This window comes from Capricornis sumatraensis, chromosome 20 (genome assembly GCF_032405125.1).
Source record: "Capricornis sumatraensis isolate serow.1 chromosome 20, serow.2, whole genome shotgun sequence".
Lineage (NCBI taxonomy): Eukaryota > Metazoa > Chordata > Mammalia > Artiodactyla > Bovidae > Capricornis > Capricornis sumatraensis.
The window spans coordinates 50,659,806-50,731,894 of NC_091088.1; the positions used below are offsets into that span (position 1 = coordinate 50,659,806).

Genomic DNA, 72,089 nt, shown 5'->3' on the forward strand with positions numbered 1-72,089 from the left:
GACCTCATGGACCACAGCACACCAGGCTTCCCTGTCTATCACCAACTCCTAGAGCTTGCTCAGACTCATGTCCATCAAGTCAGTGATGCCATCCAACCATCTCATCCTCTGTCGTCCCCTTCTCCTGCCTCCAATCTTTCCCAGCATCAGGGTCTTTTCCAGTGAGTCAGTTCTTCACATCAGATGACCAAAGTATTGGAGAATCAGCTTCAGCATCAGTCATTCCAATGAATATTCAGGACAGATTTCCTTTGGGATTGACTGCTTTGATCTCCTTGCAGTCCTAGGGACTCTCAAGAGTCTTCTCCAACAAAACAGTTCAAAGCATCAATTCTTCAGCACTCAGCTTTCTTTATATTCCATCTCTCATCCATACATGACTACTAGAAAAACCATAGCTTTGACTAGATGAACCTTTATTGGCAATGTAATATCTCTGATTTTTAATATGCTCTCTAGGTTGGTCATAGCTTTTCTTCCAAGGAGCAAGTGTCTTTTCATTTCACAGCTGCAGTCACCATCTGCAGTTATTTTGGAGCCCCCCAAAATAAAGTCTGACACTGTTTACATTGTTTCCCCATGTATTTTCCATGGAGTGATGGGACCAGATGCCATGATCTTAGTTTTTTGAATGTTGTTTTAAGCCAGCTTTTTCACTCTCTTTTTTCACTGTCATTTATTTATTATTGTTCCTCTTGCCTGGCATGGGTTCAAATCCTAACCTGCTGCAGTGGAAACATGGAGTCCTAACTACAGGACCACCAGGGCAGACCCCAAGTATTTCTGAAAGGTATTTTATTCTTAGAAAATTGATCTTACAGTTGTCACATGATCTAGAAATCCCTTTTCTAGGTTTACACTCAAAAGAAATGAAAATTTATGTTCACATAAAAACCTGTCCATTGATGTTGATAGCAGCTTTATTCAGATAAGTTTATCAAAGCTGACATCTACCTAAGTGTCCGTTAAGTAGTGAATGTGGAACAAAGTATGTTACACTCCTACAATTGAATTCTACTCAGCAATGAAAATGAAGGAACCATTGCACATGCAGCAACATGGATGATTCTCAAATATATTATGATGAGTAAAAGAATTAGAACTTAAAGACTACAATCAAATGGTTTATTTGTACACCATTTATTGCATTATATTTGGAAAAATAAGTAAGAATATCTGTGAGGAAAATGGTACATAATTAGGGGTAGTAAGTGCAGGAGAGGAACCAGCGATCAAATTGCCAACATCTGTGGATCACAGAAAAAGCAAGAGAATTCCAGAAAAACAACTTCTACTGCATTGACTATGCTAAATGCCTTGACTATGTGTATCAAAACAAAGTGTGGAAAATTCTTAAAGAGATGGGAATACCAATCATCTTACCTGCTTCCTGAGAAATCTGTATGCAGGTCAAGAAGCAACAGTTAGAACTGGACAGGGAACAGAAGACTGGTTTCAAGTTGGGAAAGAAGTACGTCAAGTCTGTATATTGGCAGCCTGCTTATATGCAGAGTACATCATGTGAAATGCTGGGCTGGATGAATCACAAACTGGAATTAAGATTGCTGGGAGAAATAGCAACTTCAGATACGCAGATGATACCACTGTAATGGCAGAAAGTGAAGAGAAACTTAAGAGCCTCTTGATAAAGTAAAAGAGGAGAGTGAAAAAGTTGGCTTAAAACTCAACATTCATAAACTAAGATTATGGCATCTAGTCCCATCACTTCGTGGCAAATAGATGGGAAAAAATGGAATCAGTGGCAGATTTTATTTTCTTGGGCTCCAAAATCATTGCCGATGGTGACTGCAGCCATGAAATTAAAAGATGGTTTCTCTTTGGAAGAAAAGCTATGACAAACTTAGGGTGTCAAAAAGCAGATTCATGTTAATGCACGGCAAAACCAATACAATATTGTAAAGTAATTAGCCTCCAATTAAAATAAATAAAGTGAAAAAAAAAGGAGAGACATCACTTTGCTGATGAGTCCATATAGTCAAAGCTGTGGTTTCTCCAGTAATCTTGTACTGATGTGAGAGATGGATCATAAAGAAAGCTGAGCACCAAAGTATTGATGCTTTCAAATTGTGGCCCTGGAGAAGACTCTTGAGAGTCCCTTGGACAGAAAGGAGATCAAATCGGTCAATCCTAATGGAAATCAACCCTGAATATTCCTTGGAAGGGCTAATGCTGAAGTTGAAACCCCAATACTTTGGACACTGATGTGAAGAGCTGAGTCACTGGAAAAGACCCTGATGCTGGGAAAGATTGAGGGCAGGAGGAGAAGGAGGCAACAGAGGATGAGATGGTTGGATGGTGTCACAAACTCATTGAACCTGGATTTGAGGAAACTCTGGGAAATAGTGAAGAATAGGGAGGACTGGCATGCTATAGTCCATGGAGTCTCAAAAAGTCAGACACAACTTAATGACTGAAAAGCAACAAAACCCAGGAGATGCTGAAACATGCACTCTGATGTCATAGACAGATAAATGGGCTATTAAAGGAAGGCATAAATAGATCTAAATCACCATGGATTTTATGATAAAAGTAATTTACCTATCAGTGAGGAGTTTTGAGTTACTTCATAGATGAAATGATACTAGATAAACTAATTGGACATTTGTGGAAATGAGTGTTGCATCTGCATCACAGCCTTCTCCAAAGTTAATTTCAGGTAAGTTATTGATTTACACATTCAAAGACAACAATAGAAAGAAGTAAAACTCTCACTGTTTGCAGATGGCATGATCCTCTACATAGAAATCCCTAAAGACGCCACCAGAAAATTACTAGAGCTAATCAATGAATATAGTAAAGTTGCAGGATATAAAATTAATATACAGAAATCCCTTGCATTCCTATACACTCATACTGAGAAAATAGAAAGAGAAATTAAGGAAACAATTCCATTCACCATTGCAACGAAAAGAATAAAATACTTAGGAATATATCTACCTAAAGAAACTAAAGGCCTATATATAGAAAACTATAGAACACTGATGAAAGAAATCAAAGAGGACACTAATAGATGGAGAAATATACCATATTCATGGGTTGAAAGAATCAATATAGTGAAAATGAGTATACTACCCAAAGCAATTTATAGATTCAATGCAATCCCTATCAAGCTACCAATGGTATTTTTCACAGAGCTAGAACAAATAATTTCACAATTTGTATCGAAATGCAAAAAAACCTTGAATAGCCAAAGCAATCTTGAGAAAGATAAATGGAACTGGAGGAATCAACCTGCCTGACTTCAGGCTCTGCTACAAAGCCACAGTCATCAAGACAGTATGGTACTGGCACAAAGACAGAAATACAGATCAATGGAACAAAATAGAAAGCCCAGAGATAAATCCACACACCTATGGACACCTTATCTTTGACAAAGGAGGCAAGGATATACAATGGATTAAAGACAATCTCCTTAACAAGTGGTGCTGGGAAAACTGGTCAATCACTTGTAAAAGAATGAAACTAGAACACTTTCTAACACTATACACAAAAATAAACTCAAAATGGATTAAAGATCTAAACATAAGACCAGAAACTATGCAACTCCCAGAGGAGAACATAGGCAAAACACTCTCCGACATACATCGCAGCAGGATCCTCTATGACCCACCTCCCAGAATATTGGAAATAAAAGCAAAAATAAACAAATGGGACCTAATTAAACTTAAAAGCTTCTGCACAACAAAGAAAACTATAAGCAAGGTGAAAGGACAGCCTTCAGAATCGGAGAAAATAATAGCAAATGAAGCAATTGACAAACAACTAATCTCAAAAATATGCAAGCAACACCTGAAACTCAATTCCAGAAAAATAAACGACCCAATCAAAAAATGGGCCAAAGAACTAAATAGACATTTCTCCAAAGAAGACATACAGATGGCTAACAAACACATGGAAAGATGCTCAACATCACTCATTATCAGAGAAATGTAAATCAAAACCACAATGAGGTACCATTTCACACCAGTCAGAATGTCTGCGATCCAAAAGTCTACAAACAATAAATGCTGAAGAGGGTGTGGAGAAAAGGGAACTCTCTTACACTGTTGGTGGGAATGCAAACTAGTACAGCCACTATGGAGAACAGTGTGGAGATTCCTTAAAAAACTGGAAATAGAACTGCCTTATGACCCAGCAATCCCACTGCTGGGCATACATACCGAGGAAACCAGAATTGAAAGACACATGTGTACCCCAATGTTCATCACAACACTGTTTATAATAGCCAGGACATGGAAGCAACCTAGATGTCCATCAGCAGATGAATGGATAAGAAAGCTGTGGTACATACACAATGGAATATTACTCAGCCATTAAAAAGAATACATTTGAATCAGTTCTAATGAGATGGATGAAACTGGAGCGTATTATACAGTGTGAAGCAAGCCAGAAAGAAAAACACCAATACAGTATACTAACGCATATATTTGGAATTTAGAAAGATGGTAACAATAACCCTGTATGTGAGACAACAAAAGAGACACAGATGTATCGAACAGTCTTTTGGACTCTGTGGGAGAGGGAGAGGGTGGGATGATTTGGAAGAATGGCATTGAAACATGTATAATATCATATATGAAATGAATAGCCAGTCCAGGTTCGATGTGTGATACTGGATGCTTGGGGCTGGTGCACTCAGACGACCCAGAGGGATGGTATGGGGAGGGAGGAGGGAGGGGGTTTCAGGATGGGGAACACGTGTATACCTGTGGCAGATTCATGTTAATGTATGGCAAAACCAATACAATATTGTAAAGTAATTAACCTCCAATTAAAATAAATAAATTTATTTTAAAAATGTCATAAGATTCTTAGAAAATCTTATGAAAGAATATTTTTTAACTTCAGAGTAAAGAAGACCTTTCTAAAGATGAAAGAAAGCCCAAGTGACACATTTTCACTGCATAAAAATAAAACATTACTTCATGGAAAAATGCACTACATACACATTTTTTGGGACATCAAATGTTTCATTGTTGTCTTTGTTCATTAAATTATAACACATCTGCTCCTCCTACCTTCTTCTGCATTGCCTGACTCCTTTCCATGTTTTCTCTTCTATTGTGCTATATATATTTACCAAGATTATTGTTTACTATTTTTCTACCACTATCAGATATAAGCTAGATAGGAAAAGAAATTTTAGTCATCAAAGACATATTCTCTATTTGGAAATTATCTGTCTATTATCCCCTTTCCTCAACTAACACAGATAGTTTGTTTGTTTTCTTCTTTGTTTATTTATTTTTGACTCTGCTGGGTCATTGTTGCTGTGCATGGGCTTTCTCTAATTGTGGTGAGCGGAGACTATTCTTTGTTCCTGTGCCATGGGCTTCTTATTTTGGTGGCTCCTCTTGTTGCAGAGCACAAGCTCTAGGTGTGCAGGTTTCAGTAGTTTCAGCATGTGGCTCAGTAGTTGCAGCTCATGGGCTCTGGACCGTGGGCTTAGTAGTTGTGGCATAGCAGCTTAGTTGCTCTGTGACATGTGAAATCTTCTGTGATCAGGGGTTGATCACCTGTCCCCTCCATTACCAGCAGATTCTTATCTACTGGACCACCAGGGAAGCTTACCACAGATAGTCTTTAATCCATATTCCATAGTGTTATTTGCTTATTCTAGCATTTACAATAAAAGCAATGCCTTTCCCAAATTGTAGTCAATGGAATGTGCTAAGTTGGTTCAGTTGTGTCTGACTCTTTTCAACCACATGGGATCTTCCAGGCTTCTCTGTCCATGGGATTTTCCAGGCAAGAATACTGGAGTGGATTGCCGTTTCCTCCTCAGGGAATTTTTCCAACTTAGGGATCGAACCGGAGAAGGTGATGGCACTCCACTTCAGTACTCTTGCCTGGAAAATCCCATGGATGGAGGAGCCTGGTAGGCTGCAGTCCATGGGGTCGCTAAGAGTTGGGCACGACTGAGCGACTTCACTTTCACTTTTCACTTTCATACATTAGAGAAGGAAATGGCAACCCACTCCAGTGTTCTTGCCTGGAGAATTCCAGGGATGGGGGAGCCTGGTGGGCTGCCGTCTATGGAGTCACACAGAGTTGGACACGACTGAAGTGACTTAGCAGCAGCAGCAGCAGGGATTGAACCCTCATCTTTTAGGTCTCCTGCATTGGCAGTTACAGATTTATTTTTCACCACTAGTGCAACCTGGGACGTCCTAACACATTAAGACAAAGCAAAACAGTAGTGACTCTTGGCAGCAAATGGATTTACCATTCCACATACAGCAACTAAAACTAGACGAAATATAGGAAAGAATGATATTCAGAAGTTGAACTTCAGGTAGCATAGGAGAGTGGTCTCTGGGAAAGAGGAAATGAAAGTGTGCTCTATGATTGCCCTACTTTACTGCTTAGACAGATATCCAGATGGCCCTGCAGGAAGTAGGAGTTCAAGGAGGGAAATGAGCAGTCCCTCTGAATTCAGGAGAAAGAGCTGGGAGTCCCAGGTGGCCAATGTGATTACATTAGCAGGGCAGAATACCAGAGAGAATCCTATTTCTTTATATTAGAGAGAAATAGGACTCCAGGTTTCTGCAAAAACGTCCCCATCAAGACTTCACTGAATACGACTCAGTATGCATATGAAAAAACTGCCCAAAGTGAGGAAATAACAACCCGAATGGAGGAAACAATCCCAGGAAATTAGATATGTCTGAAAATAGTTTGTATTTCTAACAGCCTTAGAAGAATACCATGGTTATTCATGGGGAGTCAAGTAGTTTATTCAGGAAGATATCTTAGCAGTCATATAAAATTTTCCTTTTCATACTGATTTTTTGTGCCATCTTAAAAACACTTAAGAGAAGCTTCAGATACATAAAATTATTTCAAAATAAAAGAAACAAGGATCAAGAATATCTGTAGAACTACAGAGGGTAACTAATATCTAAAAATTTAAAATTTGGAATATCTGGCATCCAAAAACTAACTAATAGCCATGCAAAACAGAAGAAAAATATAAACTGTTATAAATTGTTACCAGAAATAATATAAAGAAAAAATATAAATAATTGAAGAGAAATCAATATAAACAAACCCAGAAAATACAAACATGGTACAGCTGGTAAACAAATATTAAAAGTTATTAAAATTATGTTCCAAATGTTTAAGAAGGGAGGACCACTTGGACATGTACACTAGAAGCATAGATATATTTTTAAAGCACCCAAATTAAACTTGAACAGATAAAAAATATATTCTACTAAATGGAATTAACAATGGAACTAGCCACTGTAGAAGAAAATATTAGTGAGTATTAAAAGGACAATGATAGAGACTATTCTGGTGAAAAGCAGAGATAATTGAAACATGATAAAAATCAGATCAGTGAGCTGTGAGACAACCTGGGGAGGGGAATACATGGTTAATTGGAATCTCTTAGGAAAAAATGGCCAAAATCTTACCAGAATTGAATAAAACTCTAAACCTATATATCAAAATAATTAGTTTACTTTAAACACAAGAAACACAAAGAGAATTGTACTTAGCACATTACAGTCGGATTTCATAAATGTGGTGATGAAAAGGAAACTTTCAAAGCACCCAGAGAAACAGAGGAACAAAGAGAAGAACCACAGCACACTTCTCATGGTTGTTGGTAAGTGGCCCAGTCATGTCCAGCTGTTTGCAACCCCTCGGACTGCAGCACACCAGGCTTCCCCGTCCTTCACTATCTCCCGGAGTTTTCTCAAACTTACGCCCATTGAGTCAATGATGCCATCCAACCATCTCCTCCTATGTCACCCCCTTATCCTCTTGCCCTCCGTCTATCCCAGCATCAAGATCTTTTCCAGTGAGTCGGGTGTTTGCATCATGTGGCCAAAGAATTGGAGCTTCAGCTTCAGTCCTTCCAATGAATATTCAGGGTTGATTTCCTTTAGGATTTACTGGTTGGATCTTCTTGCTGTCCAAGGGCCTCTCAAGAGTTTTCTCCAGCACCACAGTTTGAAAGCATCAATTCTTTGGTGCTGAGCTTTCTTTTTGGTCCAACTTTCACATCCGTACATAACTACTGGAAAAACCATAGCTCTGACTATACATACCTTTGTTGGCAAATTGATGTCTGTGCTTTTTAATATGGTGTCTATGTTTGTCATAGCTTTTCTTTCAAGAGGCAAGTGTCTTTTAATTTCATGGTTGCTGTCACTGTCAGCAGTGATTTCGGAACCCAAGAAAATAGAATCTGCCACTCTTTCCTTTTTTCATATCTATTTGCCATGAAGTGATAGGACCAGATGCCATGATCTTCATTTTTTCGAATGTTGAGATTTAAGCCAGCCTTTCACTCTCTTCTATCACTTTCATCAAGAGGCTCTTTAGTTCCTCTTCACTTTCTGCCATATGGGTGGGGTCACCTGCATATTTGAGGTTATTGATATTTCTCCCCACATTCTTGATTCCAGCTTATGATTCGTCCAACCCAGCACTTCCGTGATGTACTCTGCATATAAGTTAAATAACAGGGTGACAATATACAGCCTTAATGTACTCCTTTCCCAATTTGGAACCAGTCTGTTGTTCCACGTCCTGTTCTAGCTGTTGCTTCTTGACTTGCATACAGATTTCTCAGGAGGCAGGTAGGGTGGTCCCGTATTCCCATCTCTCTAAGAATTTTCCATAGTTTGTTGTGACCCACACAGTCAAGGCTTTAGCATAGTCAATGAAGCAAAATAGATGTTTTTCTGGAATTCTCTTGCTTTTTCTATGATCCAACGAATGTAGGCAATTGATCTCTGGTTCCTCTGTCTTTTCTAAATCCACCTTGTACATCTGGAAGTTCTTGATTCACGTACTACTGAAGCCTAACTTGAAGGATTTTGAGAATTACCTTGCTAGCATGTGAAATGAATGCAGTTGTGAGGTTTTTGAACATTCTCTGGCATTGCCCTTCTTTGTATTGGAGTGAAAACTGACTTTTTCCAGTCCTGTGGCCACTGCTGAGTTTTCCAAATTTGCAGTCATATTGAGTGTAGCACTTTAAGAGCATCATTAGGATTTTAAACAATTCAGCTGTTTAAAATCATGTGCACTATGTTTGTTCAGAGTAATGCTTCCTAAGGTCCATTTGACTTCACACTCCAGGATGTCTGACTGTAGGTGAGTGACCACACCATCATGGGTACCCAGGTTATTAAGATTTTTTTTTTTATAGTTCTGTGTATTCTTGCCACCACTTAATCTCTTCTGTTTCTGTTAGGTCCTTACTATTTCTGTTCTATTTTGTGCTCATCCTTTGAATGAAATGTTCCCTTGATATCTTCAGGTTTTTTTTTGAAGTGATTTCTAGTGTTTCCCATTCTATTGTTTTCCTTTATTGCTTTCATTGTTCATTTAAGAAGGCTTTCTTATCTTTCCTTGCTATTCTGTGCAACTTTGCATTCAGTTGGGTATATTTTTCCCTTTCTGCCTTACTTTGCTCTTGTCTTCTTTCCTTAGATATTTGTAAAGCCTCCTCAAACAACAACTTTGCCTTGTTTCATTTCTTTTTCTTTGGATAGTTTTGGTCACTGCCTCCTGTACAATATTACGAACCTTCCTCCATAGTTCTTCAGGCACTCTGTTTACCAGACTTAACCCCTTGAATCTATTTGTTACCTCCACTGTATATTCATAAGGAATTTAATTTAGGTTGTATCTGAATAGTGTAGTGGTTTTCCCTACTTTCTTCAATTTAAGCCTGAATTTTGCAGTAAGGAGCTCATGATCTGAGCCACCATGGTGCTGAATGCTTTGCCATGGAAATGAATCGAGATCATTCTGTCATTTTTGAGATTATACCCAAGTACTGCATTTTGGAATTTTTTTTTGTTGACTCTAAGGGCTACTCCACTTTTTCCTAAGGAATTCTTGCCCACAGTAGTAGATATACTGGTCATCTGGAATAAAATTCTCCATTCCCGTCCATTTTAGTTCACTGATTCCTAAGATGTTGATGTTCACTATGGCCATCTCCTGCTTCACCACATCCAATTCACCTTGATTCATGGACCTAACATTCCAAATTCCTATGCAATACTCTTCCTTAGAGGATTGATCTTTACTTTCACCACCAGACACATCCACATTTGAGTGTCATTTCTGCTTTGGTTCAGCCTCTTCATTCTTTCTAGAGCTACTAGTAATTGCCTTCTACTCTTTTCCAGTAGCATATTGGATACTTTCCAGTCTGGGAGACTCATCAAACAGTGTCATATCATTTTACCTTTACATACCATGAGGTTCTCCTGGCAAGAACTGGAGTGGTTTGCCATTTCCTCCTCCAATAGCCCACGTTTCGTCAGAACACTATGACCTGTCCATCTTGGGTGGCTGTGCATGGCATGGCTCATTGCGTCACTGAGTTATGCCAGCCCTTTCACCATAACAGGACTGTGATCCATGAAGGGGTCCATGTACAATGAATACACTCAGTTTGTGTATACATTTTGTTGAGTTTTGAAAATTTTTTACACTGATAAGTATAATCAAGATTTTAAACATTTCCATAGTTTTACCCATGTAAATGGAATCATGAAATATACCATCTATCTGGTCTGGGACTAAATATATCTAGTCCTGTTGTTGAATTATGTTGTTTTGTGCAGCGATAGGTTAGGCTAGGTTTTACCAAGTAGTATTTCTTCATGTTGGTATACCAAAATTTGTTAATCTAGCTACTTGATGGCAGACATTTCTGTTCTATTTTCCAAATTATATTTTTATTGTCATGGAAAACCATATGAAATTTACACTCTTTTTTTTTTTTACTTTTTGATTCTTCATTTAAGTTTCTGTTAAATATTTATTTATTTATATGAATCATACACTCCCAGCTGTAGAAGCTCCTCTGAGATCACTACTGTTACAAGGACAGACACAGTTTCTCAGGTGAGGTGAGGAAGTTGGTGGCTTTCAATAACACCTCCAACAATGGCTCTTTTGTTGAAATATTTATTGACCAGACAGCATGTGCTAGGTCTTTTGTCCCCTGGCTTGTTGAGCTCTATCCTTATAACTAAAGAACCAAGACAGCCTAGTCCATCAGGCAGAGTTAAATTACTTTCAATGGTAAAAGAGATCGACCAATGGACACATAGCCATAGATATCAGGCTTGCGTGCTGCGTTCATGTATTCTCATTAGCTAACTGAACTCAAACCTAGGAAATGACACGTTAAGAAAACTCAGTCATAGTAGTATACCTGGTAGAAAAAATAACAAACACCATCCCCAAAGGAGCCAAAATTGAAGCTTCTTTATCTCCTATAAGTGGGACAATCCCAGTTTATACCTGTTGTGTCAGTGTTCCAGCAGCCCTAACACTTCCCTCAGGAAATCTACATTTTTAATGACTTTGTACATCTTGTTCACTGTAAGCACAATATTGTACATTAGTTCTCCAGAAATGTTGCATTTTGCACATTGTATAACCTGTCAACAGATATTCCCATTTGCCAACTACTGTCAGCCCCTGGTAACCACTGGTCTGCTTTCTGTTACTATGGCTCTAAATACTTTCTTTTTTTAATAAAAAATACTTTTAAAATAATTTTATATTTTCATTGCATCATGTAACTTGTGAGATCTTAGTTCCTTGACTACGGATTGAATTCGGGCCCTCAGCAATGAGAGATGGAGTCCTAACCACTGAATCACCAGGGAATTCTTGAGTTTAACTAACCACTCTATATACTTCCTCATATGAGTGGAATCAAGCAGAATTTGCCTTTCTGTGACTGGCTTATTTCACTTGCATAATTTCCTTTAGGCTCATCCATTTTGTTGCATATAGTAAAATTTTTTGTTTTTAAAGACTGAATAATATTCCACTGTGTATATATCACATCTTCTTTATCTATTTAAATATATAGATGGATATTTGTGTTACCCTCATGTACCACAAATAACGGTACCTGGGACTGCAATATCTCTTTGAGATCTTGATTTTAATTCTTTTAGATAAACACCCTTAAATGGAGTTGCTGGATCAGATGGCATTGTATTTTTCAGTTTTTGAAGGCCCTCCACGCTCTTATCTATAATGGCTGTGCCGGATTACGGTCTCAGTTTCTTCGCATCCATGCCAGTATTTGCATGTGTTTTTTAAAATAGCCTTTATAATAAGTATGAAGTGATATCTCAGTGTGGTTTTGCTTTATATTTCCCTGATAATTATTGATATTGAGCACCTTTTATGTACCTGCTGGCCCTTCTTTTATCTTCTTTAGACAATTGTCTATTCAGGTCCAATGCTTAATTTTTAGTTGGAATGTTTTTCATTTTTTGTTTTTTTTATGAAGGTGTAGGTACTTTTGTGTGCATGCTAAGTAACTTCAGTTTTGTCCCAACTCAGTGACCCTATGGACTGCAGCATGCCGGTTTCTTCTGTCCATGGGATTCTCCAGGCAAGAATACTGGAGTGGATTGCCATGTCCTCCTCCAGGGGATCTTCCCCAGCCAGGGATCAAATCCATGTCTCATTATGTTCCTGCATTGGCAGGCAGGTTCTTTACCACCAGCACCCCCTGGGAAGCCTAGTTTTGGAATCCTTATTTTGGATATTAACTTCTTATCAGATATGTGGTTTGAAAATATTTTCCCATTATATAGGTGGCATTTTCACCTTGTTGATTTTCTTTGCTCTGCAGAAACTTTTTATTTTACTTTGTTCCACTTGTCTCCTTTTGTTTTTGTTTCTTTTTTTTGTTTGTTTTTGTTTTTAAATTTTTATTTTTACTTTATTTTACTTTACAATTCTGTATTGGTTTTGCCATACATTGACATGAATCCACCACAGGTGTACATGCGATCCCAAACATGAACCCCCCTCCCACCTCCCTCCCCACAACATCCCTCTGGGTCATCCCCGTGCACCAGCCCCAAGCATGCTGTATCCTGCATCGGACATAGACTGGCGATTCGATTCTTACATGATAGTATACATGTTTCAATGCCATTCTCCCAAATCATCCCACCCTCTCCCTCTCCCTCTGAGTCCAAAAGTCCACTATACACATCTGTGTCTTTTTTGCTGTCTTGCATACAGGGTCATCCTTGCCATCTTTCTAAATTCCATATATATGTGTTAGTATACTATATTGGTGTTTTTCTTTTTGGCTTACTTCACTCTGTATAATCGGCTCCAGTTTCATCCATCTCATCAGAACTGATTCAAATGTATTCTTTTCAACAGCTGAGTAATACTCCATTGTGTGTATGTACCACAGCTTTCTTATCCATTCATCTGCTGATGGACATCTAGGTTGTTTCCATGTCCTGGCTATTATAAACAGTGCTGCGATGAACATTGGGATACATGTGTCTCTTTCAATTCTGGTTTCCTCGGTGTGTATGCCCAGCAGTGGGATTGCTGGGTCATATGGCAGTTCTATTTGCAACTTTTTAAGGAACCTCCACACTGTTTTCCATAGTGGTTGTACTAGTTTGCATTTCCACCAACAGTGTAGGAGGGTTCCCTTTTCTCCACACCCTCTCCAGCATTTATTGCTTGCAGATTTTTGGATTGCAGACATTCTGACTGGTGTGAAGTGGTACCTCATTGTGGTTTTGATTTGCATTTCTCTAATAATGAGTGATGTTGAGCATCTTTTCATGTGTTTGTTAGCCATCCATATGTCTTCTTTGGAGAAATGTCTATTTATTTCTTTGGCCCATTTTTTGATTGGGTCGTTTATTTTTCTGGAATTGAGCTGCATAAGTTGCTTGTATATTTTTGAGATTAGTTGTTTGTCAGTTGTTTCATTTGCTATTATTTTCTCCCATTCAGAAGGCTGTCTTTTCACCTTGCTTATATTTTCCTTTGTTGTGCAGAAGCTTTTAATTTTAATTAGATCCCATTTGTTTATTTTTGCTTTTATTCCCATTTTTGTTTCTTGTGCTTTGATTTTAATATCCAAGAAATCATTGCCAAACCCATGTCATACAGTTTTCCCCCTATGTTTCCTTCTAGTAATTTTACAGTTTCAGACATTGCATTTAACCTATTTTGAATTGTTTTGTGTGTGTGGTGTAAGATAAAAATAAAATTTCATTCTTTTTCTTTATCCAGTAGTTCCCAACACTATTTATGGAAGAGACCATCTTTTCCCATTTTGTATTCCTGGCAACCTTGTCCAAGATCAGTTGAGTGTACGTGTATGAGTGTGTGTTTTCTGGGCTCTCTCTTTTGTTCCACTGGTCTATATGTCTGCATGTCAGTATCGTACTATTTTAATGACTGCAGCTTTGTAATATGTTTTGAAACAAAGAGGTGTGGTACCTCCAGCTTTGTTTTTCTTTCTCAAGATTGTTTTAGCTATTCAGAGTCCTTTGTGGTTGCATATGATTTTTATGACCATTTTTCTAGTTCTTTAAAAATATGTTTTGAAATCTGGAAATTCATTGACTGTTTATATCATTTTTGGTGGTTTGGATATCATAACAACATTAGTCTTCCAATGTTGTTCCTGCAATGAATATGGGATGTTGTTCTACTTCTTTGTGTCTTATTTAATGTTTTTCATCAGTATTTTGTAGTTTTCAATGTAGAAGTTTTCCCCCCTCTGTGATTCATTCTAAGTATTTTATCTTTCCTTAATTTCCTTTTGGAGTTTTCACTGTTAGTGTATGGAAATATAACTGTAATGGTGCTCAGGAGTATCTCTGGGTTCAGTAAAAGGAAACTAGGGCAGGTAGTGGTGGTTGGTAGTGCCAGGAGTGTGCACAGACTCAGCTGTGAGGCTGTAGGTAAATGCACAGGGGCAGTGGAGTATGCATCGTGGCAAGGATAGGGCTTGTGTTAAAATCTGGGTCTGATTGCAGGCACAAGTTCAGTTGCTGAGGTCAAAGCTGGTAGCAGGTCTGCACCTGGCTTCAGGACCAGGGCTAGCTTAGCTGTATGCATGATGGCTGTGCTGAGTTCCAAGGAGGCACTAGCTGTCATGGGTCCTATTAGGGAGGGTGGAGGGACTCAGCACCAGGAGTCTGAGACCTTGAAACCTGTGAGACCTTCTGTGGTGAGAGCTGTGGGCATATGCAGTAGTTGTGTTGGCTATTGGTTTCCCCCACAACTTTCCCTCATTTTAATTCATGCTACTGTTAGGGGAAACACACTGACTGAAATTGCCCACCTTGGCCAGGCACCATAGTAACCATTTGTGTGAGTTATTTTACAACAGGAGGTCCTGTATGAAACATGGCACTAGTAAGACACCATCAACCAGAAGAATTTGGAAAAGATCAAAAGGAGATGCTGCATGTCCTACCACCTCCCAGAATCATCAGTGGCATCCATCTTGGCTGAGCAAGGACCCTGAGTCAGAATGATTGGCCAGAGACAACCTGGAAACTAACCTCATCACCATAAAACCTGAGACAGTGAGTCACGTGGCAGAGCAGTTCTCCTGAGTTCTCTTACCTTACTGCTTTCTCTCCTGCCACCCATTTCCAATAAAGTCTCTTACCTCGTCAGCATGTGTGTCTCCTTGGATATTTCATTTCGAGTGTTTGACTGGAGCCCCCTTTTGGCCCCTGGAAGGGATGCCCCTTCCTGAAGTACTACTGTGTTGCTTCAGTTTTTTAACTGGACTCCTGAGCTTTGTCAGAGCTATTTTCATTAACATCTGCCTGTCCAATGGTTGTTGTTGTTGTTGTTGTTTTCCCCCATTGGGGGGATAGAGACTGGGATCTCTTACTAAATCATCCTGCTAACATTACTCTGTATATAAGTTTTAGAATCAGTTTCTCACTTTCTGCACACTTCCTGCTTGGTATGTACATGCGTAATCATTCACTTCAGTCATGTCCAACTCTATCCGACTCTATGGACTGTAGATCGCCAGGCTTCTTTGTCTATGAGATTCTCCAGGCAAGAATACTGGAGTGAATTGCCATGCCCTCCTCTAGGGGGTCTTCTCGACCCAGGGGTCGAACCCAAGTCTCCTAAGTCTCCTGCATTGGCAGGCAGGTTCTTTACCACTAGCACCACCTGGGAAGGCCCCTGCTTGGCATATAAATCAAGATTGCATTGACTCTAAAGAGCAACAGAATTGAAATCTTATTGAGTCTTTAAATATGTAAGCATAGTATATGTCTCCATTTCTTTGTGACTTTTACTTTATTTAGAAATTAATGTTTTGTACTTTTCATTTTACAGGTTTTTCACATATTTTATTAATTCCCTGCCAAAATATTTTATGTTTTTGGTGCTATTGTGAATGATATTTTACTTTGATTTTGAATTGTTTCCAGTATGTAAAATACACATGGTTTTTTATATATCGACTTGTAGTTTACAAATATGCTAAACTCACTTACATGCACTAATGGTGTTTTTGTGGATTCTTTAGGTTTTTCTCTGTATAATTTTTTCTGTGAGGAAGAGAGTTTTTTTTCCCTTCCAACTGTAGCTTGTTCTCATTATTTCTTGCCTTATTGCACTTGTGAGAGCTTCCAGTCCAATGCTGAATAGAAATGGAGACTAGGTGACTTTCCCTTATCTTTGATCTTAGGGGGAACAATTCAGCCTTTGTTCATTAAATGCAGTGTCAGCTGAAGTCTTCTTTTTTTTTTTTTTTTTTGTGCCATTTGTTAGATGGAGACTATGTTCTTCTATTACTATTGTACTCAGAAATTTAATGGATGTTTAGTTTTTTCTATTTCTTTTCTGCGTGATTTGATACATAGCTTTACCTCTTCCTTTCCAGTCTGTATTTCTTTTTTATTCTTTTGTTTCACTGGTCAGAACTGTCAGTAAAATGCTCCAGAAAAATTATAAAAGTGGACATCTTTGCCTTCTTCTCTGTTTTAGGAGGAAAGCATTCAATCTTTTCCCGTTAAGTATTCAGATATTTAGTATTCCCATTAAGTATTCAGTTAGTAGGCAGTTTTGTAAGTATAGCTCATAATGTTGAAGAATACTTTTCTCTTAGTTTAGGGATGTGTTTTATTATGAATAGTTCAATTTAAAAATTTTTTATTTATTTTTAATTGGAAGATAATTGCTTTACAATATTTATTGGTTTCTGCCATTCATCAATGTAAATCAGCCATAGGTATAAATATGTCCCCTCCCTCTGGAACCTCCTTCCCACCTCCCACCCTATCCCACCCGTCTAGATGAATGTTTTGATTTTTAAAACATATTTTCTGCTTCTGTTGAGGTGATCATATTGACTTTTCTCCATTATTCTGTTAATGTGATGGATTACCTTGATTGACTTTGAATGTTGAGCAAAACGTGTATGCCCGGGATAAAGATCACTTTGTCTTTATGTGCCGCTTCTTTTATGTGTTGCTGGGTTTGATTTGCTAATGTGTTGATTTTTGTGAATAAATGTTTATGAATCGTATCAGTCCATAGTTTTCTGGTAATGTTTTTCCCTAAAAATATATGAGGAAATACTTGCCTCACGTGATGAGTTGGGAACGTTCATTTGTTCTCCATTTTCTTAAAGCATTTATATAGGATTGTTATTATCTCTTCTTTAAATATATAATAAAATTCCCCTCTTTAACTTTGTGGGCCTGAACTTTCTATGTGTGATGGTTTTATTAAAGATCTTTCTTAACAGATATATGGCTATTCAGATACTCTCTTTTGCATTGAGTCACTTTATGTAATTTTTGTCTTCAAGAAAAGTGGCCAATTCATTAAGCCATCCAATTAATTGGCACAATTTGTTGCTAGTGCTTTCTGATTTTTATGTATGTGGATCTATAAAGACATGTCTTCTTTTATTTATTATGGTAATTTGTGTCTTATTGCTTTTTAAATGTGATACACATTTATCAATTTTTTTGATTTTTCAAAGATCCTTGTTTTAAAGGTCATCGATATTCTTTTCTCTCTTTTTTTGGCTGTACTGAGTCTTCATCACTCTGTGTGGGCTTTATCTACTTACAGTGAGTAGAGACTATCTACTTGCAGAGGGTGAACTCTAGGATGTGCAGTCTTTAGTAGTTGCAGTTCGTGGGACTTAGAGCACAGAGGACTCAGTAGTTGCAGCTCCCAAGCTCCAAGAGTGGGAGCTTAGTAGTTCTGGTGCACATGCTTAGTTGTCCTGCATCATGTGGGTCTTCCCAGACCAGAGATCAAACTCATGTCCCCTGCATTGGTAGGCCAACTCCAGACCAACAGAACCACCATGAAAGTCTGGTATTCTTAATTATTTATTTGTTTTCTACTTTGAGATCATCAAACTTTCTTTTCATACTGAATTTGTTAGTAAATATAATACAGTATTTAGTACAAACAGCAATTCATACATCAATACCTTGTTGCTCATTTTAAATGGATTGCTTATATCATTTTACCATCAAATATGATGTTTGCTGAACTTTTTTTATAAACACACTTTATCATGATTATGAAGAACTCTTTATCCTCATTTTTAAAGTTTTTTCTAAATCACAATAACTGCTTAGTATTATAATGCTGCTTATTTCCTTTATCAGTTAAGAGATCAGTCAATTTTTCTACTTCTGTCTGTGTATGTTTCTGAACTAGGTATGAGTCTGTTTCCCCAATCACAGTACAGCCAGTGTATTGACAGCAGGTTGTGGTGAAGGAAAGTGCAGTGTTTATTATAAGGCACCAATAGAGGAGTCCTGGAGAAGGGAATGGCAACCCACTCCAGTGTTCTTGCCTGGAAAATCCCATGGACAGGGAAGCCTGGCAGGCTACAATCCATGGGGTTGCAATGAGTCGGACACGACTGAGCGACTAAAGCAACGCAATGCAATAAAGGAGTCGAGGTAACTAGTACTTCAGAGGCCCGAACTCCCCAAAGGGTTTCCAGGAAAGGTTTTTAAAGACAGGTTGAGGGAGGAGGGTTTTTAGGATATGTGATCAGCTGGTGGACATTCTTGTGATTGGTTGGTGCTGAGTCAACTTCAACTATCTGGTTCCAGAAGGACTGGAGTCTACATTATTGTGGGAAACATACAGTTAATTTCTTCCACCTGATAGGGGGGTTTCGATGCATGATACAGGATGCTCGGGGCTGGTGCACTGGGATGACCCAGAGGGATGGTATGGGGAGGTAGGTGGGAGGGGGGTTCATGATGGGGAACACGTGTACACCCGTGGCGGATTCATGTTGATGTATGGCAAAACCAATACAATATTGTAAAGTAATTCGCCTCCAATTAAAATAAATAAATGTATATTTTTAAAGAAACAGCTCCAAGGGTATGGCTCAGAATACTATGTATAGCCCTTGAGGAGTTACAGAAGGTCTTTGACTTTATCTAATTGTTGAATGGCTACACTACTATTATATTGTCTTGCTTGACTTTTTTTTCATTTTCTCTGCATTTTCTCACATCTCTGATTATAAATATACTCTTTGGAACTTGGGAGACAGGGTTTTCTACAGACAAGAGGCATGTGGAAGACATGGTAGGGAGTGGTCTGTTCTGGGAAGACCTCTAAGGGTTCTGCGTGGTTGTATTTATGCAGTTTATTATATATATTTGTAATACTAGGCTATGTTTGCATTAGAATAAAATAAGCTTTAAAAAAATATATATGGTTTTACACTTCATTAGTTATATATATGTGTGTGTGCGTGTGTATATATGTGTGTGTGTGTGTGTATACATATACACATGCACCTGGAAAAGGGCATGGCAATCCACTCCAGTATTCTTGCCTACACACATATATATATCTCCTACCTCTTGAACCTCCCCCCACCATCACCAGTTCCACCCCTCTAGGTCATCAGCGAGTGCCAGGCTGGGCTCCCTGTGCTATATAGTAGCTTCCTGCTAGATGTCTATTTTACACATAAAAAATATGGAATTCTTCACAGATTTATTTGTCATCCTTGTTCAGGGGCCATGCTAAGCTCCTCTGTATTGTTGCAGTTTTAGTATATGTGTGGCTGAAGCAAGCACTCTCTCTCTCTCCTTTTAAAATATCTATTTAGTTATTTATTTTCAGCTCTGTTTGGTCTTAGTTGTGGCACAAGGGATCTTTTTGTGGCAGTTTATGGGAACTTTTGTTGCAGTGCGTAGACTTCACTCTAGTGGCACACAGGTTTTAGCTGCCCCACAGCATGTGGCATTCCACAACCAGGGATCAAACCAGCGTCCCCTGAATTGAAAGTGGATTCTTAACCACTAGAAAACCAGGGAAGTCCCATCAAGGTCTGTCTTACTTAGGGGCTTCCTCAGTAGTCTTATCCCTTGCTCTTTATTTTTCCTCACAGATCATTAGTCCAAATGGTTTAGGTATCTGTCTGATTTAGTATATTCCTTCCATGCTTCTTCTGAAAGAGTAGAGAATAAGCTTACCCCTCATGGATTGAGTGTGGAAGATGCTCCTGAATCTGGGCCAGCCCTCTGTGTCTGCTCAGAGCTGCCTTTGTGGTAGAAGCAGTGATGATGTGAATCTGGGCTGGTCCTGCTATCATCAGTAGGGCCTGTTCACCTGACTATGCTGTGTTGCCCATGCCAATTTCTGTGTCCTTGGTGCCCACATGCATGAAGCTGTGTGCAGCCCTGCAAACTTTACAAGTGGGACCTATTTATCTAGCAAAGTAGTCATTTAGCAGTTACCTCAGTAATCTAGGAATGGACAAGATGAATCCATCCATATATTTTCTACAGTGTCCTCTGAATGGAAGATGTGTTTCTGTCAACTCTTTCCTGTGCTGAGCACCTCTGTCAACTCTTTCCTGTGCTGAGTACCCCTCAGGATCTGCTGAGCTCTGTGCCTTCCTGAGGAGTCCCTCTTGGGGCACACAAGAGAACATCTGTCCTTCCATGTGCATGGCTTCAGATGACTGGGTTTGATGCCCTGACTGGGTATCCTATGTTCTGAGTCCATGAGTATTGCCAGTCTAAGGATGAGGAGAGATACATTATACCACTGGAACTGTAGTAAATGTAGTAGAATATTTTTCAAAAGGAAATCAGAAGGAAACTTCCAAGTATGATGGCAACACAGAAGCAGTGGGTGTATCTATGCCAGTCTTCATTGGAATCATGAAGGCAAGCCCTGTCCTCAACTATTGGCTGATTCTGGACTTTTCCTTTCGGGGGGCTTGTCTCAGTACTGTTGCCCTGTCTTGGCACTCAGAGCTTGTGCCCATCTCTCTCTCTGACATTCTGGCTACCAGGTCTTGATTGATGGGGCAATATGTCCTGCCTGGAATCCCCAATAGATTCCTATGGGCTGGGTAGGAAGTGCACCCCCAAACACCCTTTCAGGGCAGTTTGAGAATATCTCAGTGCAAGGTCCTTAGATAAGTACATGGCTAGAGAGCATCTCCCTCCTGCATCGGGGTTCCTGTTCTCTGTGTAGGGTGATGATGCCTCTGAAGCTTCAAATATGGTATCCTTCTCCCTTCCTCCTGCTGCCTTCACTGAGCATCTTCCACTGAATTCTTCTTCTTCATAAACAGGCAGATGGACATATGACACCATGAGACTTTGTGTCCCCAACAAAGGAGACCCAGACAGGGACTTGGGGGTATGTAGGTAAATAGAGAGGTGATGTCAGGTGCTGAAGTGAGGAACTAAGGACAGTGAACACCCAAGTGAGAAAGGCCACGGGGGTGAGCAGGTGGGGCTCAAGGCCCCTGGAGGCCTTTAAAAGAGAGTGTGGAGCTCACCTCTGAGGAGACACACCAGCAATCAAGGAGGCTGGGGTCTGTAGTGTCTGAGGGTTGCCCTGTGGGCATGAATCCCCACACTTTCTACTGAGCTTTGTTCAGCAAGCTCCCAAGTGCTGGAGAAATCCACCAAGCTGGAAGGACAGATGCTGGTGTTTGAGGAGGAGAGTGTCGGCAGTGGGGCATTATCCCACAGCTGCAGGTGAACTCAGGTTGGCCTAGGTGGAGGCGAGGTGGGCCTTCTATGATCTCAGAGGGAAGTCATGTGAGAATCAGAGATCCAAAGTCACAGGTTTTTCATAGTTACCTTCCCACCCATCTGAGGTTTTGGATGTCAGACAGAAAAGGATTTGGGAGAAATCAGATGTTGCCTTTTCTACTAACTCAGATTAGATAAGGGTGCTGTAGATTGGAGGAAGGCAGGGAGAGGGTGCTGGCGACGGAATGAAACACCAACACTGCAGAGTGGTTTGAATCTTTATATTTTAACACTTGCTTCTTACAGCTGCTTTATTTTATATCCCTTGCACAACAACCTACAGGGCAAGCTGCCAAGCACTATGATTCAGAGACTATACAGTGCGCAGGCGCAGGGCGAGATAGCCTTTACCTTGACTTATTTACTGCAGCTAAGACTTTGTTTTGGGGAACTTCCTTATCAACTTAGAATCCGTTTTGTCCCAGGGTCTGCTCCTTTTGAGGAATCAGAGAAACATCCTTGTGTGCAAGGAATGTTCTTTTCCCACGGGAACAAACAGGATTCTTAGCTGAACATCTCGTTTGCAAGAATGTTCAGCCCTGGTTGAGAGTCTCGTTTGCAAGCACTTCTCAACCTTCCTTATACCTAGTTCCCTACACTGGGCAGAACATCTCGTTTGCAAGAATGTTCAGCCCTGGTTGAGAGTCTCATTTTCAAGCACTTCTCAACCTTCCTTATACCTAGTTCCCTACAGAGGGGAGGGGGCAGTGGGCAATATGGACGTGTCTCCCCAGCAGCCCCAGGAGTTCTGTGCAGCTGAGAGCCAAGAAACAGACTCTCTCTGTCCCAGGAGAACCAACTACCCTTCACTCGTTTTTGCCACATCCTTGGATGGATCCCTATAACAACTGTACACTCACTGCAGAGCAGGGTGAGTCTATATTCAAGACATTGTAAGGAGCACCTAACTCATAGGGGTGGCAACTGTCCTTTCAGAAGGCCTGGAGCTTTTATGTCCGTTAAGTGGAGGTGGAGGTGGAATACACATCCTGGGTCAGATGAGAAGGGTCCCTGCGCCAGGACCTGCTTACACCTGTTGAACTCACCTTAGCTCCCACAGAGACAGGTCTCCATCTTAGAAGCACCCTCAGCCAGAGCCTGGTGGGGGTGGAGTGGTGGACGGAGACAAGGGCCCAGTGTCACCCGGGGCAAGGAGACCTCCCCCGCATCCCCCAGGGTCCCCTCCGCAGGGAGAAGCAGCAGCTCTGGATCACCTTGGGGACCTGTCCTAAGCCTCCTCACCATGAGGACCTTAGAGATTCCCTGTCCTAGACCCAGCCTTGTGGGGTTAGCCCAGCAGACTCTTTCCTGGAGGGGAGCTGTTGGGTGGGAAGACGCTCTTAGAGAGGGAGTGGGGTCAGGTGAAGAAGAATCAGACAGCGTGAGTGTGGGGCCTGGTTCGTGGACAGGCAGCAGAGACACAGGAGGAACGAGAATCTCCAGGCCCCTAAACGTCCACTCTGAGGGTGAGACCCAGCTCACCCTGGATGTGGAAGCAGCTGAGTCCACAATGGGGGTTGGCATTAGGATCAGCTGAGGCCCAAGGAGTGACAGAGTTCAGCATGTGAAACTTGACCCGTTGTTCTTCCTCTCCTTCAGGCACTTAGGACAGGGGCCCTTCTCACCTGTTATTTTATTTTGTCCTCTCCCCAGCCTTGAAGATTGGAGGTGGTTCGATTTTATAAATGGCAACAGCCCAAAGGACTGTAATATGTGCACAGTCACAGGGTGAGGTAGCTGAGCTCGTCTCCCCAGCATGGATGAGTGGGGAAAGTTATGTCTCTTCAGCAGATGCTTTACCCACTCTGAGCCTCAGATTCTCCCCTGTCAGATAAGGATGATTGCTCCTACTCCGCAAGGTTGCTGGGAGGAATAAAATTTGGTGGATGATGCATGTGACCTGTGGATCTTGATGACAGAAATGATCGACACTCTGGCTGATGTAATGATCATTACCCATGCCCCCACCTGCTGAGTGTGTGGAGGAACATCTGACAGCACTAAAATCCAGCTGCAGTAGGAAGGCACACTGGTGGTCTCCACTGTGGCCATGTCCTCTCCCGCACCTGCAAAGCCCCATCTCCAGTGAGTAAGCACTCTCCTGTGAATTGCAGGGCTTTTTATTGCTGGAATCCTCTATAATCAGACACCTAGATGTGGCAGGTTGCTAACACTACTTAGGGATCAGGCAAGTGGCTTCCTTGGGTTCCTGGCAGGGATGTTTCCATCAGCAGAGAGAACTTGAATATATTTTATTCTGTAAGAGAAGGTACAGAAATCTGGTGAGGCCTCAGGGGTGGATGTGACAATTAGCTGCACTGAACAAGGGGAAGGGCCTGCAAGTTGTTTGGAGGGAGGCCTCTGGATGTGAGCAGGTAAAGGTGAATACTTCCCAATGAGGTTCTTCCAATGGAACAGAGATTGTGGGGTTTCCCTGGAAGGCTGTAGGCAGTCTTCTGGGATACAGTGGGGGACTGCTGAGGACCACTTGGCAGGACCCTGGAGTGACATCTGGGAGTCTCCAGGGATGAGCTGATCCCTGTCTGCTTCCTCTCTCTGGCCCTTGGACACTTAGAGCTGAAGCAGCTGCTTGTTCCCACCATCTCTAGGGCAGCAGAGAGAGGATTGACCTTGGGCATTGACTGATCCTCGACTCTGGGCATCCCAGGCCTGGGGAGGGTAGGAGGGCAGCTTTTGGAAGCAGCTACCTCTTTTAGGCATGTGAAACCTGTTGGGTCCAGGGAACAAGGACAAATGTGGGTGTTAGATGGAGTGGAGTAGGGACTTGAAGCACTAGGGAAAGAATTGATGTTTGGAAAAGGGAAGGACTCAATGTGAATGGATTACAGAAGAGTCAGATTCCTGTGCTGGAGAGGCTGGGGTCAGGGAGGCCAGTGCTGAGGGCCTACCTCCAAAGGCAGGTGATGTCACAGAGTCAGGAGGACCTGGAGGGTCCCAGGCCTGTGACCATGCAGAGCCCAGTCAGGGCCAGCTCAAGAGCTCCAGGGCTGAACTGAGTTTTCCTGCAGAATCCTTTCCCACACTGTGGGTGTTGGCCACTTCCTCTCTACCTCCTCATTCATGAGGTTCTTTTTGCTTCCAGGTTCCCGGGAAAGAGCCAGGGTGTAGAGGAAATGATGCCCTCCACTTCCCAGTGGCCTGAGCAGACCCCTGACACCTCTGCCCCACACAGGCACATTCACACACAGCTTGACCCACCAGAGCACTCAGAGCATCCTGCTTATCCTGTGGTGTCAAATTCTCATCAACACAGCTCTTCAGGGTATTGGCAGTTTCCAGTACATCAGGGTTTTGGTTATACTTTTCAACTTGTTCAATATAGGCCTCATGGCTTCATGATATGAACAGGTCAACTGTGTCCCTCAAGGCTGGGCAGATGTCATCCACTCTGAAACAGAAAGATATGGGGACACTTCCTGTAAGGCACTCATCAGAACACCCTATTCCCTTCCTGCTCCTGACATGCTCAGTGCTGCCCTGGGGAGGTGTCAGAACCCTTGGGGAGCCCAGGTCGCAGCCACTCACTTCCGCCCGCGATGAGGAGCAAGGCAGCGCAGAGCAGCAGGAGAGCTCCAGCCCGCGTCATGGTGCCAGTGGCAGGTGCTCCCTACTCACCTGGAGCCCTTTTATGCCTGTGCTTGTCCTCACCCCAGGGGACTGTGTCGCATGCTTGCTTTTTTCAGGAGATATGCCAGGCCACAATGTGAAGGTGCCCGGGCTGCACAGAAGGAGCTGTGTGTGTTGGCAAGATGCTCGTGCTTGAGTCCACAGAGGGCACTGGCTCAGCCTCCTCCCCGCTGGAGGGCTCTGTGGGAGGGGCAGCTGACTCAGGTAGCTTAACAAGTGAAAATCCCCAGGTTGACAAAAAGGACAAAAATGCTCCCAAATCATGCCTCCTGAATGATGGCCAGTGGTAGCCTGTCAGTACAATATGTGACCTTGAAGACAGGATCGTGTGGACATTAGCAGTTTACAGTTAGATCAGTGATTAGTGAACCGTCTCACAGGGGTTTGTGCCAGGTAGGCCAGAGCACAAGCCCTGAGCCCCTGGTCAGACTCTGGTGGCTCCTGTCCTGCTGTTGTCACCATGTCCTTCATCTTGTCAGTGGCCTTTGTTGGGCCACTTCCCTGAATCAGTATCTGGAGCCTGGAAACTTCTTCTATGTGTTGGCCCAGAAATTTCTGTTTTTCTCTTGGCCAGGTCCTACTACCTGGCAACTTTAATAGCACCCCATTCTACACTGCAGTATTGTTTGCAACATCTTTTTTCTTTTAAATTAAACTTTATATTGGAGTATAACCGATTTACAGTGTTATGATCATTTCAGGTGGAGTGCAAAGGGACTCAGCCATATGTATACACACAACCATCCATTTTTTCCCCAAACTCCTCTCCCATCCAGGATTGAGCTGTGTTCCCTTTGCTTTAGAGTTGGTCCTCATTGGTTATCTATTTTATTTCTCTAAAATTTATTGATTTTTTTATTGACAGATAAATGCTTTACAATGTGTGTTGGTTTTTACCATACATCAACATGAATCAGTCATAGGTAAACATTTGTCTCTTCCCTTTTGAACCTTTCTCCCACCTGACCACCCCATTCTACTCCCCTAAGTTTTCCCAGAGCACCAGGATGCACTCCCTGCTCTACACAACAACTTCCCATTAGCTATCTATTTACACATGGTAATATATGTATTTGGAGAAGGCAATGGCACCCCATTCCAGTACTCTTGCCTGGAAAATCCCATGGACAGAAGAGCCTGGTAGGCTGCAGTCCATGGAGTCGCTAAGAGTCGGACACGACTGAGCAACTTCACTTTTACTTTTCACTTTCATGCATTGGAGAAGGAAATGGCAACCCACTCCAGTGTTCTTGCCTGGAGAATCCCAGGGAAGGGGGAGGCTGGTGGGCTGCCGTCAATGGGGTTGCACAGAGTCAGACACGACTGAAGCGACTTAGCAGCAGCAGCAGCAGCAATGTATGTATTTCAATGCTACTCTTACAGTTCATCACACTCTCTCCCTCCTTGTGTCCACAAGTCTTTTCTCTATGTCTCAGTCTCTATTCCTGCCCAGCAAATAGTATCATCAGTTCCATTTTCTAGATTTTATATGTGTGCATTAGTATGTAATATTTGTTTTTCTGACTTGCTTCACTCTGTATAATGGACTCTAGTTTCATCCACCTCATTATAACTCAGATGTGTTCCTTTCTATGGCCAAGTAGTATTCCATTGCATATATATACACCACAACTTCTTTATCCTTGTATCTGCTGATGGACATCTAGGTGGCTTCCATGTACTAGGTATTGTAAATAGTGCTGCAGTGAACATTGGAGTACGTGTGACTTTTCCAATTATGATTTTGTCAGTGTATGTGCCTAGTAGTGGGATTGTTGGGTCATGTGATAGTTTCATTTCTAATTTTTCAAGGATTCTCTATAGTGTTCTCCATTGTGACTGTATCAATTTACATTGCCACAAACAGCACAAGAGGTTTCCCTTTTCTCCACATGTTCTCCAGATTTTTTGTAGATTTTTTGACGATGACCATTCTGACTGGTGTGAAGTGATATCTCGTTGTAGTTTCGCATTTACCTAATATTGAGTGATGTTGAGCATTTTTTCATGTATTGATTAATTTTTAGTATGTCTTTTTTGGAGAAATGTCTAGATCTTCTGCCCATTTTTTGATTACGTAGTTTGATTTTCTGATGTTGAGCTAAATGAGTGCTTGTATATTTTGGGGATTAATCCTTTGTCAGTTGCTTCATTTGCAATTATTCTATCACATTCTGAGGGTTTCCTTTTCATCTTGTTTATGGTTTCCTTTGCTGTGAAAAAGCTTTTGACCACTTAAGTGGTTCCCATCTGTTAATTTTTGTTTTTATTTATGTTACTCTAGGAGGTGAGTCATAGAGGATCACACTACAGTTTATGTCAAAGAGTTTTCTGCCTGTGTTTTCCTCTAAGAGTTTTATAGTTTCTGGTCTTCCATTTAGGCTTTTAATCCATTTTGAGTTTATCTTTGTGTATGGTGCTAGGCAGTGTTCTAATTTCATTCTTCTATAATACACGTTGCTGTCCAATTTCCCTAACATCACTTATTGAAGAGGCTATTTCTCCACTGTGCAGTCTTGCCTCCCTTGTCAGAGGTAAGCTGCCCATAGGTGTGTGGGTTTATTTCTGGGCTTTTATCTTGATCCATTGTTCTATATTTTTCTATTTCTGCCTGTACCATATTGTCTTGATGAGTGTAGCGTTGTAGTATAGTCTGAAATCAGAAAGATTGATTCTTCCAGCTTCATTCTCCTTTCTCAAGATTGCTTTGACTATAAGAGGTCTTTTGTGTTTCCATATGAATTTTGAAATTTTTTGTTCTAGTTCTGTGAAAAACGCAATTGGTACTATGATAGGAATTGCATTGACTCTGTAGATTGCTTTCTGTAGTATAATCATTTTCACAATTTTGATTCTTCCCTTCCAAGAACATGGTATATCTCTCCATCTGTTAATGTCATCTCTGATTTCTTTCATCAGTGTTTTATAGTTTTCTCTATACAATTCTTTTGTCTCCTTAGGTAGGTTTATTGCTAGGTATTTTATTCTTTTTATGTCAGTGGTGAATGGGATTGATTCCTTAATTTCTCTTTCTCAGTATTCATTGTTAGTGTACAGGAATACAGAAGATTCCTGTGTATTGATTTTATATCCTGTGACATTACTAAATTACTGATTAGGTCTGTTAATTTTTTGATAGTATTTTTAGGGTTTTCTGTGTATGGTACCATATCATCTGCAAACAGTGAGAGTTTTCTTTTTCTTTTTTTTTTTTTTTAAAAACTTTTATGTGGAAAATTTCAAATATTTACAAAATTAGAGAAAATAATACAATGAATTTCCCCATACCTATCACCTAGCTTCACTATTTATCAACACAGTGCCAATATCTATACCTTCCATTTCCACCACCCCAGATTATATTATTATTTTATTTTTTTTGTTTTGTTTTTTTGTGTTTTTTTTTAATTTTCAATTTTTATTTTTATTTTATTTTACTTTACAATACTGTATTGGTTTTGCCATACATTGACATGAATCCACCACGGTGTACATGCGATCCCAAACATGAACCCCCCTCCCACCTCCCTCCCCATAACATCCCTCTGGGTCATCCCCGTGCACCAGCCCCAAGCATGCTGTATCCTGCATCGGACATAGACTGGCAATTCGATTCTTACATGATAGTATACATGTTTCAATGCCATTCTCCCAAATCATCTCACCCTCTCCCTCTGAGTCCAAAAGTCCACTATACACACCTGTGTCTTTTTTGCTGTCTTGCATACAGGGTCATCATTGCCATCTTTCTAAATTCCATATATATGTGTTAGTATACTGTATTGGTGTTTTTCTTTCTGGCTTGCTTCACTCTGTATAATCGGCTCCAGTTTCATCCATCTCATCAGAATTGATTCAAATGTATTCTTTTCAACAGCTGAGTAATACTCCATTGTGTGTATGTACCACAGCTTTCTTATCCATTCATCTGCTGATGGACATCTAGGTTGTTTCCATGTCCTGGCTATTATAAACAGTGCTGCGATAAACATTGGGATACATGTGTCTCTTTCAATTCTGGTTTCCTCGGTGTGTATGCCCAGCAGTGGGATTGCTGGGTCATATGGCAGTTCTATTTCCAGCTTTTTAAGGAACCTCCACACTGTTTTCCATAGTGGTTGTACTAGTTTGCATTCCCACCAACAGTGTAGGAGGGTTCCCTTTTCTCCACACCCTCTCCAGCATTTATTGCTTGCAGATTTTTGGATCGCAGACATTCTGACTGGCGTGAAGTGGTACCTCATTGTGGTTTAGATTTGCATTTCTCTAATAATGAGTGATGTTGAGCATCTTTTCATGTGTTTGTTAGCCATCCATATGTCTTCTTTGGAGAAATGTCTATTTAGTTCTTTGGCCCATTTTTTGATTGGGTCGTTTATTTTTCTGGAATTGAGTTGCATAAGTTGCTTGTATATTTTTGAGATTAGTTGTTTGTCAGTTGTTTCATTTGCTATTATTTTCTCCCATTCAGAAGGCTGTCTTTTCACCTTGCTTATATTTTCCTTTGTTGTGCAGAAGCTTTTAATTTTAATTAGATCCCATTTGTTTATTTTTGCTTTTATTTCCAGAATTCTGGGAGGTGGATCATAGAGGATCCTGCTGTGATTTATGTCGGAGAGTGTTTTGCCTATGTTCTCCTCTAGGAGTTTTATAGTTTCTGGTCTTACATTTTGATCTTTAATCCATTTTGAGTTTATTTTCATGTGTGGTGTTAGAAAGTGATCTAGTTTCATTCTTTTACAAGTGGTTGACCAGTTTTCCCAGCACCACTTGTTAAAGAGATTGTCTTTACTCCATTGTATATTCTTGCCTCGTTTGTCAAAGATAAGGTGTCCATATGTGTGTGGATTTATCTCTGGGCTTTGTATTTTGTTCCATTAATCTATATTTCTGTCTTTGTGCCAGTACCATACTGACTTGATGACTGTGGCTTTGATTTCACCTCTGAATGCCATTGCTAGGATTTCCAAAACTATTGGGTAATAGTGGTCAGTGTGGGCACCCTTATCTTGTTCCTGATCTTAGAATGAATGCTTTCAGTTTTTCACCATTGAAAATAATGTTTCCTGTGGGTTTATCATACACGGCCTTTGTTACGTTCAGGTAAGTTCCTTCTATGCTGATTTTCTGGAGAGTTCTTATCATAAATGGGTGATGAATTCTGTCAAAAGCTTTTTCTGCATCTGTAGAGTTTATCATGGCTGATTCATGTTGATTTGACAGAAAACAACGAAATTCTGTAAAGCAATTATCCTTCAATTTAAAAATAAAAATTTTTATATTTGTTAATATGATGTATTACAATGATTGGTTTACATACATTGAAGAATCCTTGCATCCATTAGATATACCCAACTTGATCATGGTGTGCCATCCTTATCCATTTTAAATATAGTAGTGTGTACTTGTCCAACCCAAACTCCCTAACTATGCCTTACCCTCATCATTCCTGCTGGCAATTGTAAGTTCATTCTCTAAGTCCATCAGTCTCTTTCTGTTTTGCAAGTAAGTTCATTTGTATCATGTCTTTTTAGATTCCACATATAAGAGATGTCGTAAGTTATTTCTGCTTCTTTGTCTGACTTAATATGACAGTCTTTGTCTTTCTCAGTATGACAGTTCTTAGGTCCATCTGTTTTCTGCAACCTCTTTTGACCCTTGGGTGTCTCTGTACTGTCTTTTGACCCTTGAGTCTCTTCTCTAGATCTCCCACTTGAGGAAAAGCCAAGCCCCTTCTAGGCCACAATCTTTGGGCCAGTTGCACAACCAGCCCAGTACTGCTGCTGCCTCTATGAACATATACCTACCTTTCTCTCCTCCCTGAATCCCTCCTTCCTGCTTCTTGACCTGACCAAGTGTGCTCCTGCAGCAGGGCCTTTGCACATGGAGGCCTCCTGGCCTGGAAGGCTCTTGCTCCTGTGGTGGTATGATGCCTCATCCTCAGGTATCTTCAAGTATCACAGGGCACAGATTTCCCCCAACTATTGAGCCCTATTATCAAAGCAATCTGCCCTCTTCTCCCCTGACAGCCCTTTGTCTTCTCCCCCTGCTTCATCTTCACCCAGAGTGCTTCTTCCTGTGGGGTCACTGTCTTTCACTCCCTCTTGGGTGATGAAGGGCTGCAGGAGAGCGAGAGCTGTGCTGTGTGCTGCTGTATCCCAGGACTAGGGGAGGGCCCCACATTCAGTAGAGGTTGCACAATGTTTGTTAGAATAATGGCAGGAATATTCCATTTCTCTGGAGTTGATAAACAAGAATATTTTTAGTTCTATTTACTATAGATATGCTTATAAATATTGCCTGAGAGAAAATAAATAAGGTAAAGATTTAAAATGTTTGATAAGTCAGAATCAAGTAGCTTTTTGCTAGAGGCACCTGACTGGCCTTTGCCTGAGTCACCTGTAGTGGATTAAAGTTTGCTGAGTGGGGACACAAGGTGCGACCACAGTCAGAACCATGCCATATGGATTGCCATATAGGATTCACATCCAGTAACTGCTCTTGGCAAAGAGACACCAAGTACTGAGCTGCAGTGTCAGCTGACCACCGTGCAGCCCCTGCTCACCATGACTCCTATTGCCTGGGGCCACCTCTCTGAAGGTCACCCCACGAGTGGTTCAGGTGACTGCAGATGTGTCTCAGAGGTTCCTGGGCAGGAAGGTGAACACCCCAAGGCCCAGGCTGCACATGCTGGCTCTTTGTCTATGGTGGCAGGACTTCCGTGTGGTGAGACCCCTGCCCATGCGTCCCGTGCCTCTTGTCCTTCAGAAGACACTGCCTCCAGTGCCATCCACAGCTCTGTGAGGAGAGAAGTCAGGGCTTGGAGTGCTGAGTAATACAGGTGGCTGCTATGTATCCAGCCCAGTGCCCCTTCAAGGGTGCCATAGAGTCCTCTGACACATCTCTGAGTGGTGGGGACATTTAGTGACATCAGAGTGAGAAGCTGGGTAGGGTCAATGGAGGATTCACCTGATGTAAACCTTTCCCAATACAGGTTATTTTTTAAAATGTATTTTGAATTTGTGTTGACTTCTGCCATACAACATGACTCAGCCATGAGCATACATGTTTCCTGCCTCTTGAACCTTCCCCCGCCTTCCACCAAATCCAACCTTTCTAGTTTGTCACAGATTACCACTTTGAGCTCTCTGTATCAAGTTGTTTTTCAATAAAATTTTATTTGGAACAATTTTGGATTTATAGAATAGTTGAAAATATTTGTCAAAACTGACAGACAACCTTGGAGCATTAGTAATAACTCAACCTCACAATATGTGAGGATTTGGATTTCACCAGATTGTCCATTAATGTGTCTTTGGATTCCAGGACGCAATACATGATCTACACACACTGCATTCATTGTCATGTGTCCCCAGTGTCCTCTGCTCTGTGGAACTGCTCATTCTCTCCTGGTCTGTCATGGCCTTGGGAGGTCTGAGAAGGACTGGTCAGGGATGGTAGAAGGCCCTCCAAGCTGAGTCTGTCTGCTATTGTTCTTATAATATAGAGTGGAGGAAATGGCAGCCCACTCCAGTATCCTTGTCTGGTGAATCCCACAGACAAAAGAGCCTCTCAGGTTATAGTCCTTGGGGTCACAAAGAGTCAAACATAACTTATAACTCTGAGCACAGCACAGAGGAGGCCTCAGACTTTGGGTTTTGCGAAAGACAACACAGAGCTGAAGCCCCCTGCTTGTCTTCTTAATCTGGGTACATGTGACAGCTGTGTGTCTTACCACTGGATATGTCATATTTGATTGTTGATTAATGTTATGTTTGTCAGATCTGCACTGTTTTCCAACCTTCTCCTCTCCTCCTCTTTTCTTTGGAAATGAGTTACTGAGTCTAGCCCATGCTCAGGGAGTGCAGAGCAGTAAGTTTTCCCACCTGAAGGGGATAATCTATCTGTGTAACTAGAGATGTTTCAGTAAGGAATGGTTGTCTCTTCTCCCACATTATTTTAGTTTTTTTAGGTGCACTAGGGCTTTTTGTTTGTTTTTTTAATTTTTTTTTAATTGAAGGATAGTTGCTTTACAGGATTTTGTAGTTTTCTGTCATAACATCAACAAGAATCAGCCATAGGTTCACCCATGTCGTCTCCCTCCCGAAACTCCCTCCTATCTCCCTCACCACTCCACCCTTCTAGATTGTCACAGAGCCCCTGTTTGAGTTCCCTGAGTCATACAGCAGATTCCCATTGGCTATCTATTTTACATATGGTAATGTAAGTTTCCATTACTCTCTCCATACATTCACCTTCTCCCTCCTCTCCTCCCCCTGTGTCCACAAGTCTGTTTTCTATGTCGGTTTCTCCATTGCTGTCCTGAAAATTAATTCATCAGTACAATCTTTCTAGAGTCTGTGTATATGTGTCAGTATACGATATTTATATTTCTCTTTCTGGCCTACTTGACTCTGAATGATAGACTCCAGGTTCGTCCACCTCATTAGAACTGAGTCAAATGTGTTCCTTTTTATCAGTTCAGTTCAGTTGCTCAGTCATGTCTGACTCTTTGCTAGCCCATGGACTGCAGCACGCCAGGCTTCCCTGTCCATCACCAACTCCCAAGTTTCGCTCAAACTCATGTCCATCCAGTTGGTGATGCCATCCAACCACCTCATCCTCTGTCATCCCCTTCTCCTCTTGCCTTCAATCTTTCCCAGCATAAGGGTCTTTTCCAAAGACCCTCTTGGAGAGCACAAGCAAAACTTTGTGCGCACCAGGACCCAGGAGAAAGGAGCAATGACCCCACAAGAGACTGACCCAGACTTGCCTGTGGGTGTCCAGGAGTCTCCGGCAGAGGCGTGGGTCAGCAGTGCCCTGCTGCAGGGTCAGGGGCGATGAGTGAGGCAGTGCATGCACAGGACGTTTTGAAGGAGGTCGCCATTATCTTCATTACCTCCACCATGGTTTGGTCTCAGGTCAAACAACAGGGAGGGAACACAGCCCCACCCATCAATAGAAAATTGGATTAAAGATTTACTGAGCATGGCCCCTCCCATCAGAACAAGACCTAGTTTCCCCCACAGTCAGTCTCTCCCATCTGGAAGCTTCCAAAAGCCTCTTATCCTTGTCCCTCGAGGGCTGCTGCTGCTGCTAAGTCACTTCAGTCGTGTCCAACTCTGTGTGACCCCATAGACGGCAGCCCACCAGGCTCCGCCGTCCCTGGGATTCTCCAGGCAAAACACTGGAGTGGGTTGCCATTTCCTTCTCCAATGCATGAAAGTGAAAGTGAAGTCACTCAGTCGTGTCTGACTCTTCTCCAGCCCCATGGACTGCAGCCTACCAGGCTCCTCCATCCACGGGATTTTCCAGGCAAGAGTACTGGAGTGGGGTGCCATTGCCTTCTCCTCCCTCAGAAGGCAGACAGAATGAAAACCACAATCACAGAAAACTAATCAAACTGATCACATGGACCACAGCCTGGTCTAGCTCAATGAAACTATGAGCCATGCCATGTAGGGCCACCCAAGATGGACAGGTCATGATGGAGAGTTCTGATAAAATGTGGTCCGCTGGAGAAGGCAATGGCAAAGCACTTCAGTATTCTTGCATTAAGGACCCCATGAACAGTATGAAAAGGTGAAAAGATATCACACTGAAAGATGAACTCCCCAGATTTGTAGGTACCCAATATGCTACTGGAGAAGAGTGGAGAAATAACACCAGAAAGAATGAAGAGATGGAGCCAAAGCAAAAACAGCGCCCAGTTGTTGATGTGACCGGTGATGGAAGTAAAGTCCAAAGCTGTAAAGAACAATATTGCATAGGAACCTGGAATGTTAGGTCTGAGAATCAAGGTAAATTGGAAGTGGTCAAACAGGAGATGGCAAGAGTGAACATTGATATTTTAGGAATCAGTGAACTAAAATGGACTGGAATGGGTGAATTTAACTCAGATGACCATCATATCTACTACTGTTGGCAAGAATACCTTAGAAGAAATGAAGTAGCCATTAATCAACAAACGAGTCTGAAATGCAGTTCCTTTTTATGGCTGAGTAGTATCCCATTGTACATATGTACCACAGCTTCTTTATCCATTCATCTGTTGATGGGCATCTAGGTTGCTTCCATGTTTTAGCTATTATAAATAGTGCTGCAGTGAACAATGGGATACATGTGTCTTTGTCAGTTTTGGTTTTCTCAGGGTATGCCTAGTAGTGGGATTGCTAGGTCATATGGTGGTTTTATTCCTAGCTTTTTAAAGGAATCTTCATACCATCTTTCACAGTGGCTGTATCAATTTACATTCCCACCAGCAATGCAGGAGAGTTCCCTTTTCTTCTATACTACAAAGCTACAGTCATCAAGACAGTATGGCACTGGCACAAAAACAGAAATATAAACCAATGGAACAAGACAGAAAGCACAGAGATAAACCCAACACCTATTAGTACCTTATTTTTTACAAAGGAGGCAAGAATATACAATGGGGATAAGATAGCCTCTTCAATAAATGGTGCTGGGAAAACTGGACAGCTGCATGCAAGAGAATGAAATTAGAACACTTCCTAATGCCAAACACAGAGATAAACTCAAAATGGATTAAAGACCTAAGTGTAAGACCAGAAACTTTAAAAGTCTTAGAGGAAAACAGGCAGCACACATAAATCAAAGCAAGATCCTCTATTACCCACCTCCTAAAGTAATGGAAATAAAACCAAAAATAAACAAGTGGGACCTAAACTTAAAAGCTTTTGCACATCAAAGGAAACTACAAACAAGGTGAAAAGACAACCCTCAGAATGGGAGAAAATAATAGCAATGAAACAACTGACATGAGATCAATTTCCAAAATATACAAGCAGCTCGTGCAATTCAATACCAGAAAAACAAACAACCCAATCAAAAAGTGTGAAAAAGACTTGAAAAGACATTTCTCCAAAGAAGACATATAGATGGCTAACAAACACATGAAAAGATGCTCAATATTAGAGAAATGCAAATCAAAACTGAAATGAGATACCACCTCACATCAGTTAGAATGGCATCATCAAAAAGTCTACCAACAGTAAATGCTGGAGAGGGTGTGGAGACAAGGTGTGCTAGGTCTTGTTGCAGCATGTGGGACTTCTCTTTGCAGAGGACAGTATCTCTAGTTACAGCAGGAGGGTTTTAGTTGCCCCAGGGCATGGGGGAGTTTAGGCCCCTGACCAGGGATTGAACCAATTACCACTGCATCAGAGGGCAGATTCTTAACCACTGGACACCAGGGAAGTTGCTATTTATTTACTTAATCATTTATTTTATTAGTGTGGACTCATGCATATTAGAGTGGACTCACTCATATTACTGTATACTTTGGGTTATCATCCAATACTCTGTTATTTATATTGTCCATCAAACCTTTTCCAATTTGTCAGTAGGGGCTTCTCAGACTTCCTTTTAGAGTTTCAAGGTCCATTTCATTGTATCTGTGCAAACAAACTGCTCTCCTAATGTGAAAGTTTGAGTTTGACTCTTGACAGAGTTTTCACACACGGAGTGTGGCCTCTGGTGAACCGAGCACTCTTGGCCTTAGAACTCCCATCTCCAGTGGCCTGTAGGACTGTGGACCTCAGAGTCTCTGATGCAGGAGACAAACCTTACAGCCCTACAGCTGCTCGCTGATGTTTCTGGATAAACTGTGCAGTTCAGGTACCTCTTGAGATCAGGTTCACTGATGGAAGAGGATGAGACAACCAGAAAGGGCAAGGCTAGACCACTAGGGATCAAGAATGTGCCCAGGAACTTGTTCTCTTAAGGGTTTGAGAAAGACTGATAGCATGATGTGAAATTAACCAATTAGAAGCCCAGTGAAAACCTACATGGCTCTAAGTCCTATGAGTTCCTTGTTGGGAATATTTTGGAGCCAAGGTTGGTTGTCCACCATTGCTTGGGGCCCAGTCTAGAGACTGAAGATGTTAAGATATTCAAGGGCTTCAATAAGGCCCCTTCAGTAAGGCCCCAATGCACAATTTTATGTGCATTCTTATCTCTAGGACTTAACCTTGGGGAAAAAGGAAGGATTCTGGATGACCTTTTTTTCTACCTGACAGTGGTACAGACCTGTCCTTGGCTCTTTTGTGATTCTGTCTGCTCAGTTTGGGAGAATGCTGCCCTTCGAACCAGGATAGGTTGGGGGAAGGTTGATCAGGAAAACAGGTGATCGTTGGGGCTGGGACAACAGAGCACTTGGCTCCAAATGGAATCACTTAGAAATGCCAGTGTTGCTGTAATCACAGCCTCTGTTCTCTGGTGCCAAATAGAAACACAAACAGCGTTTTGAATGAAGTAGGAAAGAGTAGCTTTTATTGCTTTGCCAGGCAAAGGAGAACACAGTGGGCTAATGTCCTGAAGACCATGTGAACCACCTTGGGGCAGGTAGTGAGGAGTTTTATAGTGTTTAAGGGGCAGGGCATGATCAGCTGGTGAACAGTTCTTGGATGGGTTGGCATCAAGGTGAATTTTTAAGCATCATCAACCTTTTGGTTTCAGCCAGTTTATGGTCAATGTTCTTGTGGTCAGCAGATTTCATCTGGAGGGGGGTCTACTTTCTGTAAAAACAACTTAGGAATATGTGTCAGGCCATTATATGTTCTAGGAAACTTGGAGTTTGGCGATTCTGTTATGTTGCAGAATTATAGTCTAAATTGTTACCAGTTCCCCAGCCCAACAGCTATTCTTTGTTTTTATATCTTCACATTTCCCAGTCATTAACTCTTGAGTCAGCATTTTACTTCAAAAGACAAGGTCACAGGGGCTTGTACATGGTTTCATCCGCTCCACTTGATCTTTGGCAAAGATACCCCCACATGTTCTTCAAAAGCTCTGCTCTCAGAGAGGAAAGGGCTTCTCACAGTTAACACCCCAAGGACAAGGGAACCACATGTTCCAGGAGCCTGGCCATAGGACTGTGTTCCTCTTGGGAGGGGTTTGGGTTGAGCCCAAGGAGCTAGGGTTTTTTTAAAGTGACAGGAACCCTGCCCTGAGCAGAGCACTCCAGCTGCCACCACGATGAAGGGAGCGCTGCTTTTGCTGGCCTTGCTGGTGACCAGAGAGCTGACCTTTGAGACGCATGAGGGTAGGAAGGAGGGTCCAGATGGCCCTCCTGATCCTTGCTCAGTGCCGTCTCACTGCATCCTTCCTAGTCCTGTCCACACCACTTCTAGGGGCAGATTCTGAGGGCAGCTGTCTGATCAGTGCCCAGGAATCCTGCACAAACTCCCTGAGGCTTTCAGCCTTTGAATGGAAGGAGTGGTGTGGAGTTGGAAGGGTCATTAGCTATGCACACACTGGGGGATAGTTAGTTTGGGGGTAGTGGTGCTCATTGGAAGGGAGGAAGCAGGCTGGTATGCCTGGGGCGGTGGTCAAGGGCAGAAGGGTCTCCAGGCCTACCCCCTCTTACTGCTCCCTTCTGCTGGGTGGTTTTCTGTCTGGAATGTAAGCGGTCCTGGGAGAGGGAGGGTCTCTGTGGGAGGTGAGTCTGGAAGCTTTGGATGTGAGTTCTATCAAGTGGTGAGAAACAGGAACCTCCTACTCTGGCAATCCTCTTGATAAGATGCTTTCTGTCCATGCTTTCAGCGGAAGCCTGCCCTGTGTTTTATGGAGCGGTTGGTACGATTTTTATTGGAAGCAAAACATTGTTGAACTCAACGTTCGATTTGGTTGATGCTACTGATGAGGAAAAGGAAGCTATCGGAAAACTCCAGGATTGCTTCAATGAGGATGGATTTCGTGCCAAGCTTTTCATTATAGAACTTGTGGTAATTGACTCTTTCCATCCCTTACCCTGCCCTGCCACTCACATGCATAGTGCAGTATGTCACATGGGAATAGATCATGCAGTCATGGGATATGTGACAGACAAGAGCTATAAACAAAGAAGCGCATAAACCCTTTGCTTCACCCTGCAACACCTGTAATATGTAACTGCAGTCCTTCTGCACATCCAGCCTCTTGTTACTGAATATGCCTGCATCATGCCAGTCAACTCACACACAGAATAGGGTTGTAATGTCAACGCAGCAGGCCAAGTGTCTTGAGTCATATGAGTTTTTTCCCTCAGTGAGAGGAGCTAGTATTGAAGGAGTAGAATTTTAATGTTTGGCAGGAAAGGAAGCATTCAGCTCACACATATGTAAGAGTCTTGTCAGCTCTACTTTAGGAATACTGAAAAGGAGCCCCTGGCTTTAGAGTCTCTTTTCAGCATGAGACTCCCTGGCTTTGTGAAGTTTCTGGCCTGTGGTCTTGTCACTTCTTGTTCCCACTCTGATGGCCGTTGCTCTGGCTCAGAGCCCCATTTCCACCCGCATGGTCTCTGTGTCTACAAGCCAGAATTTTCACTGTGGTGTTTTGGTGCCTGTAGCTCCTGAGGAGGATTCTAGGTACCTGTGACTGCTCACCTGGGCAAGCAGTGTATCTCCCAAAGAACCATCTTTCCTTTTTTGTTCTTGTTAAGTAATACTGGATATTGTGAATAGTCTTTCTCAGCATATTTTCCTCAAATTGTTGATTGTTCAAAACGAGAGGTTTTCTGCAAACAGAGTTTCATGCGCTAATAGGAGCACACAGAGCACATGGGTTTGTTTACGACACCTGCATGCACATTCCGTCCACCCAGCACACCTGACAGAAGAGGCTCAGGTGCAAGAGGTGTGACCCAAACCCAGGCTCCAGCATCTTGCTCCTCCCTCAGGACTAGTCCCGGCTGTGCCCTGCTGACCCTTGTCATCTTCTCCCCTCCCTGGCATGGTTGGTGACTCTGTCTTCCTCCTGACACCTGTGTTTGGGCTGTTAGGGAGCCATCCTCCCCCTGGTGCCTGCTGGCAGCCCCTTGTCCAGTGGTGGGTCTGTGGGCAGAGGTTCTTGCTGGGGATGGGGCTGAATCCCTGAGGGTGAGGTGATCCTGGGGAGACAGGATAGCCTGGCTGTGGGCTCAGGTCCTGTCTTTTCTCCTCCTATTCCCTCCCAGAGTTCCATCATTTTAAATGAGGATTACTCTGGCTATAGAGTGTCCACAGTGTTGAACGCTGTTTCAGGATTACTTCTCAGTGTGACGTCTTTGGTGAGATGATCCTTCCCAGGGATGCCAGTGTGCACTCAAGCTTCCTGCCCTGTTCTCCTCAACTGAAGCTGGAATCCAGATACCTGTCCCACCTGATGTGGTCTCTATGAGGCTTACTCTAATAAAATCACTGCAGTATTGCTCAGTGTGCCACGTATGTGTGTGCTCTGGGGAGGATGTGAGGCAGGAGGTCTTGGGAGATGGTGAGAAGTAACACATGTGATCATTGAGAGCATGGGGACCAGAGTCAGACAGAATGATGGTAAACCCAGGCCCTGTCCCTGGCAAGCTGTGGAAACGTGGGTAAGTCTGTTTAACTTTTTCAAGTCATTTTGTCATCTGCTAAATGGGGATTGTGTGTCAAGATTAAGCCAGTAACATAGTTTATAACAAGATTATAGCCAATAGCTTTTGAGGATAAAATTGTTGTTTGTGGACACAGATGGCATATCTCCTACTCTGGCCTTCAGCACAGTGGCAGAATGTCCAGTCCTTTAAATATCCCTCTGGTTATTGAATGGCAACTCCTGAGATGACCTGAGAGGGTCATCACAGGTCCCCTCTTCCTCCTAGTGGCATTTGCCATTTTCTACTTCTAGCCCGAGATTTCTTCAGGGACACTAAGTGGCACTGCTGTTCTTGGTGCTGCCATGGGGACCAGGACCTCCATGAAGTGTTGGACCAGGAAGAAGGAAGGGTATAGAAGAAACTACCTCAGTGAGAATGTTGTTTCTGTGGAAGCAGCTCATGCTATGAAGTGTGAATTGAAGGATGTGCCATATGGGGCACATGTCCTGAACCCTCCAGCCTACTTGTAAATGCATGAAATAGATAGTTGCATTACAATAGGAGATTTGTGAAGCTACCAGGATGGGATTAGGTTTTATTCCAGTTTCTTAAGGGTCTAGGTCATTGTCAGGCTACTCTCAGTATGATCCACAGAAAGAGTGGCATAACTGATAAAAAATCTCTCTACCTTCTGGCCAGGCAGATGTACTAAGGTCACATACCAGGAGCTGAACTTGGGACCTGATGCTAAGTAGCCAGGGCCTTGAGTCTTGGATCTTCTTTGACCCACTGCCTAAGTTAGGCATTTAAATTCACTGTTTGCTCTTCCTACACCTTGATTTACATCTACCAAGTGCTGGACACTCTGCTGGAGTTAGTAATAAGTGTTAAGGTCATACTGTGAAAGTGAAAGTGAAAATCGAGCAGTTGTATCTGACTCGTTCCAAGCCCATGTAGCCTGCCAGGCTCCTCTGTCCATGGAATTCTCCAGACAAGAATACTGGAATGGGTAGCTGTTCCCTTATCTGGGGGATCTTCCCAACCCAGGGATCGAACCCAGGTCTCCCACATTGCAGGGAGATTCTTTACCTTATATGAGCCACAAGGGAAGGCCTCAAGTCATACTAAAGAAGTCTAAAATTTTGTTGAAATGTACAAGATACAAATTGAACAGATTAAGGGCTAAATTTTATCCTTGTTTGAGATAAACTGACATCATACCAAAGTCAACCCTTCCCAAATCCATCTAAATTAACCTTTGTTCTCATGAAGATTTACTTAATGTTTACCCCCAGAAACTAAATGTTTGAAGTCAACCAAAAAATTGAGATAAATTGAAACTATCCAGGGGATTGTTCTCACCACATTTTTGCAACAGAAATAAAAGTCTCCATAAATTGTCAAGTTTTAGTGGAGAATAGATACATGGTCATACTGAGAGAAGAGAAAACCCATACATAGAGTCAAAGTTAGTTTAAGATATACTAATAACAGTTTATTGAATCTTGAAGAAGAAATGGGTATTTTTAAAAATGGTGTTAAGAAAAATGAGTTAGCATTAAAACAATCTAGATGTATCTGCAGAGCCTTTTCCTGTGGGTTTATGTGGAATAATGATTTAATTGCCATAATTCTATGTTTGATTATTCATTTGTCACAGCTCATTTCTTCTCCACCCCCTCCCCACTCTTTCAGTTTAACTTTCATGACATTGCAGTTTCTTGCTTTTCTCCTGCTTTACTGGAAGATACTTCTTAGGTCTTCCAGGTGGTATCCTTTATCAAAGATCATTCTCTTTGCAGCTCTTCTTTCTTATATATGCTCACTTAAAAAATTTTTTTTTAAATTTTCTTTATTTTTTAGAATGAGTTTGGAAGTTTACCTTCATCTGCAATTTTCTGAAGAGTTTGACTAGGATAGGTGTTAGCTCTTCTCTAAATTTTTGGTAGAATTCAGCTGTGAAGCCGTCTGGTCCTGGGCTTTTGTTTGCTGGAAGATTTCTGATTACAGTTTTGATTTCTGTGCTTGTGATGGGTCTGTTAAGATTTTCTATTTCTTCCTGGTCCTGGTTCAGTTTTGGAAAGTTATACTTTTCTAAGAATTTGTCCATTTCTTCCAAGTTGTCCATTTTATTGGCATATAGTTGCTGATGGTAGTCTCTTATGATCCTTTGTATTTCTGTGTTGTCTGTTGTGATTTCTCCATTTTCATTTCTAATTTTGTTGATTTGATTCTTCTCCCTTTGTTTCTTGATGAGTCTGGCCATTGGTTTGTCAATTTTATTTATCTTTGCGAAGAACCAGCTTTGTTGATTTTTGCTATGGTCTTTTTTTTTGATATTTTTGCATTTATTTCTGCCCTAATTTTTAAGATTTCTTTCCTTCTACTAACCCTGAGGTTCTTCATTTCTTCCTTTTCTAGTTGGTGTACGTGTAGAGTTAGGTTATTTATTTGACTTTTTACTTATTTCTTGAGGTAAGCCTGTATTGCTATGAACCTTCCCCTTAGCATTGCTTTTACAGTGTCCCATAAATTTTGGATTTTTGTGTTTTCATTTTCTTTCTTTTCCATGAATATTTTGATTTCTTTTTTATTTCTTCTGTGATTTGTCAGTTATTCAGCAGCCTGTTGTTCAGTCTCCATATGTTGGGATTTTTAATAGTTTTTCTCCTGTAATTGAGATCTAATCTTACTGCATTGTGGTCAGAAAAGATGCTTGGAATGATTTCATGTTTTTTGAATTTATGGCCCAGGATGTGATCTATCCTGGAGAAGGTTCCATGTGCACTTGAGAAAAAGGTAAAATTCATTGTTTGGGGGTGAAATGTCCTATAGATATCAATTAGTCTAACTGGTCTATTGTATCATTTAGTTTGTGTTTCCTTGTTAATTTTCTGTTTAGTTGATCTATCCATAGGTATGAGTGGGGTATTAAAGTCTCCCACTATTATTGTGTTATTGTTAATTTCCCCTTTCATACTTGTTAGCATTTGCCTTACATATTGAGGCGCTCCTATGTTGGGTGCATATATATTTATAATTGTTATATCTTCTTCTTGGATTGATCCGTTGATCATTATGTAGTGTCCTTCTTTGTCTCTTTCCACAGCCTTTGTTTCAAAGTCTATTTTTATCTGATATGAGTATTGCTATTCCTGCTTTCTTTGGGTCTCTAATTTGTGGGATTTCTTTTTCCAGCCCTTCACTTTCAGTCTGTATGTGCCCTTGTTTTGAAGTGGGTCTCTTGTAGACAACATATATAGGGGTCTTGTTTTTTTTTTTTATCCATTCAGCCAGTCTGTCTTTTGGTTGGGGCATTCAACCCATTTACGTTTAAGGTAATTATTGATAAGTATGATCCCTTTGCCATTTACTTCATTGTTTTGGGTTCGAGTTTATACACCCTTTCTGTGTTTCCTGTCTAGAGAAGATCCTTTAGCATTTGTTGGAGAGCTGGTTAGTGGTGTTAAATTCTCTCAGCTTTTGCTTGTCTGTAAAGCTTTTGATTTCTCCTTCATATTTGAATGAGATCCTTGCTGGGTACAGTAATCTGGGCTGTAGGTTATTTTCTTTCATCACTCTAAATATGTCCTGCCATTCCCTCCTGGTCTGAAGAGTTTCTATTGAAAGATTAGCTGTTTTCCTTATGGGAATCCCCTTGTGTGTTAGTCCCAGTTGAACCTCTCACCAGGGGTGGCTAGTTCTGCCCACTGCTACAGGTTTGCAGTACCCTCAGGTGCCATTTCTCTTAACCATTTTCTGGCCTCAGTTAGGATCCTGTGTCTTTCTTCAGTGCTGAAAAGGAGACTAGTAGTTAGATTATGTCATCCCGTGTAGGGCCATGGGTTTGAAAAATAGTCTCCATTAGCCTAATCATGGCTTGTGGCTCCCCTGAGTATGGTGGAGTGTGTCTCTGCCAGTTTAATATATCCGTAGAGGAAAATGGCTGGGAATAATAGGCTACAGGGGGGTGATGGTAGTGCCCACATGCGTCCTGAACCGGAGGCTGTTGTAGCTCTCTGAAGGGCATCTGTAGTGGGGTTCTTTCCCCCTGTTCCTTGGCGGAGCACAGCCTCTAATTCCTGTGTTTTCTTCCCCCTCCCCATAAGTACTCACCGGGAGAGGTGGATACAATCTAGGAGGTCCAGCTGAGGTAGAATCCTGAGGGCATTGATCAGAGGTCTCCATCACTGGGATCAGAACCTGCCAAAACGGCGGTTCTAAGTCTCCAGGAGAGCCGGCAGAAGAGCAGCGGCTGCTGCAGGAACTTCACTTGGCCCTGGATTGGGCATTAAGGCAGCTTCCGGTCCTGGTGGAGCACTGGGCGGCGGGCGTTTCATCATCCAGTATGAGGGAGGGGGCAGGTCATCCCCATCCAAATCCTGTAGAATTTATTTTTTATCATCAGTCAATTTTTGTGCCATTAATATTTTTCCCTTTCCCTTCTGGATACAGAACCTTATCCAAGGAGGAGGGTCTTGAGCTAACCCTAGCCATGAGTCAGTATATGGATATGGCTCTGCTGTGACTACTGTATAGACTGCTTCCACTATTTTTAAGTTCATGGTGTCCTCTGGTGGCCGTCCTACTCCCATAGGGGGCCATTCGACCTCACAGAGTATGTGGAGGTGGTTAGGTGTCATCTTGAACCCATAGTTTCCTCCAAATCCCTTCTTTAAATTTTTAGTCATGCACTCCAATACAGTTGCCTTAGATTAATTTCCTCCCATCTTGCTTACCTTCTAGGACCTTCTATTTTTCCTTTTCATTCCGTCTACAAAGTTCTTGGTACCCTATGTACTTCTGATATTTCCACTCAATGAAACACTTAAATTGCCATTCCACCTCCTTCCTAATTGGGGTGAGAAGAGCCTTACCTGCCAGATCTCAGAGGGAAAAGGAGGGTTGGCATGTCTTCACCTGTCAGTTGGCACAACTGAACCGGAACACCACATGGTCCAAGAGTGTTTCTCCCTTAACTTTTAAAGTCCATTCTGGCTTGGTGGGCTTGATTGGGTGCAGATGAAAACACAGATGGGTTGAATATTCCACATCCCAGGCCGTCTCAGGAAAAGCCAATTCATAGTCACTTATGTATCCCCCTCCTTCTAGCCTGACAATTCCGAGGGGGTCAAGAATTTCACAGCAGATGGGACACATCCTTGGGGAGGGCAGAATATGAGCACCCAAAGACCAAGTTTCTTCTCCTAAAAATCCCCTGGCGATTGCTTGGTAATAATTTCCCCCAAGACGGCATGGACACCACCTCCTAAATGATCTTCACAAATTTCCTTCCAAAGCCCTAACATGCTTGTCAACCTGTGTACCAAGCAATCACAGCCATCTGCCTATTCCAGGCTCATGTGGGTCCTTCTAGTCCCTTCCAGGGGGGTGATCAGGCCCCCTCTTCCACCCTGCCAGGTGGGTTCCTCCTCACCTGAGCGCTCAGTTCCCCTACTGCCATCCACTACCTGCTAAAGTGAAAGGTCCAGGCACTGAGAAGCAGAATCCTTCCAGAAGGGCAAGGCATCTCCCCCACTTTACAAGATTCAAGCTGCAAGGCCTCAGAGTAGTCCCAAATGGGACTTGTCTCCTCAAAGTGAGGAGAATGCACCAAATTTTGTAGCCATGCGTTCTAGGAAACAAACTCACTCAGAAGGAGAATGCAGATAGTGGAGTGCAGTTTATTACCCTGGCAGGCCCAAGGCAGAGTCTCCTCTTAGATAAGGACTCTGACCACTTTTTGTGAAAACCTTATATACCCTAAGTGTAGGTGTCCAAACCCACCTCCCCAAATTCCCTGAAACTAGTCTGAACAAAGGAAAAGAAAGATACTATCAAAATTAACACATGATTCATATGCCTTAAGCCTAAGTAGTTAACAGTGGACAATCAATAGTCCTGTGGTCATATCCCAATAAGCATAATAGAATTTATGATTCTATTTGGTTACACAGATAATTAGGGTATTCTTTTAGGCAATGGAGAGTCTAGGTATGAGCCCTTGGGCCCTTCCATCCAGGGGTCTGGTTTTCTAGTTGGTATGTTGTTTCCATAGATACTGGGCATATAGCTCAAAGTCCATAGTCTGTCCCAAGATGGAATCCTGCTTTCAAGATGGAGCCTGTTCTGTCTGCTTCCTCCTTCATTCTCAGTCTATCTAGGAATTTACCAGGAGCTTCCTTCTCCTCCTGTTCTATGTTTGCCAATTTGGCATAAAGTCTTAGCATGCACTTGCCTGAGTCCTTCAAGAATATATCTGGAAAAATGACTCTGATCCTAGCTTCCTTTAGGCATGTTATAATCCCAGTCTGGTTCTATAGTTGGGACCGCCTGATTCCCAGTGGGGAGGGTGGCTATCTTGTCCTCCCTCTTCCCTACTGATTCATTACCAAGTCATTCATCTCCATAAGCAACAGCTTTCCCCAAAACTCGAGTTTCTGAGTCAGAAGTCAGCGTTTGTCCCAAGATATACATCACATCCTTCCACCTAAGATCATAAAGCAGTTGGTACCATAAAGACTTCAATGTACTTTTTGGATCCTCTAAATAGTCTCCCAATTCCTCCTTGACACTTTGTATTTCTTGATAAGAAAAAGGCTTATTACCTCTCATAGACTGATTATTTCTCCCGGTGGGTGCTTCATTAAGAGGCAACAGCTTGTGTGGCTCTTCCTCAGCCTTTCTGGCTGCTCTGCACATATGATCCCAGAGATAGATTGGAGAAACCTGCTTTTCTTTATCTCTCTATTTCCTATCCTCCATCTCATCCTGATTTTCACCCTTAGTTTTTGCTGTCTGAGCTTCTCTTACTTCGATTGTCTGAGTTTCTATTGAAACCAGAGCAGTCTGAGGTTGTACTGAGACAGGGGTTGTTTGGGCCTCTACTTGGGCTATCTGAATCTCAGTTTGGGTTTTTACTGAGACCAAGGCAACCCTTCCTGGGCAGGGGGTGGTTCCCAGACTTTCAGTATGCTCAGTTTTGAGCCCCGGGTTCGGGGGCAAAGTAGGAGGACAGGAGGGAGCTGAAGGTTTCACACCCAAATCTATACCCTTAGGACATAAGTCTGGCATATCTTGCAGAGAGAAAAAGGGTAACAAATATGCTACTTCTACCCATTTCCCTTGTTTTCTACAGAACCAGTCTTATTGTAAAACAGTATTATAATTAAGAGACCCTCCAATTGGCCACCATTCGCCATCCTCCAGTGGATACCATGGCCATGCAGTATCACATAGGAAGACCAAGTGTGTCTTTTCTAGCTCTGGGGATCAAATCTATCCCAGATTTTCAGGATACAGTTCAAAGGAGTGAGGCTGGAATTGTTAGCTCCCATCTGTAAGAGAAAAAAAAGCGACCAGTGCCATTTTTCTACCAGAGGCATCCCTCCCTGCTTTAGATGGGGGTGTAGACAAACTTTCCATCAAAACTTTTCTTCCCTGGTTAGACTTAGTAACCACCATTCTTCTTTCTGTTTCTATGGATTCAAGTACTTCTTTAAAAAGTATTTCAAAGATTTAAAAAAATATTTTGGTCAACCCATGTAGCCTCTGAGTTTCTAGTTCCCTGACCACGGATTGAACCCGGGCCCTCGGCAATGAGAAATAGAGTCCTAACCACTGTACCACCAGGGAATTCCTGGGTTTAACTACCAAACATAGATATTTCCTCATATGAGTGGAATCGTGCAGAAATTGTCTTTCTGTAACTGGCTTAGTTTACATGCAATAATGTCCTTAAGCTTTATCCGTTTTATTGTATATAGTAAAATTTTTTTTTCTTTTTAAAGACTGAACAACAATCCACTATGTATATTTGTGTATATATCAAATTTTCTTTAGGTATGTATCTGTTGTTGGATATTTGGCTTATCTTGTTGTCTTTGCCCTTGTGAATAATGCTACAGTGAACCTGGGATTGCAATATCTGTTTGAGATCACATCAGGTGGCCAAAGTATTGGAGTTTCAGCTTCAGCATCAGTGCTTCCAATGAACATTCAGAACTGATCTCCTTTAGGATGGACTGGTTGGATCTCCTTGAAGTCCAAGGGACTCTCAAGAGTCTTCTCCAACTCTGCAGTCCAAAAGCATCAATTCTTCAGTGCTCAGCTTTCTTTATAGTCCAACTCTCACATCCATACATGATCACTGGAAAAACCATAGCGGCTGCGACGGTGGTGCAGAAGAGTGGCAGAGAGGAGCTACCCCACGTCCAAGGTCAGGGGCGGTGGCCAAGAGGAGCTACCCCACGTCCAAAGTCAGGGGTGGCGGCTGAGAGTAATTCCCCAAGGTAAGGAGCAGCGGCTGTGCTTTGCTTGAGCAGCCGTGAAGAGATACCCCACGTCCAAGGTAAGAGAAACCCAAGTAAGACGATAGGCACTGAGAGAGGGCATCAGAGGGCAGATAGACTGAAGCCACACTCACAGACAACTAGCCAATCTGATCACATGGACCACAGCCTTGTCTAACTCAGTGAAACTAAGCCATGCTGTGTGGGGCCACCCAAGATGGACAGGTCATGGTGGAGAGGTCTGACAGAATGTGGTTCACTGGAGAAGGGAATGGCAAACCTCTTCAGTATTCTTGTCTTGAGAACCCCATGAACAGTGTGAACAGGCAAAAAGATAGGACACTGAAAGATGAACTCGCCAGGTCGGTAGGTGCCCGTTATGCTACTGGAGATCAGTGGAGAAATAACTCCAGAAAGAATGAAGGGATGGAGCCAAAGCAAAAACAACACCCAGTTATGGATGGGACTGGTGATAAAAGCAAGGTTCGATGCTGTAAAGAGCAATATTGCATAGGAACCTGGAATGTTAGGTCCATGAATCAAGGCAAATTGGAAGTGGGCAAACAGGAGATGACAAGAGTGAACATCGACATTCTAGGAATCAGCGAACTAAGATGGACTGGAATGGAAACAAATCCAATCACCATAAAATCGAAGACTTCAAGCCAGGTGGCAGAGCAGTTCTCTTGGGTTCCCTTTCCCTACTGCTTACTACCCTGCCACCCCTTATCAATAAAGGCTCTTGCTTTATTGCCATGTGTGTCTCCTTGGACAATTTATTTCTGAGTGTTAGACAAGAACCCCCTTTTGAACCCTGGAAGAGGTCCCCTTTCTGCAACACTACTGTGTTGCTTCAGCTTCTTAAGTGGACTCCTTAGCTGTGTCAGAACTATGTTGTTTTTCTCATTGGTGGCTTAGAGACTGGGATCTCCTACTAAACTATCCTCCTGACATTACTCTGTATACGTTTTTGAGTCAGTTTCTCACTTTCTACATACCTCCTGCTGGCATGTGAACAGGGATTGCCTTGAATCTAAAGATCAATAGAATTGAAATCTTATCATTATTGAGTCTGTAAATATGTAAGCCTAGTACATGTCTCCATTTAATTATGACTTTTACTTTTCTCAGAAATTAAATTGCAAAGTTTCCATTTTACAGGCCTTACACATATTTCGTTAATTCCCTGTCAAAATGTTTTGTTTTTGGTGCTATTATGAATGACATTTTACTTCAATTTTGGATTGTTTGTTGTCTCTATGTAGAATACACTTGACGTTTTATATATTGACTTGTATTTTACAAATATGCTAACCTCACTTATATGTCCCTGAGAGAAGGAAATGGCAACCCACTCCAACATTCTTGCCTGAAGAATTTCAAGAACAGAGGAGCCAGGCAGGCTTTAGTCCATGAGGTCACAAAGAGTTGGACACGACTAAGTGACTAACACAGACTTATATGCACTAGTGGTGTTTTTGTAGATTCCTTAGGTTTTTCTTTGTATATTATAATTTACTCTGAAGAGAGTTTGAGTTTTTCCCTTCCAACTCTAGTTTGTTTACATTATTTCTTGCTTTATTCCACTTGTGAGAGCTTCCAGTCCAATGTTGAAGAGAAATAGAAAGAGTAGGCACCTTTCCCTTATCCTTCATCTTAGGAAAAACAGTTCAACATTTGTTCATTAAATGCAGTGTTAGCAGAAGTCTTTGTTATTTTTGATGCCAATTATTAGATTGTATCCTTCTTCTTCTATTAGTATTGTACTGAAAAATTTAATGAATGTTTAACTTTTTCATTTTTTTTTCCTGCATGTTTTGATGTATAGTTTTACCTCTTCCTTTCCAGTCTGTATTTCTTTTCTATTCTTTTGCTTTGCTGGTCAGAACTGCCAGTAAAATGTTTCCATGATGTTTTCATCATGCAAATGGGCATCTTTGCCTACTGCTCGATTTTAGGAGGAAAGCATTCAATCTTTCCCCATTAGGTATAGTCAGTTGTAGGTGGTTATGTAGGTGTAACTCATAATGTTATGAAGTATACTTTTCACTTAGTTTATTGATGTATTTTATTATGAATGTTTTTATTTGAAAAAATTTAATTTTAATTGGAGGATAATTGCTTTACAATATTTGTTGGTTTCTGCCGTACATCAATATGAATCATCCATAGATGTACACATGTCCCCTCCCTCTTGAACCTCCTTCCCAACTCCCACCCCATCTCCCCCCACCAGGTGAATGTTTTGATTTTTAAAACATATTTTCTACATCTGTTATGAGGATCATATGGCTTTTCCCCATTATTCTGTTAATATGATGAATTACGTTGATTGACTTTGCATGTTAAACCAAACATGCAGTCCCAGGATAAACATCACTTGTATTTATGTGCCACCTCTTTGTGTGTGTCCAGATTTTATTTGCTAATGTTACATTAATTTTTGTGGGTATATGTTTATGAATGGTATCAGTCCATGGTTTTCTGGTAATACTTTTTCCTGAAAATATATGAGAAAATACTGGCCTCAAGAGATGAGTTGGGGAGGTTCATTTGTCCTCTGTTTTCTTAAAGCATTTATATAGGATTTATATTATTTCTTCTTTACATATTTGATAAAATTCACCTCTATATCTATGGGCCTGAAAATTTCTATGCGTGATGGTTGAATTAAATTTTATCTTTCTTAACAGATATAGAGCTATTCAGGTATTCTCTTTTGTATTGATTCACTTTGTGTAATTTTTGTCTTCAAGAAAGGTGTATGCTTCATCTAAGCTATCCAGCTAATTGGCATAATTAGTTCTTCATGTTTTCTTATTATATTTTTTACATAGATCTATAAAGTCATCCTTTCTTTTATTTATTATGATAATTTTTGTCTTACTGCTTTTCAAATAAGTAATAGAGATTTATCAGTTTTTTTGCTTTTTCAAAGATCATGGTTTGAATGGTTATTGATTTTCCTTTTTTTGGTCTGGGCTATGTTTTTACACTGCCTGTGAGCTTTCTCTAGTTTCAGCAAGTGGGAGCTGTCTACTTGAAGAGGATGGACCCTAGGATCTGCGGGCTTCAGTAGTTGCAGCATGTAGGCTCTAGGGTGTGTGGACTTCAGTATTTGCAGCTCCCATGCTCTAAGCGCTGGCTCAGTAGCACATGCTTAGTTGTCCTGTAGCCTGTGGGATCTTCCCCAAACAGGGATCAAATCCAGGTTCTGTGCATTGGCAAGTGGATTCCCAACCGACAGGACCACCACGGAAGTCTGATATTCTTGTTTATCTATTGTCTACTTTGATATCAACAGAGTTTATTTTTGTACTGCATTGGTTAATACATATAGCAAATGTTTAGTACAAACAGTCATTCAAGCATCATTACCTTGTTTTTCATTTTAAATGGACTGCTGGGGGGTGGGGGGGGTTGGTCCTAAGATGGCAGAGGAATAAGACGGGGAGACCATTTCTACCCCACAAATTCATCAAAAGAACATGTGAAAGCTGAGCAAATTCCAGAAAACAATGACTGAATGCTGGCAGAGGACATCAGGCACACAGAAAAGCAGCCCATTGCCTTTGAATGGAGGTAGGGCAAAATATAAAATATAAAAAGAGAGACAAAAGAGGTAGGGATGGAGATCCATCCCAGAAAGGGAGTCTTAAAAAAGAGAGTAGTTTCCAAACACCAGGAAACACTCTCACCAGCGGGTCTGTGGCAAGTGTTGGAATCTCAGAGGGCAACATAACCAGGAGGAAAAATTAAAAAAATAAATAATTAAAACTCACAGATTACGTGCCTAATGGCAACTCCCAGTGGAGAAGCAGCCTAGATGTTCGATCTGCCACTAGCAAGCAAGGGCTGGACAGGGAGGTGCGGGCTGCATTGCTTAGGGTAAGGACCGAGCCTGAATGCCCCGAGGGCAATCTGACGGAACTAACGTGAGATATAACCCAGACTGTATTTCTGCTTTATTGACTATGCCAAAGGCTTTGACTGTGTGGATCACAATAAACTGTGGAAAATTCTCAAAGAGGTGGGAATACCAGACCACCTGACCTGCCTCTTGAGAAATCTGTATGTGGGTCAGGAAGCAACAGTTAGAACTGGACATGGAACAACAGACTGGTTCCAAATAGGAAAAGGAGTACATCAAGGCTGTATATTGTCACCCTGCTTATTTTACTTCTATGCAGAGTACATCATAAGAAACGCTGGACTGGAAGAAACACAAGCTGGAATCAAGATTGCCAGGAGAAATATCAATAACCTCAGATATGCAGATGACACCACCCTTATGGCAGAAAGCGAAGATAAACTAAAAAGCCTTTTGATGAAAGTGAAAGAGGAGAGTGAAAAAGTTGGCTTAAAGCTCAACATTCAGAAAATGAAGATCATGGCATCCGGTCCCATCACTTCATGGGAAATAGATGGGGAAACAATGGAAACAGTGTCAAACTTTATTTTTTGGGGGGCTCCAAAATCACTACAGCTGGTGACTGCAGCCATGAAATTAAAAGACGCTTACTCCTTGGAAGAAAAGTTATGACCAACCTAGATAGCATATTCAAAAGCAGAGACATTACTTTGCCGACTAAGGTCCATCTAGTTAAGGCAATGTTTTTCCAGTAGTCATGTATGGATGTGAGAGTTGGACTATGAAGAAGGCTGAGTGCCGAAGAATTTATGCTTTTGAACTGTGGTGTTGGAGAAGACTCTTGAGAGTCCCTTGGACTGCAAGGAGATCCAACCAGTCCATTCTGAAGGAGATCATCCCTGGGATTTCTTTGGAAGGAATGATACTAAAGCTGAAACTCCAGTACTTTGGCCATCTCATGTGAACAGTTGACTCATTGGAAAAGATTTTGATGCTGGGAGGGACTGAGGGCAGGAGGAGAAGGGGACGACAGAGAATGAGATGGCTGGATGGCATCATTGACTCGATGGACATGAATCTGAGTGAACTCTGGGAGTTGGTGATGGACAGGGAGGCCTGGCATGCTGCAATTCATGGGGTCACAAAGAGTCGGACACTGCTGAGTGACTGAACTGAACTGATCTGAACTGTGGGAGAGAGAGAGAGACAGAGGAAAAAAAGAGAGAGAGAGAAAGAGAGAACTATCTGGTGAAAAGCCCTAACCTAAGACACTGCCAGGCCCACCCACAGACATAGGACTGAGCAGAGCTAGCCAGCTGCGTACCAGCACATCCCCCACTGGAAACAGGCCGGTGGGGGCAACCAGAGCTGGAAAGGGGCAATTGCAGCCCCAGAGAAGCATCCTCTACCAAACTGCAAACAGGCTTCTTTGCTAACCAATATTTCTTGGGGCTCTGGATGGTTGACATCTGCCAGGAGGGTCACAACCAGAGAGCAGCCCCCAGAAGAGACACATGGCACACCTAAGAAGGTGCGCCTGTTGCACACCCAGAAAAGTGAGCGGCTGGGATAGGGGAGGCGATAAGATGCACCCGCCACCTGGGCGTGACTGTGCTCACCAAGCACCTGGTCACCTGAGCTGCTCGGACCTGGGCAGGGTCCAAAACGCAGGCCCAACTGAGTCTGCACCTTTGTGGAGTACCCGAGAACCTGAACCTGAGCGACTTAGACATGGAAAGTGCATGCAACTCAGGGCCCACCTCAGACAGTTCCCGGCAGAGCAACCTAGAGCCTGAGAAGTGTAGACCATGAAAGCACACACACCGTGAGCAGGGATAAACCCAGAGTGGCTGAAACACTGCAAGCACTCCCCACACATGCCAGTGACATTTGTTTGCAGTGTTCCTCCCTCCCCACAGCACGACTGAACAAGTGAGCCTTAAAAAGTGACCACCATGGCCTTCTTGTGTCAGGGCAGAAATTAGACACTGAAGAGACCAATAAACAGAAGAAGCTAAAATAAACAGAGGGAACCACTTTGGAAGTGACAGGTGCAACAGATTAAAACTCTGTAGTTAGCACTGACTACATTGGAAGGGGTGCCGGGTCCTGCCCCGGTGGATCCAGGGTAATTCGAAGGGGAGACAGAGTAGGCGAGGAAAAACTTATTTATTTGGAAATATAAAAGAGAGATTAGGAAAGAATAGTGTAGTAGGAAAATTTAGTGGAGAAAAGAGGCTGAATACCTTGGTTTACATGGAGAACTAATAAAATCTCAGGACAAGAGATTTGCAGCATCTACATTGGGCCACTGGCACCCATTTGAATATCGGAGGGTGCCCCACCTTGGGCTCCCTCTCTCACAGATCTTAGAAGCCAGGGCAAGTAAGTAGACATGGTGAGCCTCCCTGCTCCAGATGGAAATTCAGCCAGAAAAGGAGAGGGAGGGAGAGGGAGAAAGAGAGAAAGAGAGACACGGGGGGAGCCAGATTTCCAAGAAACTAGTTCGAGAGACTAGTCTGAGAAACTGGTCCATCCTTTATTGTTCAGAAGGCTTTTTATACTTTTGATTATACATAGAGATCAATGGATAATACAAAATTATGCAGTGTCAACTGCCCTGACTCTTATCGAGACCAGGCTTTCTCTCTGCATACCTAGTTGTATACATAAGTCTTAGGTGATTTACATCATCTTCTGGCCAGAAGGCCAATTAACATTTTATGGCCCTTTTCTGATAAGGGTTTGTCAACCAGAAGACTTATTTGCCTTAACAGTGTTGTTCTTCCCAAAGTCTGGTGCCACTCTCAGAAAGCACTAAATAAAGTTACATTTTTACATAGCAAGGATACAACAATTTATAACAATGAAAGAATTACAGTGATTTATAACAAAGAGAAAAGTAATTAACTCAAAAGACTAGTGTTGCTAACATCAAAACTACTATATTCCTTTTTCTATATCCCAATTACATTGATTAATATCCTTCAGGTGCCTAAAAGATATGGAGGCCTGGCAGCAGTCACTGAGTCAACAGTGAAACCCGTCACCAATATAATTTTCAGCTCTTTAGAAAAGGCTCTGTATCTTTAAGATGCTTTAAGCTTTCTGCCTCTCGAGGTTGGGGGGCTGTAAGCAATTCACAAATTGTAAAGCAAACTAGTCAGATAGGTTAGAAAGCCATCAAAAGGGCTTTAAGCCGAGAGACATTCTTTTTATATGCAGGAGACTGTTAACTGGAGCTCTGAATTAACTCTTTCCAGAGAAAAGGCGGTAATGTCAGAAGAGTACAGTATAGCAGACAGTAAACAGACAGATTTTGGTTTCGGGGTAGATGCTCAGGAAAACCCAGGGGGAACCCCTGAAGCCTGACTCACCTTGCCCATCAGGCCTCTCCTCATGACCTTGTCATGGATGGGATCTCCTGTGCTGGCTCCCAGCAAAGGGGCCCAAAGATCTTGAGAAGAAGTATAAGCTGGATCAAGGAAATATCTGAAAATGAGCTGACCCCACACTGTCCACAAAAGCTCCAGAGAAATTTCTAGATATATTTTTACTATTATTGTTTTTTAATTAAAAAAAATTAAGACCTCTATTACTCCTTTAATTTTCATTTTTATAACCTACTATTACCCTGCAAAAAAAAAAAACCCTATTTTTAAAGCAAACTTCATATATATATATATTTTATAATTTTTGTTACTTTGTTTTGGTTTCTTTAATCTTGTGTTTTTGAGAATCTAACCTCTACTTTAGATTTTTAATTTTTGCTTTTTGGTATTTGTTATCAATTTTGTACCTTTAAGAACCCAATCTTCAGTACCCATTTTCACTTGGCAGTGAGATTTTGACTCTTTTTTCTCCACCAGGTTGCCTCTATCTCCTCCCTCCCCCTTCTCTTCTCTACCCAACTCTGTGAATCTCTTTGTGTGTTTCCGTCTGTGGAGAACAATTAAATAACTGATTACTGCCTAGATCTATCTCTCTCCTTTTGATTCCCCCTAGGGGCTGGGGTTCTGATTCTTCCTTTGTCTTCTCGTTCTACTTGGAAAAAATCAAATCGTATGTCAAGAATCTAAGTATCCACGAAATCCCATTTTAGAAGGGTTCAAGAAACAAACAAAAGTAAGTATATAAAAATCAAATAAGAAAAGATATGAATAAATTCACAGGAAAGGAAAAATAAAGAAATATACTGAAGTAAGCTCAGAGAGATGCAAAACAATATAATAATATTTGGATCATTTTTTACATACTAAATAAGTAAATTAAAAATTAATGATTATTTCCATTCAATTAAGAGAACAGTCACTTTAGAGCATGCATTTATTATCATGAACTGGTATAAATTTGTATCAATGCTTTGAAAAGCAAGCTATCAATAGACTGAGAAAAACAGAAATAATCGTACCATTTGATCCAGAAATACACTAATATGTTTTTATATCTATCATAAAAATAAGCTAAACACCAAGATGCTCTATTCTATTTATTTACATAATTGTTACTTATATAGAGTATTTTGTAATTGGGAAAGTTAGACTCTAATATGTAGGCCAAAAAGAACAAATAATGATTTTATCTGGTACGTTACTTTAATTCCAACAAGCATTGTAATAGTGTGTTGGGTATTGTGAGTTGTAAAACACTTTTTTCATACTTTGTTGCAACTTTTAAAGTAAGAGGCCCCAAGAAAAGGAGAGTAAATCTACTTATTCCACTTTTACGGATACATGCAATTCAGCTCAAGAATGAAAAAGAACAGAATGGGAAAGACTAGAGATTTCCTCAAGAAAATTAGAGATACAAAGAGAACATTTCATGTAAAGATGGGCTCGATAAAGGACAGAAATGGTCTGGACATAACAGAAGCAGAAGATATTAAGAAAAGGTGGCAAGAATACACAGAAGAACTGCACAGAAAAGATCTTCACGACCAAGATAATCACGATAGTGTGATCACTCATCTATAGCCAGACATCCTGGAATGTGAAGTCAAGTGGGCCTTAGAAAGCATCACTACAAACAAAGCTAGTGGAGGTGATGGAATTCCAGTGGAGCTATTTCAGATCCTGAAAGATGATGCTGTGGAAGTGCTGTACTCAATATGCCAGCAAATGTGGAAAACTCAGCAGTGGCCACAGGACTGGAAAAAGTCAGTTTTTATTCCAATTCCAAAGAAAGGCAATGCCAAAGAATGCTCAAACTACCACACAATTGCACTCATCTCACATGCTAGTAAAGTACTGCTCCAAATTCTCCAAGCCAGGCTTCAGCAATACGTGCACAGCTAACTTCCAGATGTTCAATCTGGTTTTAGAAAAGGCAGAGGAACCAGAGATCAAATTGCCAACATATGCTGGATCATGGAAAAAGCAAGAGAGTTCCAGAAAAACATCTATTTCTGCTTTATTGACTATGCCAAAGCCTTTGACTGTGTGGATCACAATAAACTGTGGAAAATTCTCAAAGAGGTGGGAATACCAGACCACCTGACCTGCCTCTTGAGAAATCTGTATGCAGGTCAGGAAGCAACAGTTAGAGCTGGACATGGAACAACAGACTGGTTCCAAATAGGAAAAGGAGTACATCAAGGCTGTATATTGTCACCCTGCTTATTTAACTTCTATGCAGAATACATCATGAGAAATGCTGGACTGGAAGAAACACAAGCTGGAATCAAGATTGCCAGGAGAAATATCAATGACCTCAGATATGCAGATGACACCACTCTTATGGCAGAAAGTGAAGAGGAGCTAAAAAGCCTCTTGATGAAAGTGAAAGAGGAGAGTGAAAAAGTTGGCTTAAAGCTCAACATTCAGAAAATGAAGATCATGGCATCCGGTCCCATCACTTCATGGCAAATAGATGGGGAAACAGTGGAAACAGTGTCAGACTTTATTTTGGGGTGCTCCAAAATCACTGCACATGGTGATTGCAGCCATGAAATTAAAAGATGCTTACTCCTTGGAAGGAAAGTTATGACCAACCTAGATAGTATATTCAAAAGCAGAGACATTACTTTGCCGACTAAGGTCCATCTAGTCAAGGCTATGGTTTTTCCAGTAGTCATGTATGGATGTGAGAGTTGGACTGTGAAGAAGGCTGAGTGCCGAAGAATTGATGCTTTTGAACTGTGGTGTTGGAGAAGACTCATGAGAGTCCCTTGGACTGCAAGGAGATCCAACCAGTCCATTCTGAAGGAGATCATCCCTGGGATTTCTTTGGAAGGAATGATGCTAAAGCTGAAGCTCCAGTACTTTGGCCATCTCATCTGAAGAGTTGACTCATTGGAAAAGACTCTGATGCTGGGAGGGATTGAGGGCAGGAGGTGAAGGGGACGACAGAGGATGAGATGGCTGGATGGCATCACTGACTTGATGGACATGAGTCTGAGTGAACTCCAAGAGTTGGTGATGGACAGGGAGGCTTGACTTGGTGCGATTCATGGAGTTGCAAAGAGTCGGACATGACTGAACGACTGAACTGAACTGAACTGAACTTTCTCCTCCTGGCCACCTCTGTCTCCTTCCTCCCTCATCTCTTCTCTGTGTAACTCCGTGAACATCTCTGAGGGGTCCAGACTGTGGAGAGCACATAGGGAAGTGATTACTGACTAGCTTGCTCTCCCATCTTTTGATTCCCCCTCTTTTCCACCTGGTCACCTCTATCTCCCTCCTCCCTCTTCTCTTCTCCATGTAACTCTGTGAACCTCTCCAGGTGTCCCTCACTGTGGAGAAACATTTCATCATTAACCTAGATGTTTTTTCATTGGTGCTGTATAGATGGAGAAGTCTTGAGGCTACTGTAAGAATAAGACTGAAAACCAGAGGCAGGAGGCTTAAGTCCAAATCCTGAGAACACCAGAGAACTCCTGACTCCAGGGAACATTAATTGATAAGAGCTCATCACAAGGCTCCATACCTACACTGAAACCGAGCACCACCCAAGAGCCAACAAGTTCCAGAGCTAGCCATACCACATAAATTCTCCAGCAACAATTGAACATAGCCCTGAGCTTCAATATAACATTTTCGACCTAATGGGGGTTTCAGTATCTTCAAAAAACATCCAAGGATATGGTTCAGAATATTATGTATGGCACTTGAGGAGTATCTGAAGGCCGTTGGCATTATTTAATGGCTCAATTATTATATTTTTTGATTGACTATTTTTCTTTCTGCATTTTCTAAGGTATCTGATCCAATGTACTCTTTGGAAGTTGGGAAAGGCCTAGAAGACAAAAGTGTTTCCACAGACAAAAGGCATGTGAACAACAACAAAAACAAACAAACAAAAAAAAAGTAAAAAAAAAAAAAAAAGGCATGTGAAGGACATGGTTTGGGGGTGATGTGTTGTGGGGAGACCTCTTAGGGTCCTGCTCAGTTATATTTATACAGCTTATTATATATATTTGTAATGCTAAGCTATGTTTGCATTCTTAGAATAAAATAAACTTTAAAAAATAAAATATATATTATTGTACTTTGTTGGTAATATGTTAGCCTTTCTCATACTTTGTTTTTATTTGCATGTATCTAAATTGTTACAAGAGAAAATGAAAAGCTCTTCTTAAGAAAAATCTATTCATTTAAGAAAAAATGAAAGCTCTTCTTCCCATGATTGGACACATAAAACAATGTATTGATCTGCCTTTCCTCTGTCTAGAGTGATATTACCTAGAGCCACCCCTCCTTCTAGACTCCAGTCTGGAATGATGACTTACCAAACCCAATGCAGTGGCTGTCCCGAATTTCACTCAGTTCATCTTGGGAATTCAGACATCTTCCCCCTTCTCAGTCTGTTCTCTTGTGTTAGTGAAGTACATTCTCTTGTACATTCCTGAGAGAAGATGAAAGGAGGGAGAATTATTTGACTGTTACATATTTGGATTGATACCTTCCTCGGGATGGAAATCTAAATTTGCTTTAGAAATTTGAAGACACTCCTGTTATGTTCTAGCTTACAGTGGTGCCATTGAAAGTGCACGTTTTGAATGCAATTTGGAACCATGAAGTACAACTCCAGAGTCCCTGATCTTAACCATTACATCAAGCTGGCTCTCCAGCTTCCTACTTGGAGGGTGTTTACCTGAATGCATGTATTCTGCGTATGAAACAGGTGGGGAGTAGGGTTAGGGGTTTCAGTGATTCCACATAGATATCACTTACCTCTTTTTATCAGTTACCTCTTTTCAGTTCTGCAGCCATATTTACACTTACCCACTGCAGTGCTCATGTCTATGTAGCCCAGAGCTCTTTAGAATTAAGTAGGAAAAACAGGCTCTGTCTTATTTGTTAGATATTGTTTCTCTGCCCATAGTCACCCCATCTTTCTGTGCTTTCTCTTCTCTGAAAATGTGTTCTATTTCATCATTAGGGATAACCCCATATTGTTCTTTTTGTCCTTATGGGGTCATAGTTTAAAATTCCATTACTATCATGGCATTTTGAGGAGTGGAGAATGAGTCATTTATTTTTCACTTTTTATTTTCCACTCCAAAGCAATCAGATGGTTCAGGAGTAGAATGTTTGTAAGCCTGTATTGCAACCACATAGCTGTACACCATATCACCCCATTGTGTGAAGTCTCCCTGAACTTGGATCATCAACCTGAATCCTGTGTTGACTTATTCTTCCTGGCCTCTTCTCAGGGTCTTTCTCTTTCCTTCTTTTTGAAGTTTTAAAAAATATTTTTAAATTAAACTTAATTTTTTAATTGGAGGATAATTGCTTTACAATGTTGATCAAATGGCTAAGAGGCTGTCTACCAATGCAGTGGACATGTGGTCTTCTTGTGGCAGATGTAGGAAAGATCCTTGTAGCCTGCAGGCTTTTCTATAGCTGTGGCACAAAGGTCTCTGTCATCCCATGGAAAGTGGCATCTAAGTTCCTTGATCAGGGGTCACACCAGCATCCTCAGCATTGAAAGGCAGATTCTTAATCACTGGATACCAGGAAAGTCTCATCAGGGTCTCTTTTCATTCGGAGCTTTATTAGTTATCTTGGACCTTGCTCTAATTTTTTCTCTCAGACAACTAGACCAAAATCATTTAGGTATTTCTGTGACTTATTATTATTCCTTCCACTCTTGTCCTGAAGGACTGTAGAATGGGCTAAACCCTCACGAACTGAGCATGGAAGATGCTCCTGAGACTGGGCCAGCCCTGTGTGTTTGCTCAGAGGTGCCTCTGTGATAAAACCGGTGATGATGTGAAGCTGGGCTTGTCCAGCTATCACCTCCAGGGCCTCTTCACCTGGCTGTTTGTGTTGACCATGCTAGTTTCTGTGCCCTGAATGCCCAGATACACAGCCTCTGTGCAGCTCTGCAGGCTTTACAAGTGGGGCTTATTTGTCTATTAAGTAGTGAGTTTGCTGTTACCTCAGTAATCTGGAAACGGACATGATGAATCCATGTGTGTGTTTTCTATGATGTCCTCCTGAGTGGAAGATGTGTTTCTGTCATCTATCTTGTCTGTCTGCTTAAGACTGGCTGAGATCTGTGGCTTCATCAGGTACCTGCTTGGGGCACATGAAAGAACATCTGACCCTTCCATGTGAACCCCTTCAAAAGCCTGGGTTTGAAGCCCTGGATGGATATCTTGAGTTCTGATTCCATGAGCATGCCAACCTAAAGATGAGTGTAAATATGATATACCATTGGAGCTGTATTCAATATAGTAGAATATATTTTTAAAGTATTTTCAAGGAAACTTCAAGGTATGATGGTAACACTGAAGCAGTGGATGTATCTTGCAGTCATGAAGGCAAGCCCTGTTCTCAACTATGGCCTGATTCTGGCCTTCTCGTTGTCTGTCTTGCAGCCTCTATCCTGCCACCCAGATCTTGCTCCTATCTCTCTATGAGTTTCTGGTTCCCAGGTCTTGATCCATGGAGCAGTGTGTGCTTCTGCCTGAATTCCCCCATCGATTCCTATGGCCTAGGGTCAGGGTGCACCCTCAAAACACCTTGTCTCAGCAGTTTGAGAATATCTCATTCCAAGGTTCACAGAGAAATACATGGTCAGAGAGCATCTCCCTCCACCAAACAGGTTTCTCTTTGTGTAGGGATGCTCCTGTTCTCTGTGATGCCTCTGAAGCTTCAACTATGGTATCCCTCTCCCTTTTACATTCTGTCTTTACTGGGTATCTTTCACTTGAATTCCTGGCTTTCCTGATTAGGGAGATGGAAATAGGACATCATGAGATTTGTGTTCCCAACAAAGGTGACCCAGACACAGGGACTTGGGAGCAGGTAGATAATTAGGAAGGTGATGTCAGGTGCCCAAGTGAGGAACCTCCTAGTGAGCTTCCCAGTGCTTTGAAGGAGGGCAGGGAAACCCACTCTAGTACTCTTGTTAGAAGGATCCCATGGACAGCAGAACCTAGTGGGCTCCAATTCATAGGGTTGCAAAGAATCAGATACAGCTGAAGCAACTGAGCACACAAGCACCAGTAGTTCAGCAAGCTCGCAGTTGCTGGAGAAATCCACCAAGCAGGTAGGGGAGAGGCAGGAGTTTGAAGAGGGGAGTGTCTGCAGTGGGGGATTATCCCACAGCTGCAAGTGAACTCAGACTGGCCTAGGTGGAAACAAAACGGGGATCCTATGATCTCAGAGGGAAGTCATGTGAGAATCAGAGATCCAAAGCCACAGGTTTTTGACAGTTACCTTTGCAGCTATCTGAGGTTTGGATGTCAGACAGAAAATGATTTGGGAGAAATTAGATGCTGCCTTTTCTACTAACCCCAGATTAGATAAGGGTGCTGGAGTTTAGAGGAAGGCAGGGAGAGAGGAGGGGGCAGTGGGCAATAAGGAAGTGTGTTCCCAGCAGACCCAGGAGTTCTGTGCAGCTGAGCAAGAGCCAGGATACGGATTGTGTGTGTCCCAGGAGCACCAACTGCCCCTCACTCATCTTCACCGAATCTTTGGATGGATCTCATCACATCTGTACACTCACTGGAGAGCAGGGTGAGTTTCTATCCAAGACATTGTAAGAGGCACCTTACTTATCAGGGTGGCATTTCTCCTTTCTGAAGGCTTGGCGCTTACACATTAGTTGAGTGGGCGTGGGATGGAATACACATCCTGGGTTAGATGAGGAGAAGGGTCCCTGCTCCAGGATGTCTCCATACAGGCTCAACACAGCTTAACTCCAACAGAGGCAGGTCTCCATCTTAGAAGTGCCACCAGACAGACCCTGGTAGGGGTGTAGTGGTGGGCAGAGACAAGAGCACGGGGTTACTCTGGGCAAGGAGACCTCCCCCACCTCCCCCAGGCTCCCTCCACAGGGAGAAGCAGCAGCTGTGGATCACCTTGAGGACCTGTCCTAAGCCTCCTCATCATGAGGGCCTTAGAGATTCCCCGTCCTAAGCCCAGTTCTATGGGGTTCGCCCAGCAGATTCTGACCTGTAGGGGAGCTGTTGGGTGGGAAGAAGCTCTTAGAGATGGGGTGGGATAAGGCAAAAAAGAATGAGACAGCGTGAGCACAGGGCCCTATTCATGGGCAGGCAGCAGAGACACAGGAGGAGCAAGAAACCCCAGGACCCTGAATGTCCACTGTGAATGTGAGACTCAACTCACAGTGTGTTTATGTGGAAGCAGCTGAGTCCACAACTGGGGGTTGGCACGAGGATATACTGAGGCCCAAGGAGTGACAGAGCTCAGCACGTGGACCTTGACCCTTTGTTCTTCCGCTCCTGTCAGGCACTTAGGACAAGGGCCATTTGTCAGTCATTATTTTAGTTTGGCCTTACCCCAGACTTGGAGACTGGAGGGAGTTCGATTTTTTAAATGGAAATCAGATAACGACTGTACTGTAATATGTGCACAGTCACAGGGTGATTTAGCTGAGCTCGTCGCCCAAGCATGAACGGGTGGGGAAGGTTGTGTCTCTTCAGCAGATACTTTACCCTCTCTGAGCCTCAGATTTTCCCTTGTAAGATGAGGATGATTACTCCTATGCCTCAAGGTTGCTGCAAGGCTGAAATTTGGTGGAATATGCTCATGACCTGTGGGTCTTGGTGACAGAAGTGAACACACACTCTAGCAGATGAAACAGAGTGATCAGACCCTCCAGCTGATGTAATGATTATTACCCAGGCTCCACCTGTTGAATGTGTGGAGGAGCATCTGACAGCACTGAAATCCAGCTGCGGTGGGAAAGCACACTGATGGTCTCCACTGTGGTTGCGTTCCCTCCCCGGCCCTCTCTGAAGTCAACGAGTAAGCATTCTCCTGTGAATTGCAAGGCTTTTTATTTCTGGACTCCTCTATAATCAGACACTTGGATGTGGCAGGTTGCTGCCATGACTTAGGGATCAGGCAAGTGGCTTCCTTGGGTGCCTGGCAGGGACAGTTCCATCAGCAGAGAGAACTGGAGTAAATTTTATTCTGTAAGAGAAGATGCAGAAACCTGGTGAGGCTTCAGGGTTTGAAGAGACATGAAGCTGCACTGAACACAAGGGAAGAGTCTGCGGAGAGCAGCCTCTGAATATGAGTGGGTAAAGGTGGATACGTCCCATAGAGTCTTCCTCCAATGGAACAGAGCTTCTGTGGTTTCCCTGGAGGGCTGAGGGCAGTCTCCTGGGATAGAATGGGAGACACTGCTGAGGACCACGTGGCAGGGCTCAGGAGTGATGCCTGGAAGCCTTCAGGGGTGGCTCGATCCCCTGAAGGGATCTTCTTCCTCCCTCTGGCCCTTGGACACTTAGAGCTGAAACAGCAGATTTTCCCAGCACCTCTATGGCAGCCGAGTAAGGATTCACCCTGACCCTCGACTCTGGGCATCCCAGGCCTGGGGAGGGCAGGAGGGCAGCTTTTGGAACAGCCTCCTCTTAGGGCATGTGTGGCTTAATGGCCCTTTGGCATTCAAGGACCAAGGACAGATGTGGGTGTTCAGTGTTCCTTGAGGCATTGGAGAAAAAACGGATGTTTGTAGAAGAAAAGGTCTCAGTAGGAATGAATTGCAGCAGAGTCAGGTTTCTGTGCTGGAGAGGCTGGAGTCAGGGAGGCCAGCACTGAGGGCCTAACTCCAAAGGCAGGTGGCACCACAGAATCAGGAGGGCCTGGAGGGTCCTAAGTCTGTGACCAGGCAGAGCTGAACAGTCAGGGCCAGCTCAAGAGCTCCAGGGCTGGACTGAGTCTCCCTCCATGATCCTTGCCCACCCTGTGGGTGTCGGCCACATCTTCTCTACCTCCTAATTCATAAGGATCTTTATCCTCCCAGGTTTCCAGGTAAGAGCCAGGGTGGAGAGGATATGATCTCCTCACCTCCAAGTGCCCTGAATAGGCCCTTGACATCCCTGCCCACCCCTCAACACACACCCCACAGGCACATCACACACAGCCTGACCCACCAGAGCACTCAGAGCATCCTGATCATCCTGTGGTGTCAACTTCTCATCAACACAGCTCTTCAGGGTATCGGCAGTTTCCAGTACATCAGAGTTTTGGTTATACTTTTCAACTTGTTCAATATAGGCCTCATGGCTTCCCAATATGAACATGTCAACAGTGTCCCTCAAGGCTGGGCAGATGTTATCGCACTCTGAAACAGAAAGAGAAGGGGACACTCCCTGTAAGGCACTCATCAGAACACCCTATTCCCTTCTGGCTCCTGAGAGGCTCACTCCTGCCCTGGGGAGGTGTCAGAACACTTGGGGAGCCCAGGTCGCAGCCACTCACTTCCACCCGCGATGAGGAGCAAGGCAGCGCAGAGCAGTAGAAGAGCTCCAGCCTGCGTGTTGGTGCTGGTGGCAGGTGCTCCCTACTCACCTGGAGCCCTTTTAGCCTATGCTTGTCCTCACCCCAGGGGACTGTGTCGCATGCTTCTTTTTTTCAGGAGATTCTGCCAGGCCACAGTGTGAGAGTGCCCGTGACTGCATAGGAGAAGCTGTGTGTGTTGGCAAGATGCTAGTCCTTGAGTCCACAGAGGGCACTGGCTCAGCCTCCTCCCCGCTGGAGGGCTCTGTGGGAGGGGCACCTGACTCAGGAAGCTTAACAACTGAAAATCCCCAGGTTGACCAAAAAGGACAAAAATGCTCCCTATCATGCCTCCTGAATGATGGCCGGTGGGAATGTGTCAGAACATGTGACCTTGAAGAAAGTTTGGTGTTGGCTAGTGGATTTTGGGAAGCTCGTGCTTAGGAATGGTCTCACAGGGAGTAAGTGCCAGGTAGGCCAGAACATGAGCCCTGAGCCCCTTGTCAGGCTCTCTGGTGGCTCCTGCCCTGCTGTTATCACTGTATCTTGATCTTGTCAGTGGCCTCTGTTGGGCCAGTTTCGCAAATCAGTTATAGAGCCCTGAAATCTCTTGTATGCTCTGCCCTAGAAGTTTCTAGTTTTCTCTTGACCTAGACTTGCCACCTGGCTTTGATAGTACTTTGTTCTACACAGGAATATTTTCTGCAGCCTCTCCTTCTTTTTATTTAAGCTTTTTTTTTTTTTTAATTGGATTATAGCCAGTTAAGTGGAGAAGGCATGGCAACCCACTCCAGTGTTCTTGCCTAGAGAAAACCAGGGATGGGGGAGCCTAGTGGGCTGCCATCTATGGGGTCGCACAACGTTGGACACGACTGAAGTGACTTAGCAGCAGCAGCAGCATAGCCGGGTAAGACTGTTATGATAGGCTCCAGTTTCATCCACCTCATTAGAACTGATTCAAATGTATTCTTTTTAGTTCCAGGTAGACAATGAATGGAGTCTTCCATATGTGTGCACATTTTCCATTCTTTCCCATAGTCCCCTCTCATCTAGGCTACCACAAAACAATAAGCAGAGTTCCCTGGGCTATACAGTTATCCTTGTTGGTTATCTATTTATTTAAAATTTATTTTTAATTGAAGAATAAATGCTTTCCAGTGTTGTCAGTTTCTACCGTACACCAACATGAATCAGTCAGAGGTATACACATGTCCTCTCCCTCCTGTACCTCTGTCCTACCTCCCAACCCATCCCATCCTGTAGGTTTCATGAGCACCAGGCTGAGCTACCTGCTCTATGCAGCAACTTCCCATTAGCTATTTATTTTACACATGGCCACAACACACGAAGAGTTGACTCATTGGAAAAGACTCTGATGCTGGGAGGGATTAAGGGCAGGAGGAGAAGGGGACGACAGAGGATGAGATGGCTGGATGGCATCACTGACTAGATGGAGGTGAGTCTGACTGAACTCCGGGAGTTGGTGATGGACAGGGAGGCCTGGCGTGCTGTGATTCATGGTGTTGCAAAGAGTCGGACACGACTGAGCAACTGAACTGAACTGAACTGAATGTATGTATTTCCATGCTGCTATCTCAATTCATCCCACCCTCTCCTTCCCCGACTGTGTCCATAAGTCTGTTGTGTATGTCCATGTCTCTATTCCTGCCCAGCATATAGGTTCATCAGTACCATTTTTCTAGATTTCATATATATGCATTAATATACAACAGTTGTTTTTGACTTTCTGACTTACTTCACTCTGTATAATAGGCCCTAGTTTCACCTACCTTATTAAAACGAACTCAGATGCATTCCTTTCTATGGGTTCATAGTATTCCATTGTATATGGGTACCACGATTTCTTTATCCATTGATCTATTGATGGACATCTAAGTTGCTTCTATGTCCTAGCTATTGTGAATAGTGCTGCAATGAACATTGAAGTACATGTGTATTTTTCAATTATAATTTCCTTAGTGTATATTCCCAGTAGTGGGATTGTTGGGTCATATGATAGTTTCATTTCTAGCTTCTTAAAGAATGTCCATAGTGGCTATGTCAATTTACATTCCCACCAACAGTGCAGGAGGGTTCCCTTTTCTCCACATCTTCTCTAGCATTTATTGTTTGTAGATTTATTGATGATGTCCATTCTGACTGATGTGAGGTGATACCTCATTGTAGTATTGATTTTCGTTTCTCTAATAATAAGCAATGTTGACCATTCTTTCATGGGTTGATTAGCCATTAGGATGCCTTCTCTGGCAAAATGCTGTTTAGATATTTTACCCATTTTTAATTTATTTTCCCCTGATGTTGAGCTGCATGAGTTGCTTGTACATTTTGGAGATTAATCCTTTGTCACTTGTTTCATTTGCAATTATTTTGTCCCATTCTGAGGGTTGTCCTTTCATCTTGTTTGTGGTTTCTTTTGCTGTGCAAAAGCTCTTAAGTTTGATTCATTCCCATTTGTTTATTTTTGTTTAATTTTCCATTACTCTAGGACATGGGTCATACAGGATCTTTTTGTAATTTATTTTTAAAAGTGTTCTTCCTGTGTTTCCCTTTAAGAATTTTGTAGTTTCTGATCTTAAATTTAGGTTTTTAATTCATTTTGACTTTATATTTGTGTATGGTGCTAGGCAGTGTTCTAATTTCATTCTTATATGATACATGTAGCTGACCAATTTCCCTAACATCACTTATTAGAAGCCTGTCTTTTCTCCATTGTAGCTTTCCTCATAGTTCAGTTGGTAAAGAATCCACCTCCAATGCAGGACACCCAGTTCGATTTCTGGGTTGGGAAGATCTGCTGGAGAAAGGATAGGCTACCCAGTCCAGTATTCTTGGGCTTTCCTTGTGGCTCAGCTGGTAAATATTCTGCCTGCATTGCAGAGACCTGGGTTTGATCCCTGGGTTGGGAAGATCCCCTGGAGAAGGGAAAGGCTACCCACTCCAGTATTCTGGCCTGGAGAATTGCATGTACTGTATAGTGCATGGGGTTGCAAAGAGTTGGACACAACTGAGCAACTTTCACTTTCACATAGCTTTCCTCCCTTGTCAAAGATAAGATGCCCATAGGTGGCGGGTTTTTTTCTGGCTTTCAATCTTGTTCCATTAGTCTATATTTCTGTTTTTCTGCCTGTTTCATACCGTCTTGATGACTGTAGCTTTGCTGTGTAGTCTGAAATCAGGAAGCTTGATTCCTCCAGCTCCATTCTTTTTCGCAAGGTCACTTTGCCTATATGAATTGTGAAATTTTTTGTTCTCATTCTGTGAAAAATACCATTGGTAATTTTATATAGATTGCACTGAATCTGTAGATTGCATTGAATCTGTAGATTGCTTTGGGTAATATAGTCATTTTCACAATATTGATTCTTCTCTTCCAAGAACATGGTATATCTTTCCATCTGTTTATGTCATCCTTAATTTCTTTCATCAGTGTCTTAAAGATTTGTGTATACAGCCCTTTTGTCTCCTTAGGTAGGTATTGCTAGGTATTTATTCTTTTTATGTCAATGGTGAATGGAATTGGTTCCTTAATTTCTCTTTCTGAGTATTCTCTGTTAGTGTAAAGGATTGCAAGCAATTCATGTATAATGATTTTGTATCCCATGACTATACAAATAAATTCACTGATTAGCTCTAGTTATCTTTATCATGTCATCTGCAAATATTGAGAGTTTTACTGCTTCCTTTCCAGTCTGTATTCCTCTATTTCTTTTTCTTCTCTGTTGCCATGGCTGGACTTCCAAAACTGTATTGAATAGTAGTGGTCAGAGTGGGCACCCTTGTCTTGCTTCTGATCTTAGAGGAAATGCTTTCTGTTTTTCACCAATGAGAACAATGTTTCCTGTGGGATTATGGTGCATGAGTTTTATTATGTTCAGATAGATTCCTTCTATGCCAATTTTTGTGAGAGTTTCTTTCATAAATGGGTGCTGAATTTGGTGAAAGTTTTATTGAAGTTATGGAAATCATCATGTGAGTTTTATGTTTTAATTTGTTAACATGGTGCATCACATTGACTGATTGGAATATATTGAAGAATCTTTGTATCCCTTGAATATACCTGACTTGATCATGGCATATGATCCTTATCTATTTTCAATATCACAGTGTGTACATTAGCATCCCAAACTCCAAAACTGTCCCTTACCCTCATCCTTCCCTCTAGCAATCATAATAAGTTTGTTCTCTAAGTCTGTCATGTTTCTGGGTTGTAAACAAATTTGTTTGTATCCTGTCTTTTTAGATTCTGCATATAAGGGATGTCATGAGACGTTTCTGCTTCTCTGATTTATTTCAGTCAGCATGACAGTGCTTAGGTCCATCACTTTTTGCAACCTCTTTCACCTCTTGAGTGTCTCTGTACTGTTCCCATGATCACCTCTCTACTTGAAGAAAAGCCAAGCCCCTTCTAGGTCACAATCTCTGGGCCAGTTGCACAACCAGCCCCACATTGCTGCTGCCTCTGTGAACTTATCCCTGCCTTTCTCTCCTCCCTCAGTGCCTCCTGTCTGCTCCTTGACCTGACCAAGTGTTCTCCTGCAGCAGGAACTCTGTACATGGAGCCCTCCCAACCTGGAAGGCTCTTCCTCCAGTGGCTGCATGATTCATTCCCTCATCCTCAGGTGTCTTCAGGGAACACACAGCAGTTTTCCCCAACTATTGAGCTCTAATATCAAAGCAGTCTGCCCCTCTCCTTCCCCAATGGCCGTCTGTCTTCTCCCCCTGCTTCATTCGCCCAGAGCACTTCATCCCATGGGGTCACTGTCTTTCACTCCCTCTTAGGTGATGAAGGGCTGCAGGAGAGTGAGAGCTGTGCTGTGTGCTGCCGCATCCCAGGACTAGGAGAGGGCCCCGCATTCATTAGATGTTGTACACTGTTTATTAGAATAATGGCAGAAATATTCCATTTCTCTGGAGTTGATAAGCAGGAATATCTTTCATACTACTTACTGTAAATGTGTTTATGAATATTGCCTTGGATTAATAAGGTAAAGGCTTAAAATGTTTGATAAGTCAGAATCAAGTAACCTTTTGCTGGAGGCACCTGGCTGTCCTTTCTCTAAGCCACCTCTGGTAGATTAATGTTTACTGAATAGCTAATCTGAGGTTTGGACACATGGTGTGACAATAGGCAGAACCTTGTGCCAAATAGGATTCACATCCGGTAACTGCTCTTGGCAAAGAGGCACCAAGTACTGAACTGCAGTGTCAGCTGACCTCCGTTGAAACCTCCTCACCATGGCTCCTGCTGCCTGGGATCCACCCCTCTGAAGGTCACCCCAGGAGGGCCTCAAGTGGCTGCAGGTGTGAGTTAAAGTTTCCTGAGCAGAA

At 42.3% G+C, this 72,089-nt stretch overlaps 1 protein-coding gene, 1 long non-coding RNA gene and 1 other non-coding gene across 3 annotated transcripts in view; 2 read left to right on the forward strand and 1 right to left on the reverse strand.

Annotated features, from left to right (window-relative positions):
• Nucleotides 1-19,806: 19,806 nt before the first annotated feature.
• Nucleotides 19,807-19,911, reverse strand: LOC138097278 (U6 spliceosomal RNA). Its single transcript, XR_011146478.1, has one exon. It is a non-coding gene; the product is annotated as a U6 spliceosomal RNA (small nuclear RNA).
• An 18,629-nt stretch (nucleotides 19,912-38,540) lies between these two features.
• On the forward strand, nucleotides 38,541-40,599 carry LOC138095796 (androgen-binding protein homolog). The gene is made up of 3 exons (XM_068991693.1): nucleotides 38,541-38,607; nucleotides 39,114-39,289; nucleotides 40,498-40,599. The coding sequence occupies exons 1-3, from the start codon at nucleotides 38,541-38,543 to the stop codon at nucleotides 40,597-40,599; spliced, it is 345 nt and encodes a 114-aa protein (XP_068847794.1).
• A 31,379-nt stretch (nucleotides 40,600-71,978) lies between these two features.
• Nucleotides 71,979-72,089, forward strand: part of LOC138095851 (uncharacterized) — a 3,508-nt gene continuing 3,397 nt past the window's right edge. Inside the window, exon 1 of the long non-coding RNA XR_011146421.1 lies at nucleotides 71,979-72,089. This exon is cut by the window's right edge and continues 2 nt beyond it. This is a non-coding gene — a long non-coding RNA (uncharacterized lncRNA).

What these genes read in the sequence shown, in the direction of transcription:
- LOC138095796 (XM_068991693.1), top strand. Translation starts at nt 38,541, where the DNA reads ATGAAGGGAGCGCTGCTTTTGCTGGCCTTGCTGGTGACCAGAGAGCTG. An exon ending in GACCTTTGAGACGCATGAGG is followed by an intron (nt 38,608 to 39,113) that starts GTAGGAAGGAGG and finishes TTTCAGCGGAAG; the next exon opens with CCTGCCCTGTGTTTTATGGA. An exon ending in TTTTCATTATAGAACTTGTG is followed by an intron (nt 39,290 to 40,497) that starts GTAATTGACTCT and finishes ATTCCCTCCCAG; the next exon opens with AGTTCCATCATTTTAAATGA.